The sequence below is a fragment of the Dipodomys ordii genome, unplaced genomic scaffold (genome assembly GCF_000151885.1).
Source record: "Dipodomys ordii isolate 6190 unplaced genomic scaffold, Dord_2.0 Scaffold57, whole genome shotgun sequence".
Classification (NCBI taxonomy): domain Eukaryota; kingdom Metazoa; phylum Chordata; class Mammalia; order Rodentia; family Heteromyidae; genus Dipodomys; species Dipodomys ordii.
In genome coordinates, this window is record NW_012267273.1 from 6,669,939 (window position 1) to 6,740,436 (window position 70,498).

Below are 70,498 nucleotides of genomic sequence, written 5' to 3' on the forward strand. Positions count from 1 at the left end.
TGGTTAGAGTCACCCCTTCCATTATTCTCCCTCACCCCCCACCTATGCCTTCCCTCACCTCTCATCAATTTTCCCAGTTCTATTTTCATGTATGTTCATTCCGTGTTACAATTGTATTTAATCACCACCTATCTCTGTTCATCTGTCTGCCCTTCTTTTTTTTCATACTCTCTTGCTGTTAAGATAACTTCAGCTTCACTTTCTTAAATTAGCATTGCTAAAGGAGTTACACTAAAGAGTAGATCTTCCTCCTGAATACACCATACTTATGTCAGTTTGGAGATATACCTACATCTATATCTATATCTATAGATAGATATAGATATAGATACAGATACACACACATACACATACATATATGTAATGTCCCTGTGTGAGTTATAGGTTTCTATTTTGGTCTAACACCATATACCATATATAAAACATTCATTTGACTCTGCTTCACTCCCTCAAAAGAAGCCAAATAAACTTCTCTTGACATCTTATCACTGGTGCACAGTGCTCTGCCAGTAAGTCCCTGGCAAAGGGGTCCCCAGTCTTCCTCTGCCTCTGTGGGAGTCTTCCATTCACTGTGCAATGACTTTTAGGCTCTATGCTACTGTGATCCTAGACTGTTTCAATCTCTGGATTTTACTTCAGAAAATGCTCCTAAACACACCTCATCCTCTTTCCCTGAAGACTTTGCTATTCATGCAGCCAGACCAGTGGTGATAACAAATTTCCACTGGCCCCTGAAGGGTCAGTAATTCCATGACGACACACATGCCTCTCCCGCTTAGTCAGCGCTCAAGTGTATTTCCTTTGTTTAGCCTTCTTGTGTATTGTTTGGTTTTGTTGAGACCAGCTCTCACTACATAGCTGAAAATGACCTGGAATTTAACTCTATAGCCCAGGCTGACCTCAGTCTTATGATCTTCCTGCCTCAGCCTCCAGAGTGCTGCGTTTAAAAGCCTGCATTGCTATAGTTGATAGCTTACTTCCTTTGGGTTATTCAGAATTTTTCCTGGTTTCTCAACCTTTTCCTCTTGCTTCCTCCCTGTGCCATTATTTCACCCAACCCACTCTTTCATTATTTCCCCCTCTACTCGCTCTTTCTCATGAAACCCACAACTGCACTGAGGAAAGTCTGCTGCCTCCTCAGTCTCAGTTTGGTAATTACATTTTTGTATTCATCTTTGACCTAAAGCTACATATAAACTGTCAAAGAGCAAACAAACAAACATAGCAACAAGCAGCAGCAGCATTTTTGGAGAGGTTGATTGAACTAGTATCAGTGGCATTAAGATCCCAGTGATGTGATGGAATATTTTACAAGCAATAAAATTTTTCTTTAGGGTCTGGACTAAAATAACTAGCCCACAGAATAAAAATAACCATAACAGTCCCTTTTTAATCGAACCAGCATTTATAGACAATCCCAGCTAAAATAACACTGTGGTCCTTGGTGCTTCATGAAAATACAAATAAGCATCCAGATCTTCAGTGTGATCATACTTGAGATAAAGAAAACATGCTTTAAATATGAGCAGATGGATCTGTTCTTTAAAAAAAAAGTATATGAACAAAGGTTTTCTTTGATTTTAGAATGAATAGTTTGTGTTCAAGTTTCTTTAGATGTGTGGCCAATGCTGGTATACCTATCTTCCATCTCTGGAAGAAAAATATGAGCACATACGTTACAAAGTCTAAAATCTTCCAAATAAAAGTTCGTGAAATGATGATTTCTTGTTGAGTCCTGTCCATTTGGAAAATGTCAATTGTAATTGTTAAAGAAGAAGGTTGATTCTATCAGGAAATATCAGGGTTTAATTAACATTCTTTCTCTATTTTTGTCTTAGCTTCTAGAAAGTATGAATTTTTTGAGAAACAAGCTAACCTCATTTTTCCAAACAATTTTTGTTATGCACAACATTTATTCATTACTAGACTTTTCTCCAAAAGGGTTAAATTTATATTATTGCATTTAATGACATTGATTTACTTCATTAGTCCATAAGTATTTGGACAAACCTATTATATGTTAAGAATTAACTAGAGCAACTGGATACTGGTGGATCATGTCTGCAATCCTAGTTACACAGGAGGTTGAGACCTGAAAAATCTAAGTTTAAGGTCAGTCTGGGCAGAAATATCTGAGAGACTCCATCTCCAATATAACTAGCAAATATCCAGGCTGGAGGTTTGGCTTAAGTAGTAGAGCACCAGTAGAGAGAAGTAAGTTAGACTTTCAAGTCTAGAATTATAGCCCCACTACCACAAAAGATATAGAGGAAGGAAGAGGAGGATATGGAGGAAGAGGTAAAGGGAAAGAAGAGAAGTAATTCAATATAAAAGAATGAATGAACTAGAATACTAGGGCCATGTTGGAAGAGATTGCCCACACAGCCATACACATTGTTCATAAGCTATTAATAGAACTGGGTGAACTGATGATGGATTGATTCACACTCTTTCTAACATTTTCTGACTATTTCTGACATGTGCCTTAGACACAATTGTACTTTTGGTGTCAAGAGTAGATGAGAAAGTTGCATACAGAGTTTAAAGGAAGTATTGAGAGATAAATAGAAATTTTATAATTGAACAAATTAAGAATAAAACCAAGGGAAATCTAAATGAACCATGTCCTTTTATTTGCTTTCATTTACTTGCTCTTACTGCCAAATTTTAGGCATCACATAGCGAAGCATTATAGTACAGTTAGCTTGATGTAGGTGGTATCTCTCATAGTTTCCTCCATAATGATTAAGGGTTGATTGTTTTGTTTAATCTTTTGTTTTGTTTGTTTCTGTGAGGCAAGGTCTCATTAAATAGCCCAAGTTTGAGATCATTTTTCCTCAGCTTCCCCAGTACTGGAAAAATAGACATGCACCCTCACACCAGGCCAATCAGTAAATGGGTGGCTACTTCTGCCCATAACAGACTGTTTGAAATTATCAACCCTTTACTTGAACATGAGCAGATGTCCAATAGGTGATCTTCTAACATAAGAAGATCTAGACTCTTTTTTAAAAAATTATTTTTATTTTTATAAGTTTTATTATTGTGAAAATACTATACAGAGGGGTTACAGTTACATGAGCAAGGTAATGAGTACATTTCTTATCAAGCATTGTTGCCTCCTCCTGTCCACAAGTGGTTTTTTTCTTTCGTGCTATTGTTTCTAACATATTTATAAGGAACTATGTGATATTTTTTGTTGCTTTGTATGTTCCTCTCCCACGTATAACCCCTGTTTTCACTGTATTTGATGTCAGTATAATTTGTGGAGGGAAAGGAAAAAAACAAAATGTTTAAATAGGGAGGTTGACCCATTGTAACAATGAGATGTATAAGACACTGTTGAACAATAAACTTTACAATTTAGGGGGGGGAAGGGGGGGAGGATGGGGGCCGGGGGGCCGGGGAGGGTGAAGTATAGTTGTGGAAGTGGGAGGGAATGGATGGTAGGAGATCTAGACCCTTTTATGATGTGAATTTGTGTTTCTCAGTCTGATCCATTTCACTTAACATGATGATTTCCAGTTTTATTCATTTATTCAGTCAGTGTCAGTCAGTTATTTGGAGACAAGGAATTTCAATACCACCCAAACTGCAATACACTTATTTCAGGCTCCAAAGTACTGGGATTACAGACATAAACCACAACACACAGATGCATCAAAATGTGTGTGTGTGTGTGTGTGTGTGTGTGTGTGTGTGTGTGTGTGTGTGTGTGTGAAAAAGAGAGAGAAAGAGAGAGAGAGAGAGAGAGAGAGAGAGAAAGAGGGGGGGAAGGAAGAGAGATGATTCTGGAGCTTGACCTCTACCTAAAGCTCTTACTTGGAATTTTTACTCACAGCTGGCACTCTAACGCTTCCAGTTCCAACTCTGCTAGTTAATTATGAGTAAAAGACTTGCAGATTTCTCTAGCTTGAAACTGTTCTCCACAGATCTCAGCCTCCTGAGTAGCTAGGATTATAAATGTGAGCCATTAATGTCCAGCTTTGCCAAAGTTTTCAAAGCGTTCAGGGAACTACGATTTGTAGCCAAGTTTGGAAACCACTGTTCTAATAATCACGTATATATGTTTTTCTCCTATAATCTACTGTGAAACGCAGGATATATATATGTAGATACATACACATATACATATATATGATGTGTATATGTATCATATTGCATTGCAATAACTTATTTATACATGTTTTTTTTTACTAGATGGAAATAGTTGAGCACTATTCTAAACCTCAATCAGTTTTTCACCTATGACCTAGTTCAATGACTAGTACCAAGTATATGATAAATACAGTAAATTTTTTTTATTGAATGAGTAAGTGGATGACTGCATTGTCTCTTATCCGTAAACTCTTACTTTCCTCATGTCATCATCATTGTTGTAACTAAGATACTCATCCTTACTTACACATTAAAAATCATCCAGGGATCTTTGTAAACATAGCCTGGGAACCCACATCAGAACAATACAGTCAGAATCCCTGAGGGTGGGGACCAGAAAATTTCTCAAAACTGCTTAGGGGAGTGAAAGTCACAGTCAGGATTGACAATCATTGACTAACTTTTACTCTTTTCTCTAAAAAAAATTTTTAAATGAACTTCCTTTTAAAGTCCAACTTTTTCAGAAAAAAAATTTTCTGATACTTTCTGAGATATAATCTTTCAATTTCTTAAATTCTGGTTGCTCTTAAGAAAGATGCATATTATTTCAGTCTTAAATATTTTTGTGTTTCATCTATGTATATGTGTATGTGAAGCGGGTATTTATTTATGTTTTCTATTGCTTTGTTATCATTATAGGGATGGGGACAGGACTGATTCTAAATTCCTATAGTCAGTGACTACTAAAAAGAGGTAGGTAGATTTTTATGTTAACATATCATGTGTATATGTACACACATGCACATACTAGAACTGAGGCTTAAACTCAGACCAGGGCGCTGTTCCTTAGCTTTTTCGTTCAAGGATGGCACTCTACCACTTAGATCACAGCTCCACGTCCACTTCGACTCAATTGGAGATAAAGTCTCAATACATTTCCTGTGTGGGTGTGCTTTTAAACTCCAATCTTCAAATCTCAGACTTCTGAGTAGCTGGATTTACAGGCGTGAGTCACTGACACCTGGCTAGCATATCATATTCTTTAGCTAGAATTGGTATATGCTATTCAAAAGATCTTATACAGTCAATACATTGCATTTTAATTTAAACCAAAGTGAACCTGAGTTTGAGGTGAACTTGACACTTGTTGGCCAACTCTTTGAAACCATGAATCAGCTTACTAGATGAGAGTCAAGTTGATTTCAGTTCATGGGAGGAAAAGATATGGAAATGCAAGTTTCAGATGCCATTGCTGTTTTCTACATTTCTTCGCTTACCTTCCAGTTTTCAAGTGGAAGTAAAGATGGTGCAAGAGTTTGGGAGGCAACTATTAGCATTCACCTCAGACATGTGAATACCTGATTATTTTCATGCCAGATCAGAGAATGTCATAATGCTCATGAAACATGCTGATGTCTGTATTACTCAGCATTCTACTGTGCTGAGTAGCATGAATTTGCAGTTAAAGGATGCCCATATCTTAGTGACGGTTTAGGGCAGCATATTACAGTCATATTTTAACTACATATTTTGTAAGAGTATTATGTCCTGAAATTTTTACTCAAGCTTTTTTTCCAACTCCTTTCATACTTTGCTAGGGATGTAGTTCAGTAGTAAAGTGCTTTTCTAGAACACTAAAAGCCCTGGGTTTGATCTCCAGCACTCCAAAATGAGTAAATTAATTAATTCAATAAATTAAATTGTTTAATTATTAAGTGAATTTAATTATCACATTGAGGAAGAAATCAATAAAATATAGACAGCAATATGGAACACTATTTGGGGAAATGGGTTATTAATCTATGACAAGTTTTGCTTTCAGAAGTAAAACCATAGCTGGGTGCTGGATTGGATTCCCAGTAATAAACCAATAGGGAACAAACCCCTTTGGCACCAGGGGGCTGAATTTTGCAAGGCTCTCCACTACCAAAGTACCAATACCTAGACATTAGAGTCTTTTTTCTTTAATTACCTCTTTGCCGTGTGCCTTCAGGAGTCTTTTCTGCCACCTTCATTTAGCTTCCTGCTGAATTTTGAAGCATTCTTTCCCCCTGTTAACCATTGCTTTAAAACATTATTGTAAAGGTGATGTACAGAGGGGTTACAGTTACATAGGTAAGGCCATGAGTCCATTTATTTTTGAACAGTGTTATTCCTTCCCTTATTTTCACACATCCCCTGACCCCCACATCTCCCCCACCCCAAGTTTTAAATCTCATTTCCAACTACATGTCTGGTATCACTGTTGCATTAGTTCACTCATTGTCTCATAGTTTCTGTGATTACCCTTTCTTTCCCCAAATCAGATAAGCTTATATACAAGGCAAAGAGTACAGAAACCAAAGACTAACAACAAGGAAGAAACCAAATGAATAACTCCAAACAGTACACACCAAAAAGACAAAAAAAAAAACCCTTGTTTCCATTTCTTGGAGTTCATTTTCACAAGCATCATTTTATATAGTCATATGCACATAGCTATTGAGTTATTGTGATCCTCTGTTGTTGCTTTTTATCTTTGTTTACAATACTACCACTATCAGTGTAGAGAAGAGCCTGACCGTCCCAACTAGGAAATGACTTTTGCACATAATATCTATGTCTATTACACAAAACACTCCTCTGTGGCCCCGATCGCTTCCCTATTCTCTAACTTAGAAATAACTTTTGAACAAATAGTCCACAACTTAGCTAAGAAGATAGGCATGTGTTCCTCCTCTGTACAAGACAGGGAAATATCAACAACATGAATGTGGAAGCTTGGTCAGTTTGTAACTGATGAATGGACAAGAGTCAATCCTTTAGGGATTAAAAAATATCAGTGTAAAACTGCACAATGCAAATACAAGAGCTGAGTTAATTAGTACTCAAAGATTTAACTTTTCTAAGTGAAGCATACTATAGAGTCTGTAAATTATCATCAGGAATGAAAGAACTAATTTATGGTCACCTTGTTTCATGCTTGTCTTATTTTGTTGTGCTTTGTTTTGTTTTTGAGACAATATTATCATGAAACCCATGTGAGCCTCCAGTCTGTAATTCTTCTACCTCAGCCTCCTAGAGTTCTAGGATTACAGGCCTGTGCCACCATGCCAGGCTTGTTTTACTTTGTTAAAGAGAATCTTTGAGTTCTGCCTCAGCCTCCCTCCCAAGTAGCTAGCACTACAAGTACACATCACTTCACTAGAAAATTCAATGCGATACCTATCAATATTCCAACCTCATTCTTCAAGGAAATAGAAGAGGCAATCCAAAAATTCATATGGAACAATAAAAGACCCTGAATAGCAAAAATGATCCTCAACAGAAAGAACAGTGCTGGAGGAATACCAATACCAAATTTCAAACTCTACTACATAGTAATCAAAACAGCTTGGTACTGGCACAAGAATAGACCTCAGGACCAATGGAATTGAAAACCCAGAAATGAACCCATAGACCTATAGCTATCTAAACTTCGATAAGGGAGCTAAAAAAATAGAATGGAAGAAAGACAGCCTCTTCAGTAAATGGTGCTGGCAAAATTGTAATCACTTGTAGAAAACTAAAACTAGATTCTTATATATCACTCTGCACCAGAATCAACTCCAAATGGATCAAAGACCTCGGAGTCAAAGCAGACACTCTGAAAACATTACAGGATGGAATAGGAGAAACCCTAGGTCTCCTAGGCACAGGCTGAAATTTTCTTAATAGAGACCTAGAAACACAACAAATCAAAGAAAGGTTGGACAAATGGGATTGCATGAAATTGCAGAACTTCTCCCCTCAGTAGATGAATGGATCAAGAAAATGTATATATACACAATGGAATTCTATGCCTCCATCAGAAAGAATGACATTGCCCCATTTGTTAGGAAATGGAAAGACTTGGAAAAAATTATATTAAGTGAAGTAAGCCAAGCCCAAAGAAACATAGGTCCCATGATTTCCCTTATTTTCAATATCTAGTATATATATGCATCAAGCAGAAAAGGTCAGATAAGGTGATGTTAGGAAAATGAACCCTAAGATATGTATTTTAAATGTTTTTTTCATGCATTTGTTTCTAACACATAATTATAAGATTATTTTTTGTTGCTTTGTATGTCCCTCCCCCACAGTATAACCCCTGCTTTCACTGTATTTGATGTCGGCATAATTTCTGGAGGGGAAGGGGAAAAACAAGTCGTTTAAATAAGGATACAGTTGGTCCTGTTGCAACAATGAGAAGTACAAGGAGGAGGCTACAATGTTTGATAAGAAATGTACTCACTATCTTGCCCATGTAATTATAACCCCTCTGTACAGTATTTTCACAATAAAAAAATTTAAAAAAAGAAAAAAAGAAATTGCAGAACTTCTTCGTGGCAAAGGACATAGCTAGCAAGATCAATAGAAAGCCCACGGATTGGGAGAAGAGCTTCACTAGCCAAACAACGGACAATAAAATAATTTTTTAAGGAAAATTTAATAAGGTTTTTTTGTCCTTTTTCTATAGTAAAGATACCTGTTTATAACCATAAATGTCCCTCCTCCCTGCTACTCAACACCCACCCAGTACTGAGGCTGGGTCTTGAATCCAGGGCCTTGAAGTTCTTTCACTCAAGACTGTGGTGCTCTACCATTTGAGCTACACCTCCAGTTCTGGCTTTTTGCTAGTTTGTGGGAAATAAGAGTCTGTAGATTTGTCTTCCAGGATTAGCTTCAAACAAACATTCTTAGATCTCAGCCTCCAGAGTAGCTCGGAGTACAGAGGTGAACTACCAGTCCCCAGCTCATGCATGTTCTTAAAGTTAGTTTTTTATTGGTACAGATTCATGAAAATAGTTGAACATCTGCTTGGGGAAAAATTGCTAGGTACCAAATATTTATTAAAAAATAAAGAAGGAACATCCACATAAACATACACCAAATATACAAACACGCCCAAAAGACAGTTTTGGTTTATATCTTGAGCTTTAAATGGAGAAACAATTATGCAGTGAAAAGCTCAATTTGGTGCTAGGTATATAGATGTGATTGAAATCAAACTATGAATCCAAATGTCTAACAGTAAATTAAATATTTACAATTTATTAAATTCGTAAACCTACCATTTTAATGTGCCAAAACAATTAAGGAAAACAGAGGTTTCTACTGATTCATTTGTTTCCTGTTTCCTTAAAAGATTAAGAATAAATGAGCTTGTTTATGACTGAACTCATTGAGCTATCCTTTTTGTTGGAATTAAACTCTTAGTTGACCAAAACAGTGACAAAAACAAGTGAGCAAAACAGATGAAAATACACATGTTTTCTCTCATATACAAAAGCTAGATCTAAAATACATGGGGACATGATCAATTATACAGGTCTCTAGGTATTCACATACAGTGAGATCAAAGCAGGATATTCTTAGGGAAGGAACACAAAGGCACATAATGAAATGTGTTTGTGACTGTGATCATATGAAATAACACTTATTGAAATGAGTTCCAGAAAATGGAAGCAAGAGTTATGTTTTTCCTTTGTTGTTTTTGTTGTCTTTTCTTTTTGTCTTGTTTGCTTGCTTATCTCTCTTTAGGAATGTATAGAGGGGCACAGAAATGGGAGGACAAAAAGGTGAACTCATGCAGAAGTGAAATTCACTATGCTGAGAATGAAGTATAGAATTTGTGCGTGGGGACAGGAGGGAAAAATGGGGAGAGAGTAAGGAAAAGGATGACATCATCTAAAAGAAATATACTCATTACCTGATTTATGAAATGGTCACCCCTCAGTACATCACTTTTATAATATCAACAAAAATATTTTTAAATGATAAAGGAAGACCCAACATGTGCCTTTCATTTTTAAAAGGTTTACATTACTCCTATGACATGTAGACTTTAGCTAGTTTCCCCATTTACTAGAGATGAAGTAAACAAGACTCAAACTTCCCAAGTTTCTTCCATCTCGAAACTGAATGGCAGTTAACAGTTACACCTATGATTTTCATTGCTGCTTTATAATAGGAAGATGAGCGCAACATGCCTTAATTTCTCCCTTGTAACAAAACACAGTACAAGGATATTGATTGTTTTGCATTTTGAGTCAATTTGACTTTCAGATCCAAGCCAGATAACTTTACTGTATGGTCAATATTACTCACTTCTGAAATAGAGATGAACAAGCCTTTCATCAAGACTCCCAAGCAGTTTTGAAGTGATTGGGAAAGACTGGTTACCTTAGCTCCCTTGAGAAGTACTTAACGATTGTTGTGATACTTCCTAAATTAAAGTCTGGGTGAATCCATTAGCTGAGAGCAGTCCATTGATGCTAATGCCAACAGTCCCTTTAGCCTCAATATTTGACACAAAATTAGCAGCATTTCTTCATAAAATGGGTTTTGTTTTCTTTTTAATTGTTTTTATGTAATTATACAAAAGAGTTGCCATTTAACAAAGAAGTTTATGAATACAATAATCAAGAACAATGTTCTCTACTTCAATGTTCACACACAGTCTTCTCTACCCACCCCTTCCCGCAATCTTCTTAATTTTGTAAGATATACATTAGATTCTTTTTTTTCACTGTTATAAGGCACAATTTATTTTAAAACATAACCCAAAATTTACATATCTGGATCTAAGCCAACCACTGGCTTAGAAAATGTGGATGAACTATCTTTTTATAAAAAATAAATATAGAATGCTTCATGCATTTGCATGTCATCTTTGTGCAGGGGCCATGGTAATCTTCTCTGTTTCATTCCAATTTTAGTATATGTGCTGCTGGCACCAGTGCTGGATGGAATATCTTTATTGCATTGATGGAATTGCTGAAATTTGTTTGGAGATCAGCAGCATAGCCAAAGATAAACCATTTATTAAAGTGATAAATCATGTTTTTCTATGAAGCAAGATATCCAAATACATTTTTTCTTGGCAATTTGTCTTAACAAAGATGCTTTAAAGAAGTAACAGCCATCACAGGTTTTTCTGTTTCTTTTTTATTGTGAAAATACCATTCAGAGGAGTTCCAATTACATGAGCAAGGTAATGAGTACATTTCTTATCAAGCATTGTTGCCTCCTCCTTTGTTTCCCCTTCCCATCCCTGCCTATCCCTCCCCCGCTCCCTCCCCACCAAAGTTATAAAGTTCATTTTCTCGACTTAATGTCTTGTATGTCTCATTGTTGCAATGGGTCCACCTGTATCCCTATTTAAACAATTTGTTTTTTCCCTTCCCCTCCACAAAGTATACTAACATCAAATACAGTGAAATGAACCCCAAGATAAGGATTCAAATGTTTTTCCTTTCTTGTGATTGTTTCTAACATATTTATAAGATGATTTCTTTGTTGCTTTGCATGTCCCTCACCCCTCACCCCTGTTTTCACTGTATTTGAGGTTGGTATACATTAGATTCTTGACTGTATTCTCTGTTCTCTCCCTCTTCTCTTCATTGGTTTACTCCTTTCCCCTGACCCAATCAATCCTCTTCCTGTTGTTTTATTTTGCTGAACTTTGATTTTTGCATCTCTAAGGAATTACACTATTTGAGACTTCCCTTGAATGTACCTTATTTTAGTTAATACACTTGTATGCAGTGGTATAGCACCCACCTTTTTTACTTAGAAGTTTATAAATGAAATCTAGTTTCCATACATGAGGGAAAACATGTATCCTTTGTCTCTCTGAGACTGATTTACTTCACTTAACAATTTTTTTCACTTAATATAATCTTTTTTGTTTGTTTAGCTGGTTTTTATTTTGTTTCCTATTCCACTGTACTGGGCCTTGAACTCAGGATTTCATACTCTTAGTTCTTTTGCTCAAGACTAACACTTTAACACTTGAGACACAGCTCCACTTTTGGCTTTTTTGCTAGTTAATTGGAGATAAGAGTCTCATGGACTTTCCTGCCTGGGCTGGCTTCAAATTATGATTGTCAGATCTCAGTCTCTGGGTAGTTAGGATTATAGGCATAATCCACTGGTGCATGGAGCTTAGTGGTTCTTAGTAAGTGTTAGCTCCTAACATTATAGTGGTTGTAAATGTTAATAAGCTTCCTACAAGGGAAGTAGATGTGGAAAGTTTTATTTGTCAAACTTTTTTATCACTCTACTTGGACAATTACCCCAGCTCCCTCAGGCATACACTCCCTGAATGTTTAGCTCTTAATGAATATAAATAGTAGCTACCCAGTAATTTTCAAAACCATAAATAATTGCTCCTCCAAAGGCTGAAGCTAATGGAAAAAATAAAAGAAGAGAACTGATGTAGCAAAAAACGATACTTATTAACCAAGACCAAAACCTAGATACAAAACTTTACACCTTTATACCATCTTAAGACATTAAAATCTGTTCAACTAATTTTAAAATGGAACCTTAGTAATATCATTGTTTAACAAGTATCTCTCACACCTACAATGTTTATTCCTTATACTTTTCCTTATGAAATAGACTGTCTAGTGATGATCAAGGAATTGTGTCTGGATTGATTTTTCTTTACTATTTTTAAGTTAAAGACATTCCATTAAGAATACAAGTTCATTTCTATCCCTAGCACTACCAAAAGAAAAAAATGGGGGGGGGGAAGGAATATATGCAGTGCATTGAAAATCCATCAATAATGTATCATTAATAAATGCATCTATTGGCTTAACATTTTATTAGTGATCAATAGTCAAAGAACCAATAAACATACCCATTGGTTTAACAATGTATATTAGGGGTTAGTTTATGAAAGAATCTAAAGAGATATTCAAATAACACACAAAGTCAGCATTTTATTGATATTTTTATAATTCCTAGAAAAAGACACTTATCAATAAAATATACAAAACTGGAAATGACAAAATAGAAAATAGTTGTAGAATTTTTAAATTTTCCAATTTAATGAAGTTTATTTGCTGAAACATATGTCTTAGGCTTTTTTCTTTATTTTTGATATTACAAAAATAAACCTTAAATGATAATTATTCTTGACAAGGGGGTATGTAGACTAATGGAGATACTCCAGGTAAAAGGAGAAAATTGAATGTGTTTGAAGTCTTATCTAGAAACATTTATCCCCGTTTCTTATAGCAAGCATAAGTAACAGAAACCAAGTTGTCAATCTGTCTTCTAAAGAAGTTAGGACTCAAGCGGAAAAGGTCAGATAATGTGATGTCAGGAAAATGAACCCTTAGATATGTATTTTAATGTTTTTTCTTTCATGCATGTGTTTCTAACGCATTTATAAGATTATCTCTTTGTTGCTTTGTATGTCCCTCCTCCACAGTATAACCCCTGCTTTCACTATATTTGATGTCAGTATAACTTGTGGAGGAGATGGGGAAAAACCAGTTGTTTAAGGATACAGGTGGATCTGATGCAACAATGAGAAGTACAAGTTGTCATGTCCAAAACGAGCTTTACAACGTCGGTGGGGGGGGGGGGGGGGGGGGGGGGGGGGGGGGAAGGAGAAGGATTGGGATGGGGGGAGGGGGGAGGCTGGGAAGGGATGGGAAGGGTAAACAAAGGAGGAGGCTGCAATGCTTGGTAAGTAATGTATACATTATCCTGCCCATGCAATTGTAACCCCTCTGTACAGTATGTTCACAAATAAAATAAAAAAAAAAGAAGTTAGGACTCATTTCCTCTAACCTGATGGACCATTTTGTTCTCCTTTTCTTCCTTCGTTCCATTCTTTTTTTTCCTTTCTTTCAGTGGCCTATTACAGAAAAGAGACCTCTCAATTCAAGAAAAAATGAAAGAAGAGGAAGAGAAAGCATGAGATACATTACATATTCATCTAATTAACTGCTATTTAATATAAACTCAGTACTTTGAAGGTGTGTTAGTAGCGAGCACATTTAATATGGAATTGGTGCATTATTTGGGATGAAATCAGAGGAAATATAAACACCAGTTAATATAAGATCAAACTCTGAGATACTGTGTACTAAGTGGCTGTAAAAAACCTTTACTTGCAGAATTTTGAAAGTAATAAGGAGCAAATGCACAAATGGAATTTTATGTGACATATCATCTAGTATATATTCATCTATTTCCTCATTCATTCAACTCCATCACACAGAATATTTTAGACATTATTCTGGACACATGGTGTAAAGCAGTGAACAGAGCAAGCAATTATTTGTGTTTATGAAAACAACTCTTGGAATAAAGAAAAGTTGGAGGAATAGAAAGACAATTCCTTCTCTTTTCTGTGATAAATTTGATAGAAGTCTTACAAAGATTCTCTGAAAAAATAATTAATTTTCATTCACTGGTTTAAACTCTGGTCACGAGATCATTAGAGTATGGGTTGTCATGTACAGTTCAATTGGGGTGTTTTTTGGTTTGTGGATGTTGGTGTTCTTGTGTCTTTCATGTCACTGTACTGTGGCCCAACTTCTTGAGGAAAAAAGAGAGGCGTAAGGGTGTAATGGTGTATGGATGTAAGGTGTAAGGAAAACACAAGCCACTGACATTGCCAAGTGAATTGAAAATGAGTAGGGATTGTACTCTCATCCATATGCTACTACAAGTATTTTTAAAGATGGCTACATAACTATAAAAACAAAACACTTTTTTAACTAAGTACAAATACATCCAAGAGAATAATAAGTAATCCACTAAGTAGGGAACTAAGTAGTTCACTAAACATTTAATAAAATGTGACTCAAAATTTCCTAAGAGGTCAGCAAATGTAATCACAATGCAGTAACTAGATAGTCACTGGAAGTTACTACCTTAAAGAGATCGGTATTTATAATGTATAATAACCAATTATTTTCATGGCTCTTCAAATTTTAGTGTAAACCATTTCTAAGTAGTTTTAGAAGCCTTTTACCTTTATGCTTGTGTGTATGTTACTCAGAAAAGTTATGTCCAAACTAGCAAGAGTTTATTGGCTGTCATTCTAATATTTGTGTTTTATACAGACAGAGGTAGAGATGCACATGTTGGTATCATTACCCAAATATTTAATACAAACATAAATATGCTGAAGATGCTTTAAAAATGCATTCTAATACTGGACTTGAACTCAGATCCTGGAGCTTTCATTTGGCTTATTTGTTCACAGAGGAGGAGGGGAGATGCTCTACCACTTGAGTCCTATCTCCATTTATGGCTGTTTGCTAGTTAATTGGAGATAAGAGTCTTTGTGATTTGTTTGCTCTGGTTGGCTTTGACCTTGATCCTCAGATCTCAGCCTCCTGAATAGCTACTATTATAGACGTGAGCTATCCATGACCATCCTGAAAATGTCTGCCTTAAAGTAACTTTGTAATTATAAAAGTTGGGCTTTTATTAATATAAAATTAAGTTACTGAATATATGTCTGAAATTTGAGTTCTTTTTACCTATAGAGATTTTTAAGGTATTATGAACTGCCTACAAGGCCAAGTAATTGGCAGGCTGACGAAGTTTGATCATAGGTTTAAAGGTAGCATGGGTTATACAGTGAGAGTCTGTCTCAGGAAAACCAAAGCAAATAAAAATGGCCTACTATGTCGTTCCTTTGCAACAACATTATTATTGAACTACTAATTTAACCACTGTTATAGCTCATTTAGGAAATATTTCTGCTTTAAAAGGAAAGGTGAAAATTTATATAATTCTTTTGAAATCATGGGAAAATTAACCTTTGATTTTGACATTTTGCTGTTGTTTACATACTTTTTCCATTAGTCGATGTGCAGAATTGAGCGACACATATCTCATTATCTTTGCTACTAGCTCACCTATGGAAACCTTAGGAAAACCATACGCTATCCATTGATAAAGTTTTGCTCAGGTGGGCATTAGATGACTAATGAAAATGGCTCACTGACTTTCGCCCTCAGGTCCCCGGCACACCTAGATACTCCATTGGAAAGCATTTCATTGCATTGTCCTAACAAGCTGTTCTGAATCCGAAGTCAACCAAAGCTGGTAACACCATCAGTATTTGTCATCAAAGAATGAGTCATTGATCCTTACTAGACCTAGAGACTCCCTTTTCTCCATGTCCCACTTTCTTTAAGGCCTGGAAAGGGTGAACATTTGGCACATCTGAGAAGATTCGACTTGATTTCACCCAATAAACACTTCTTCTCTGTTACTGTGTGCCGGATATCGTGCAAGATAAAACAGTAATTGCATTCAAATGTATCCTAGAGGCATAAATAATTTAAAGGAGTCAGATGAGTAAAAAAATTGATAATATTAAGATGAGGGTAAAATAGCAGATGTGATAAGGAGCACTTCAGAGATTTTAACCTAGCTTTGTATGATCATAAAAGATAGGAGGAGGCAAAACACTAAACTGAGAATTTAAGAGTAAATAGGCATTTCAATAGCACAGTTCACCATTGTCTTCTATGGTGCTAAATCTCATAGTTGATTCTCAGTCTTCACTTAAACGACTAAGAGTTTTTCCATAGTTACTTGCATTTATATCTCTGTTAATCTTTCTTTTCTTGGCTAGAAGAAAAATCCACACTTTCCTGTCATATTTGCCAGCCAGTGTCTTTTGTTCCTCAGTTGTGTGTGTGTGTGGGGGGGGGCCATGGAGCTTGAACTCTGGGCCTGGGCACTGTCCCTGAGCTCTTCAGCTCAAGGCAAGCACTCTACCACTTGAGCCACAGCACCCACTTCCAGTTTTTCTGTGTGTGTGTTGCTGAGGAGTCGAACCAGGACCTCATGCATGCGAGGCAAGCACTCTATTGCTGAGCCACCTTCCCAGCCCCTGTTCCTCAGTTGTTTTGAGGAATACTGGAGAACATCTGGGCCCAATCTTTGAAATACTGCTTTTTGCTTTTAACTATGTGTCCCTTAATTGTACAATCTATTCTGTGTTTTTTTTTTTTTTGGGTCCGGTGTTGGCGCCTGAACTCTGGGCCTGGGCGCTGTCCCTCAGCTCTTCAACTCAAGGCTAGCGCTCTACCACTTGAGCCACAGTGCCACTTCCGGCTTTTTTACTTTTTGCTTATGTGGTGCTGGGGAATCGAACCCAGGGCCTCATGCATGCAAGGCAAGCACTCCACCACTGAACCATCTTCCCAGCCCCTATTCTGTGGTTTTTATGTTCTATTCATGTGCTGAATTCTAAATCAGTATCTCTAACCAAAATTTCTCTCCTGAGTCCAAAATTGTCTTCACTTTTATTACTAGTACACATTGTAAACTTGATATAGTTGTCAATAAACTGTGTGTGTGTATATGAGTGTATGTTGGTATTGAGCTCTAAACTTAGGAACTCATACTCTTACTCAGTTTTTTGTTCATGGCTCTTGGTCTACTTCTTGAGCCATGGCTTCTAGTTCTTAGCTTTAAACTACTAACATTGCCTTTTTCTAGCTGTTCTATATATAGTCTTTCATTACTCTAGCCCCATACTTCATGTTATTCAAAACCAAAACCTGTATGTAATCTTAGATGCCTCTCTTCATTCTTCATCTCACAGTAATGCATTTATCAATTATATATACTCTTTCTTAAAAATATATCCAACATGTGATTCTTATGAATATCACTGGCAGCTCAGTGTACCTATATTATTTTAATATCTTGAAAATTTTTGTGTTCACTTCAGAATTTTTGTTAGTTAATTGGAGATGAGTTTCTCAGATTTGTCTTCTGAGGGTTGGCTTTGAACCTTCAAGTTTTATCTGAGAATCAATCTCTAGTCTTCACCTCCTGAGTAATATGAGCTACGTGGCATGAGCTACCAGCTTCAGGATTACTCCTGGAACTTTTTTGACAACACTAAATGTTTGGTTTGGATATGGATAGCTAAGTGGTTTTGTGATTGAGACCCCAAGGACACACCTACTAGTCCTGAGACTGTATCCCTGAGATACAGTCACTGAAAGAGTAGGTGTGCATGGAAGACCAGTTTTGCAGTTGATAGGATAGAGATACTGGACATAGTTTTGAAAATGCTGGGTTTAGATTGCCTCCAAGAAAATGAAACAATCATTGACCATACTAGTTTAGAGCTCAGAAGTAAGATCTTTATTGTACATTTAGAGTCATCCTTATTTAGTAACTAAAACCATGGAACTCGAAATGCTGAGGAGTAACCTAGCAATGACGTGACTGTGAACCCTTATAACTCAAGGAAGAGACAACACAACCAACCTTCTTAACTGTGAGTTCCACATACATAGACGCAACTAACAACAAATGGAAATCTTGAAAATATGGGACTTGAACACCAGACTCCAGAATTTGTTTTCCCCAATAGCTATTTGCCATCCCTCCTCTTAACTAATAAGAGAGCGATGGGAACTTTAGTAATCACATCTTTATTTAATTCATTCAGAGGTTGTGAGAGCCTGCCTATGGCTCTGAACAGAGTTCCCTTGGGGACTTCTCAAAAGCCAGAACTGCTTGATGTCTCTCTTGTGTCAGTCACTGAATAGTAGGAAATTGGATTACTTTTCTTGAGTACAATGTTACATAATACTTGGGGAAAAAACTCTAAGTCTATTAAACAGTGAAAGGTAGATGAAGTTATTACAAAAATCTAAGGTAGGCTGTGCTTCAAACTAAAGTGAATGACATAAAATTTTAAATATTGTTATAAAGTTAAATAAGATAAAGCTTGCCAGTGGCTCATGCCTTTAACCCAAGCTACTCAGCAGTCAGAGATCTAAGATTGAGTTTTGAAGCCAGTCCCGGCAAATAGATCCATGAGCTTCTTATTTCCATAATGAAAAAAAGCAGGAAGTGGAGGTGTGGCCCAAGTGGTAGAGCACCAGCCTTGAGCAAAAGAAGCTAAACTAGCACACAAGGCCCTAAATTGAAGTCCCAGAAACAGTACAAAGAAAATTAGTATTATCTGGGTTAAATGAAAACAATTACCCATCATGTTTTTGATAATAAATACTGACTGAAGAGTTTAGGGTTAGGATGAAGCAAAGTATTGGGAGGAGATGTAGACAGAGAGTATAACTTCTCTTGAAAGTGGAGGAAGAAGGGGAAAAATGCCAAAGATAAATCCAACTGTGGTTTTGAAAACAATTCTATTACTTTAGATGAAATTTTAATGAGTATAAGTGTTGGTGGAAGGAATAGAAGAAAACTGAACAGGTTTAGAAAAATGTGTAACAAGGAAGCTTCGAATGTGGCTTAGTGGTACAGTGCTTGCCTCACATGCATGAAACCCTGGCTTTGATTCCTCAGTACCACATAACAGAAAAAGCCAGAAGTGGCTCTCAGGCTTACATGGTAGAGTGCTAGCCTTGAACAAAAGAAGTTCAGAGACAGTGCCCAGATCCTTCATCTATTTGGGAGAATAAAAGTGGCAAGATGTTTCTTACATTTGGTCCAAAATCTATTTAGTTAGTTAGTTAGTTCTTCATTTATTCATGTACTCATTGGCAATATAAGGAATTTAAGGAGTTTAAAATACACCATTAAATGAAACAGCACCCCAAGCTAGGTGGCTCAAAAGCAAATGTGGTTACAATTTGTTAGTTTTCCATGTTGAATTGTAGCCCTTTTATACAACTACTTCAAGATAATTTAAAAAAAAAAAAACTTGAATGTCCACTTCTAGGATTTGGAGAGTGTGAGAAAAACCAGTTGAAATGACAATGGGATGATCTTAGGGAAATGAGGAATCATGACAATGCAGAATTTTGGAAAAGATCTGAATATGTTTACAGTTGTCATCCCATAGTTTTAACTGTATGTGTGAGCTGCAATACACATACACAAAGCCTTAAATAAACGCTTGCTGCATAAACATGCAAGAGTTCCAGTGTACAGATGTCTCTGTTTGGCTAGAACTGGTCCAGTGTTTCTCTGCCTGCAGGGAGAAGTCTGAACCACAGACTGACCACTAATTACCCCAGAGGGAGAGTGACTGTAGGAGGTACTAAGGGAGATAGAACCCAGTGATATCTCTTATAACATGACTAGCAGAGATCCATCGCAGCATTTTTCCCATATAGCTAACTTGCCTCTACTTCACTCTGAGGGACAGGATCCCCAAAATTCCTTTGTAGGGCATAGAAGGGGTGGAGTTCTGTTCTAAAAGGTCGATATCCTGACAGCTTGCTGATACTACTTACAACCATGCGTCCACAGCCATTGTGGTATTTAACATGGCTGAATGGGGCATCTCAGATCTCAGATGATTCTGAAGAAACACTCATTTGTAACTTGTTATAAATACCCATGTTTGTCATTTCAGTTATTCAAAGATTGGGAGACTCACAATTCCAAGCCATCTCAGAAAAAAAAATTAATGAAAATGATCTCAAGCAATGGCTGAGCATGGTGGTACACCATTGAGAGTCCAGGTAGAGAAGAGACTCAGGCAGAAGAATCACAGGCCAAGGCCAACTCTGGCAAAAATACAACCATGCCTGAGAAATAATCTAAAGAATAAGCAGGCTAGGAAGTGGCACTGTGGCTCAAGTGGTAGAACACTCACCTTGAACTGAAGAGCTGAGGGACAGCGCCCAGGCCCAGAGTTCCAGCCCCACGACCAACCAAAAAAAGAAAGAAAGAAAGAAAGAAAGAAAAAAGAGAAAGCAGGCTAGAGACCGTAGCTCAAGCTTGTGGCCTAGACTTCAAATCCCAAAACTGCTAAAGAAAGGGAGAGAAAGAGAGAAAGAGATAGATATTTCCAGTTTTCCATTGTGGAGAACATGTTTCTAAATGGATCTGAATCCTCTCTGAAGTAGAATTTCTTTTGTCTCATCTCCTCACATAGGACTGAGGGAGCAACAGACGGCAAGTAGCATCAAGTAGGATCCACAATGATACTGCTGGTCCACTAATGAGACTCAATTCCACAATTTCCACATAAAGGTGAAAATTTCATAAGTTAATTTTCCATGTGCAATAAATAAATTCCTGCTAGCCAGAAGGCATAGTACCTGTGGTTCAATATGAGATTCACATTATAGAAAAAGGAACAAAAGAAAACAAAATCTGGGGTGGCAGAGTTGGAAAAGGAATTCTTCAATGACAGATCACCTAGGTGCAGCACATTTTTCTGAATTACCTCAGGTGCCCAATCTGAATCATCACTGACCAAAAGTCAAATTATGCCAAGGCAGAAACTGCACTCTTCAACCATCTAGAATAGGTGGGAAAGATGATAAATGAGGCTTGAAAGCAAAATGTCTCCCTATTTGAAACTAAGCATAGTTCATAAAACATCACTGGGCAATTAATGGAAGCAGACCCTATCATGTCTTCAATTTTAATTTCAGCTTAACAGTTGGAGATGAAGCTTTTTGCTTTGTTTGACAGGAAGTAGAACATTCACCCATTCACCTATTCATTAGCTGGTGCTCTATTCAAGAGTTGTTTGTTGTGTGGGAAGGTGGCTCAGTGGTAGAGTGCTTGCCTTGCATTCATGAGGCCCTGAGTTCAATTCCTCAGCACCACATAAGCAGAAAAAAAGAGTTGTTTGTTAAAGTTAACTTTACATCAGGAACCAGGAATTCAGACAAACGTGAACATCTTTGTTTCCAAGCACTTCACAATCCATTCTAGCACTTCACACACCAGCTGTGAATGGTTTTAACTGGACAGTGGCCATCTAATCATTTTTACATAAAAGATGCATTTCTTTTACCTTTAATACTTATCAAATTCCAAATTTTCTGTTTTTCTAATTTTTATTTAAAAATTAGCTAAATAAGAGTTAATAGAGAACAATTTTTGTAACCCCTCTGTATTGCATTTTCACAATAAAAAGAAGAGAACACTTTTTGGAAGTATATTGTAATTCTATAATTAATTTTAAAACAATTACATTCCTGTTTCAGAAAGAACTGTAGAATGTGCTAATGGCTCTCACCTATAATCCTAGCTACACAGGAGGCTGAGATCTAAAGACCACAGTTCAAAGCTAGCTTAGACAGGAAAGATCATGAGACTCTTATCTCCACTAAAACTACAAAAAGAGCCAGAAGTGAAACTGTGGCTCAAGTGGTAGAGCACTACCCTTGAGCACAAAAGCTTAAGAACAGTGCCCAGGCCCCAGGACCAGAAAAAGGAAGAAAGAAAAGAAATGTGTATAGTAGTAGAAATTATGCCCCTGGATTATTTCAGCTATGAAGTAACAAACATCTTATAAATAAGATTCCTAATGAGAAGAGAAAATATGCAAATAAAAGTGTTAAGTGAATGATTCTTGCAGACCCACAGTTCAAATACAGTTGAATAAGGTCTTAGTATTCTGGTCTCTCCCTGAAAAGCTTTCCAAATTTTCTTAAAAATAAAGAACTATATTTCCTTGAATTAATTAATATAAATCAAATACATTTTTGATATCTATTCTTTTAAGTGAATTACTTGAGTTCTTTGAAAGTTCAAATGACCATTCATGATTTCTATGGCTACTAGTAACCACAGTTATGAATGAACAGTCAAACAAGGTGATAATATTCTTCCTCTCTGTGTTCTCATTTTCTAATCTAAAAATATAAATATGATGCAATATTTGAGTTTCTTATCTTCATTTATTTATGGAAACAATATTACTAAGTATCAAATATATGCAAGTCAAATAGCTAGAGATAATTTGTTTTCAAGAAGGTTATAATTTAACAGAGGTAATAAGACATGAACCTACATTACCACAAAACCCAAATAGAATAGAAGTCAGGCGAGATAGGCAACGCATGACAAGATCTGAGAGGAGTAAAGCAAAAGGCAGAGAAAGCTTTTAAGCCAGGAACCTGCGGCTGATGTCTATAAACATAACTATTCAAGAGGCTGAGATCTGAGAATCAAGGTTCAAAGCCAGCCCAGGTAAGAAACTCAATGAGATCTCTAGTTAACCTTCAAAAAGCTGGAAGTTAAGCTGAGACTCAAGTGGTAGAGCACCAGCCTTGACCAAAGCAAAAGCTCTGGAATAGCACTCAGACCCTGAGTTTAAGCTCTAGAACCCACCTAAGGAGAAAACAAGAAAAGGTGCTACTGGAACTATTGGACTAGAACCAGATGTTTGCACAAATGGATGCTTGACAGACTCAAGAAAAACATATTGCAAAAAGATTAAGTATTTCAGGTTAGCAGAAATATTTTATTAAGACAGATTTAGAAGGAAAGCTTAAGTCAAGCATTGATTATCTGATTTTTTTTTTATTTTGTTGGTGGTAGGGCCTGAACTCTGGGCTTGGGCACTGTCCCTCAGCTCTTCAGCTCAAGGCTAGCACTCTACCACTTGAGCCACAGCACCACTTTTGGCTTTTTCTGTTTATGTGGTTGGTACTGAGGAATCGAGCCCAGGGCTTCATGCCTGGAAGACAAGCACTCTACCAGGAGCCACCTTCCCAGCCCCTGATTATCTGAATTCTAAATAATAGCATTTTTAGTCTAAGCAATAGAAGATAACTTTTGAAGAAGAGAAAAATATTCTCACATGTCTCTCAAAAAGTATACATTTCAAGGGAAACTATAGATCTGTGGAAATAAAAGAAAAACAACACTTCCATCCAGCAAAGCAGACACTAAGGGACCCGCACTGACCACCCAAGAGATACCTCTTAAGGTGTGGCTTGAAGGTCTAACATAGGTCTCCTTCTTTCCTTGCCAGAAATACATTCATTATATTATTCTAAATCACTGCATTAGCTATATGACAAGACTCTTCCCACTGATTCAGCATATGAGTAATAGCAGGTCATGTCATGATCAAGATATTTCACATTGCAAATAATTTAATATTTCTATCAATAACAGATATTGCATACAATGATACATCCATGCCATGGTCCTCCACCCTTTGGAAATGATGACAAGCTATATACAATTGGACTTGGAGGATGTTCCACAAGATGAGATAGGTAACAAATACTGATAATAATACTGAGTGTCAGTAGATGTGAGTGCTTTACACAAATCTTCTAAATCCTCAACGAAATCTATTTTAAATAAAGAAACTGAAGCACAGAAACACAAAGAAACTTTCCTAAAACCACATACTAACCATAATTTGAACTTGGGCAGATTGTTTCTCTAGAGTCCAACCCTGTAACTACTACCTGTTTGCCACAACATTTGTAAAACTAAGGGTGGGTTTGTTAAAATCACTGTGTCTGACCACAATATTCTGTAAATATCACCATAACAGCATTAAATGCTATGCAATCAAATGTTCACTTCCAAGGTGCCATGAATTTTTACTGCCTTGAGTATGAAATATCAAAAAGAGATTTTTTTCCATTTAGAATGTTTCTTGGCTAAAGATGTAGACAGTCATGGTGTGCAGATTTTAAATGGTTCTTTGGTGAAGACAGTATTTTGTTTCTCTACACTTGCCTTATTTATGTCTTATATATTATTTTCTCCTTTGGTTCTGCCCCACTGAGTGAAATGAAGCAGTTACCATAATTTCCCGTTTACAACAAGGGACATTTTTTGCTACCTGAAATAATTTCACTTTAATAATTAACATGTTTAAAACTATGTAATAGGGCTGTGAAGGTGGTTCAGTGGTAGAGTGCTTGCCTTGCATGCATGAGGCCCTGGGTTCGATTCCTCAGCACCATATAAGCAGAAAAGCCCAGAAGTGATGCTGTGGCTCAAGTGGTAGAGTGCTAGCCTTGAGCTGAAGAGCTGAGCACCTAAGCCCAGAGTTCTGGCCCCATGACCAAGAAAAAAAAATTAATTAAAAAATTAAAAAAAATAAAAAGCTATGTAATAGACAATATGCCAAAGGTATCTATAAAGTTAAAATGGGGAATTGTTCCTTCCCCAATTTGACTCCAGGTTGTAAGTCTGCACTTAGAACTCAAGTCAAAGAACAAGGAAGAGGAGGCCAGCTGGTCTTCCATCGTGTTTCTCTACTTAGTGTTTTACTTATATTTGTATTATTAATGTTGAGCTTAAGTACATTATGCTCAAAGAATATTGTCTATATAAACTCCATGATAGAAATGTATTTCAATGTGTTCAGAGCCAAGGATTAAGTTGATTTTTTAAAAATATACCCTTTACTAAAATAACATGGGTTTTTAAGCTGTCAAATGAATACTCTGTATAATTTATTTCATTATTTGCCTTACTTGGTTGGATTTTGTTTTATTTTGAGACTGAGTCTTACTATATAGTCCAGAATGGCCTTGAACTCAAGATCCTCCTGTTTTAGCCTCCCAAGTTCTGGAATTATAGGTGCATGCCACAATGCCAACCAAAGTATAAATATTGAATTTTTAATATCCTTGAAACTGTGTCTGAATCTTCTTATGGTAATTAACACAGTTATAGCAAAATTTGTTTCCATAATTATCTATTCATATATTTTCCTTATTCCCCTGCACATTTTGCTGTACATAATTTGAAGGTACGTTACTAAGTACACTCCAATTTATTTGCCAATGAATTGAGCTTTAACTTATTTTTAACTGTCCCTTTTCACCCATGATAAAAATTTTCCCTTAAAACTTTTTTAAAAGTATGACACATCCTTATTTCCTCTTCAGAGAGAGGTCTCTCTTTAAGTCTTCAGCTCACTTATGAATGGGGCGGTTGTTTTTTTGAGGATTTGTTTTTGGGGGATTTAATTTTTCGAGTTATAAGTATATTTTAGATATGAGACCCTTGTCTGCTGTATGGTTAGTGAAGATCTTCTCCCAATCTATAGGCTTTCTCTTGATCTTGCTAGCTATGTCCTTTGCCATGCAGACACTGTGCAGTTTCATGCAATCCCATTTGTCCAACCTTTCTTTGATTTGTTGTGTTTCTGGGTCTTTATTAAGAAAATTTTGGCCTGTGCCAAGGAGTCCTAGAGTTTCTCCTATGTTTCCATTATAAAGAAAAACATTGCCCCATTTGTTAGAAAATGTAAAGACTTGGAATAGATGATATTAAGTGACGTAAGCCAGACCTCCAAAAAATATAGGCTCCATGGTGTCCCTTATTTGCAATAGCTAGTATACTAGGATAATCTTATCAGATGAGCAGAAAAGCTCAAAAGCTATGTAGATATGACCGTATAAAATGATGCTAAGCAAAATAAACCCCAGGATATGGACACAATAGGTTTTGTTTTTAATATATAATGTGATTTTTTTCTTTGTTTTGTATGTTCTTCCTCCTATGGTATATCCCCTGTTGTCACTGTATTTGATTTTGGTACCCTGCATCTTGTATATACATTTGTCTAATTTGGGAAGAGGAAGGTGAATAACAAAATGCTAAAACAAAGACACAAGATGACCCATTGCAACAATGATACTCACAAGACACTATGTTGGAAATGATTTTCACAATATGGGGCAGGGGGGAGGATAGTAGCAAAAAAAACAAAGGAGTTGTTAACAAAGTTTGACAAGAAATGTACTCATTGCCTTACTCATGTAATTGAAACCCCTCTGTACAGCATCTTAACAATAAAATGAAATTTAAAAAATTATGACACAGATCAAGATGCAATGTAGTCATAAACTGCTTTGTTAAATATAAAAAAATCAATACATATCCTACAAAATTAAGAAAAGTGGGGATTGAGAGGGATGAGTGAGAATGTTGAAAGGGGTAACATTGATCCACATGCACTGTATTCATAAACTGCTTCACTGAATGACAATTTCTTTGTACAACTACTTAGAGATAATAAAAATATTTTTAAAGAAATTTTAATGTTAATTACAGCTATATTAAACTCTTGTTTGTCTTTCATGGTATATCTTTACTTCATCTTTTTATTTCTAATATTTCTCTTTTTCATTTTGTGTTGTATAAACTGTACAGAGATAGTTTAATGATTGTATCTAAGATGCCATTCTCTGTCCTATAGTAAAATCTCATAGGAAGATATTGAGAAAGGAGACATTAAAGTTGTGAATTAGATTAGAGATATGTTGGTTATTGCATTGATTCCTTGAAGGCTTCAAAACAAAATTTCCCTTAAATTTAATTCATTCAATAAATATAAAATAAAAATTTTCCTTCTTTTAGCACAGCTTATAAATAAGCCAGGTCCCTGAATTTATATGGTCTGGAAAAGTCACTTGCAATATAATAAAACAGCAAGTCATTGATGGCTCACACCTGTACTCTTAGCTACTCAGTAGACAGATATCTGAGGATCAGGCTCAAAGCAAACCCAAGCAGAAAAGTCCCTGAGACTCTTATCCCCACTAAAGCAGCAAAAAGACTGAGTGGAGCTGTGGCTCAAATGGTAGAAATATAGACTTGAGTGGAGGGTGGGGGAAAGGATGAGGGAGGAACAAAAAAACCTCAGGGATAGTTCCCCAGTCTTAAATTCAAGACACCAGATGGCAATAAATAAATAATAGCAAAACAAAGCTAAGCAGTTACATAGGAACTGAAGCCATGGCAAGTAACTGAAATATAACTCAGTGTTACATCTGCTGTAGCAGAGTGATGAATTCCAGCTGTTATACAAGAGAATGACTATGGAAAACTCACTAAAATCATTTAATTCCATAATCTGTACATTATTTGTCTTCATCATTTGTAATGTAAGAATTGCTAGACTATCAGTAGCAATAATGTTTTCACAGAGATTAATAAAACACACAATTTTATCAATGAAACAAATTATTTTTAAACAAAATGCTTTCTTAGAACTTGGAATTTTCCATTTCCACTTATCCCTATGTTCAAATAAGAATGGAAAAACACAGATTAGTTCAAAACCTCTTTACAGAGATAATTCATTCTCATTCATAAATTTGGGCTACTTTCCTTGCAGTTGTTTTTTGTTGTTAATTAAACATTTCTCAGAGTTCTGTGATGCAATACATATGTGTAATGATGGTACCAAATATGAGGGATTAAAGAAAGAAAACACAAATAAATTAAAGATATATATCTTGCTCTTGTTGTAAAAAGTCTATGAATAGTGCATCTCACAAAAAGTATGTGTCTAAAACTACTTATTGTAAGCACAAATCTGTTGACTTTCAATGTTTCTGTACCTTTTACTTTAATTATAAGAGAAACAGAGTCTCTAATCCCAAATACATTTGTTCGATATTCTTGCTCTCAACGTTTTTTTGACAATCTGATGGGTATAAAGTGAATTTGAATTTTTTCATGTATCTGTTCCTAATAAGGCATATATATATATATATATATATATATATATGCCTTATTAGGAACAGATACATCTAAAATTTATTTTATTCCTTTACCAACTTCTTCTGTTTCATCATTTCTGATATGAACTCACATGTGTATTTATATATGTAAATATATTTTCCATTTATATAAATACTTATTCTTACTGGTTAATTGGAGGTGGTATCTCTCAGACTTTTCAGCTTGAACCAGTTTTGAGCCACAATTCTATATGTCTCAGTTTCTGAGTAGATAGGATTATAGATTTGAGGCTCTAATCCTAGTGCTGTAAAACTAAACCTGAGGACAGCAAGTGCCTATCAGTTGAATCAGAGAAATCCTAAAGGTCACATTCAAAATATTTATTTAATTGTAACTTATTCTATTTGGTTCTCAAGAGTGTTTGTAAATAGATTTGCGACTCAAAGGAAGTTTCTCAAAAAAATTGGACAGCTCTAAATGATGTAACGCTGTTAGATTCTTGGGGATGGTATTAACTGATCTGATAAACCGATTTTTTGTCAGCACTCAAACATCTCTAACTGCCCAACTGATGATTAACAATTTAAATCAAAGATCACCCATTCTCAATTGCTCATAAACTTTGTATTAAGGATGTTACTGGCAAAGCTAATGTTTAGTTCCCACTAGGTCTTTGCCAGATCACTTCCTTCTCCTTCTTTTTTTCCCCATTGTCCTTCTCATTCTTTATTTAGGAATATGTATGCCTTCTTGTATCTCAGAGGTAGATCATGTTCCCATAAAATAGTCATCCAGCAGAAAATTTAAATTACCATTTATTCATTTGAAGAAAGACATTGAGCTGTATTGCTAGTGTCTCACACCTAGCACCCTAGCTAATAAAATGACTGAAATGTGAGGGTTATGAATTATTTTATACCTAAGCCAGCCTAGGTATAAAAGTCCATGAGATTCTTTTTTTTTTTTTTGGTCGGTGGTGAGCTCTGGGCCTGGGCACTGTCCCTCAGCTCTTCAGCTCAAGGCTGAACACTCTACCACTTGAGCTACAGCGCCACTTCTGGTTTTCTGGTGGTTTATTGGAGATAAGAGTCTCATGGTCTCTCCTGCCAGGGCTGGCTCAGATCTCAGCCTCCTGAGTAGCTAGGATTACAGGCGTGAGCCACCAGTGCCCGGTGTAGTCCATGAGATTCTTATCTCCAATTAACCAGCTGGCAGTGGAGCTGTGGCTCAAGTGGTAGAGAACCAGCCTGAATGAAAAACCAAGTCCCAATGCTTTCAAACACACACACAAAAAGGAAATGAAATATTTGAACAGCCTCATATCTTGGTTTGTACTTAGCTTTCTAGTATATTTGTAAAAGAGCACTTAAATGTTTGTTTAGATATCTAACTTCTAAAGCTCTCAAAAATGTTTACTGGTAAAGAACATAAGATTATAAAATTGTCTAAAATGTAAACTTGTCTACATTTTAAAAATTTATCTAAAACTAATTTGAAAACATACACACCGACACTTCTATTATTGTTTGGGAATAGTAAATGAATAAGAGTGAAAGTATAAATTAGAAGTCATATTATTTTCTTTTCTTGTGTCTGCCATGGAGCTTGAACGTGGGGCCTGCTTTTCTTAAGCCATAGCTCCACTTCAGGCGTTTTTGCTAGTTTTGGGAAATACCAGTTTCACAGACTTTCCTGCCCAGTCTAGTTCAAACCTCCATCCTCAGAACTCAACTTCATAAGTAGCGCTGCCTGACTGGCATATTATTTGTTTTTATAATTTACTTATGATACCTTACCCTTAACTCTCACATCATTGGGAAGTAGATTTAAATGCAATTTCTTGATTTACAGGTCCCTAATGACCAACTGACTTACATTCATATGACATTTCATACCACCGTTAGACTCTTAAGAAAAGTCTTCTAATCCCATGTATTATCTATGAGTTAGAATTGAAGAGCTCATCCCCTATGACCCAGCAATCCCAGTTCTGGGCATTTACTCAAACGATCACAAACAAGGCCATACTAAAGCTACTCACACAACTATGGTGAACAGCACTGTTCACCATAACTAAGATATGGAACCAACTCAGATGCCCCTCAGTAGATGAATTGATCAAGAAAATGTGGTATATATACACATATATAATGAAATTCTATGCTTCCATCAGAAAGAATGACATAGCCCCATTGTTAGGAAATGGAAAGACTTGTAAAAGATCATATTAAGTGTAGTAAGCCAGACCTAAGAAATATAGGTCCCATGGTTTCTTTCATTTGTAATAATTAATATATATCTAGGACAATTTTATCAGATGAGCAGAAAAGCTCAAAAACTATGTACTTATGACCATATAAGATGATGCTAAGTGAAATGAACCCCAAGATATGGACACAAGAGGTTTTTCTTCATTGTTGTTGTTTTTAATGTACTATGTGATTTTTTGTTTCCTTTGTATGTTCTTTCCCCTATGGTATAACCCCTGTTGTCACTGTACTAAATGTTGGTACCTTGCATCTTTATATACATTTGTCTAATTTGGGGAGGGGGAGAGGCATAACAAAATGCTAAAACAAAGACACAGGATGACCCACTGCAACTATGATACCCACAAGACAGTGTATTGGAAATGAACTTTACAACTTGCTGGGGGGGGGAGGAGTGAGGAAGGTGGGGGAGGGAAGGTGGGAGAAGGAGGTGGGAGAACAACAAGGGAGGGGTAACAATGCTCGACAGGAAATGTACTCACTGCCTTACTCATGCAACTGTAATCCCTCTTCCCAGCATCTTTACAATAAAATAAATTAAAAAAAAAAGAATTGAAGAGCTCAGATTCAAACAAGAGTTTTTCCCAAACCCATGAACAATGGTAGAAGCGAGATTCACTTCTGATAGCACTGGTGGCTCATGCCTATAATCCTAGCTACTCAGGAGGCTGAGATCTGAGGATTTCCAGGCCAAGCAAGAAAGTTCATGAGACTCTTACCTCCAATTGATAACCAAGAAGTAGAAAGAACAGCTGTGGCTGAAATAGAAGAGAATTAGCTTTGAGTAAGTCAAGAATGAAAGAAAGAAAGAAAGAAAGAAAGAAAGAAAGAAAGAAAGAAAGAAAGAAAGAAAGAAAGAAAGAAAGAAGAGAGAAAGAAGGAAAGAAAGAAAGAAGAGAGAAAGAAGGAAAGAAAGAAAGGAGAGAGAAAGAAGGAAAGAAAGAAAGGAAGGAAGGAAGGAAGGAAGGAAGGAAGGAAGGAAGGAAGGAAGGAAGGAAGGAAGGAAGGAAAAGAAAGGAAGGAAAGAGAAGAAAAGAAAGAAAGACACTGGGCAAATTAGCCAAGTGTATGTTTTTCAATTATTGTGGATTGATTGAAATACCATGTAGAAGAAAGAAGAAAATCTGACTCATGCTCTAAACCCTAAACCTACTACCTATGGGATTTTAGACAAATTCATGTCTCTTTACTACAAAATGTTTATGGAATTGTTATGAGTAATGAAAGTAAAGTCCTCGGCTAATCACAGGCACTTACTAAATGGCAGTTACAAACTGTGAAATGCCCAGCAGAGGTAACTGATTTCTATAAACTGGATCTATCAGAAAAAAACAACAACCACCACCACAAACCAACACTTGATAACGATTCACCACATCAACACTCACTACAGGATAGAAAAGATTCCTTTTTCCTAAGTTAATGAACAAAACTGATTTGGAGCCAGAATTAGAGCTTAAAATTGCCTAAATCTTTTCACTCCACACATGGACATATCGATGTCTGCTACCGCTATGACATGGTAGTCACCGAAGCTGCCTTCAAAGCTAATGTGATTACAGCAATGACGTCCTTCTGAACCATAAAATTTCTGGCTCTGATAAATGCCACATGAGGTGACTAGAGTGGAAATACACAGAATTGTGTAAATAGCTTCTTATTTTTGGAACGTAGTTGTTTATTTCTTTCACAAGACTGGACTTCTGAATATAGATCATTTGACTGCAACAAATCATCTCTTTTCTAATGATCCCATGAGAGATGCAATTTTCAAGTAGATAACTCTACAGTTTAACTTCTTTCATTAAATCATGTTTTGAGCCTGACTCCAGGGCTTGCACTTGTAATCCTAGCTACTCAGGAAACTAAGAACTAAGAATTATGGTTCAAAGTTAAGCTGGGCAGAAAAGTCCGTAAGACTCTAATTAACCAGCAAAAAAAGCCAGGCGTGGCTCAAGTGGTAAACTGCCAGCCTTGTACAATAAAGCTAAGAGAGAGCATAAGGCCATGAGACCAAGTTCTAGTATTGATAGAAAAGCAAATCATAGTTTGCATGCTGAAAAACCTCAACCATGTAATCACAAGTGTGGGGCTGGGAAGGTGGTTCAGTGGTAGAGGGCTTGCCTTGCATGCATGGGACCCTGGTTCGATTCCTCAACACCACATAAGCAGAAAAAGCCAGAAGTGGTGCTATGGCTCAAGTGGTAGAGTGCTAGCCTTAAGCTAAAGAGCTGAGGGACAGCGCCCAGCACATAGTTCAAGCCCCACAACTGGAAAAAAAAATCATAAGTGTGTGTAGTTGTAAATTTATGTATATGTGTCAGAGTATCCATTACTTTAAAGAATTAAATTGTTATAATGACACCTTTGTGATGTTAAAATTTAATTTGATAGTTTAACATCTACGTGACAGATGTATCCTCTTTTTTCATTCATTTGATTATTGAACCACTCATTAAAGTAGATACATTACATTAAGAATACAAAGGTAACTATATCCATCAAAATCCTTATTATGAACCTCCAGTCTAGTTGGAGAGATGGATCTTGCTGAAGCAATCACTTCAATTAATATTCAACCTTCTCACAATCTATGAAGAAAAATGCATGCAATGCTATGGGGAGTTACAATTGAAAGATTTTTGTTTCAAAGCATAAATAAACACCAGTAGGTAAAGGGAGATAGGAATAATATGCCAGGAAAAGGAGTCCATGTAAAATGACCATTTATAAGAATTAAAGATGAATGTGACTAGCACATAGATGGCTGAGACATGACCCAGGCTATGCAGAGTCTTGTTTAAGATCCAATGTGCTGGATTCTTTTTGTCTTTACCCTGTTAACATCAGAAATCCCTGAAGGATTTTAAGTCAGAGGATAACCTGTCTAATCTTTAGTTGAAAAGGATAACTTTGAACACACAGGGAACAGATTAAAAAGAAGATAGGGAAAAGAACGAAAATAAGAAGAGATTATGATAGTAGTGCTTTCTGGCTTTGTAAAACATTTACACAAATGCAATGGTGGTTAGGAAGTAAAATCACAAAATACTGATTATAACATAATCCACTTTGAAAGGCAACCAAAGACAGTTTTGGTGAAGAAGAGGGATGAAAGAGGGAAGAGAGGGCTTCAACTGTGTTTCAATTCTGAATGTACTCAATTTGATGTGCCATTGAAACAGTCAAGTAAAAAAGACCAGATCAACTGGGTGCTCGGCTTATACCTGTTATTCTAGCTACTTAGGAGGCTCAGATTTGAGGACTATGGCTCAAAGCCAGCCTGAGCAGAGAAGTTGACAAGACTCTTATCTCCAATTAACCCCCAGAAGAAACACAAATGGAGTGGTAGCTCAAGTAGTAGAGTGTTAGCCTTAAGCACAAAAGCTCAAGGAGAGCACCCAGACCCTAAATTCAAGCCCTAAGACTGGCACACACACACACACACAAAAGAGCAAATCTTACAGTTCAATCTGCAAGAGGAAGTCTAAGTAGCAATATGAATATCTCAGTTATCTGTACATAACTCAGCCTAAGGAGAAGGCAAAGAATGTGAGGAACGGGAGCCTATGACCAAGTGTAGAGAAATACAAAATAGTACCGGGAGAAATCAATCTAAAATAATGAGTGATAGACTCTGCCAAGATGGAGGAGCAATGCCAAAGGAAAAAAGAGCAAAGGTAAAAGAGCCCTTTAAAAAAGAAAAAAAATCAACATTCACTGTTGAAATATTAAGTAGCATGAGGTCTGAAAAGTTGCTATACCCGTTATTTCAGTTCACTTAAATACATTAAGGAAGCAACTTGAGATTTCATCACTTCATGTATATGCATGTATTTTGTTGCCAAAATAGTCTGTAGCTAATCAAACATATGAAACCTTTGTAAACAAGAGCATTTTGGTATCCTGGTAAGCACTGACTAGATAGGAAAGCCTTGTCTTCTAATTTATATTTATTAAGTTAAACAAAGAACTATTGCTAACACATACTAAATACACATAATCTTAGGGTCACTTGGACTCCTATGGGAGCAAAATCCTTAGGAAACCATGGAACTAGAGTTCCAGATTACATAAAAGTAAGTATATTTGTTGTCTAATAGTTAAGTAAAAGATATACAACCTTGGATAGAACATTAGAACAAAATCTATTAGCACAATATAAAATACATATAACACACAACAATGAGCCTGGAACTTGTAGTTCACACCTATAATAGTATTTCAGGACATTAAGATCCTGAGAATCTTGGTACAAGGACAGCCAAGGAAGGACAGTCTGAGAGATTCCATCTGCAAATAACTAGCCAAAATCCAGACTGGATGTGTGGTTCAACTGGCAGAGTGCCAGCCAAGCAAGCAAGCAAAGCAATTGTGAGTCTGAGTTTAAACCCTGCTACTGAAAAGAAAAATAGCAAAGCAAGACTAAAAATAAAAATATATGAAATGATATAACAACCTAATTAAATTGTACAGATGGGGGAGAGGATTTCCTTTTATTACTTTTTAAAATTAATCCAGTTCTGATTCTGTCATTCCAAGTATATCAAACAACATTGTAACTATTTACACTGACTATGAGATTCTTGTTGCCAACAGTAAGTCTAGTGATGTATGACAGATAGAGGAAAAGACCAGACATCTGCTTTTCCAGCCTCCTTTGCAACTAGAGTTGGGTACAAAGGCTCCACCAATCAGGTGTGTATCCATCTTAGTGATTCCAGATCTTGAGCTTGGACACTAAAATCAGAGTTGGTGGCATTAATTTCTGGTCTCTAGAGACAACAGTGACAACCTCTCTGATAGTTCTAGGAGGCTCCCCAGTCATTGCATTGGCAGTGAAAGTCCTGCCTGGGTAATCAGTGGAGCTGTCTGCCTTGTGCTGCACATGGTCATTGGACCACTGCTCCCAGTTTAGTCTCCAAGATTTCCACACACTCCCAACAACTTTCATAAATCCATTTTCTCCTAATGTCAAAGTATGGTTCTGTGCTTTCCAAATGAAAATATACACTGATACCTAAAAAACCATCAAAAAACTAGCTAAGATAACTTTTGAAAATACAGACCCATCTTACAATAGGTAATAATGTTAAGGAAGTTTGTTAATAGGATGCAGCAATGTTTAAAAACAATTCTCCATGAGTCACTGGGGTTTTCCCAAAAACAGTCTGTCAGTATTTGGAAATCTATTGCTATAATGAATAGTATTAAAGGTCAAAGGAAACAAGCAATTTAATAATCATTATAGAAGCCAAAAGTCAAATAAAATTAAATAGCCATGTAGCAATTTAAAATATGCCTTTCATAAACCTAGAAGGATAAAATTTTTTTCTAGCATGAAACTTTCTTACAAACTCAAATTGCATCATTCTTTGTAGGAAAACTACATTCATACTGTTACTGGCATCAGGAATAAAATAAACAGATATGCCTACTACCTCAATATTAGCTACCATAACTTACAATTTTGAGCAAGTTACTACAAAAAATAAAAAATGAGAGTCAAAAAGCCAGAAATGATGCTATGGCTCAAAGTGGTAGAGAACTAAGATTTGGGCAAAAATGTTCAGGGACAGTGCCTAGCCCCAGTACTGACATCCCCAATATATATATATATATATATATATGAGTTGTCATAGAAATTCAGTACATTAATCAAACCAGTTAGGTGGCAAGCCTCCGTGTGTGTGTGTGTGTGTACGCGCACGCTTTGACTATTTTGCTGTTATTGTTTGGTTTCGTTTTTTGAGATGGGGTCTTCCTGTGGAACCCAGGTTGATCTCAAAGTTACATTGAGTCTAGGCTGACCTTGAACTCCAGATGCTTCTGCCTCCTGTATATGACCACCATACCTCCAGGTTCAATTTTAATAGTTCTTTTTTTTTCCAAGCAGTTGGCCAGAAAAACAAGGGTATGTTGTGCATAAACTTTCTGATCAAGCCATCAAGTAACTTCCTTAAATGCATTCCTGATCAGTTTCTCTTCTGCCTTTCTGGATATAATGAAGCATTACCCTACCATTTATGTAGTAGCAATTGCTAATGCCTTTCATGTCAGTAGATGATTGGTTGAACATTTTTCCAAGAACAAATAAACGTTTGTAAGAATGACAACCCTGAACAGCTATTTGATGAACACCTGAGCCAGGAGCTTGTAATGATCTCTGGGGACATTTTAGGCATCACACCAGAACTATTTATTCCCTTGGTTCAAAACAACCCTCTGTATCTCAATTCAAGCAGAAGCGTAATATCATCGACTCATGGAAGATTTTGTAAATATTTTGAGAAGATAAGAAAATAAATAGATATATACAACAATCACAATGAATAGATATTTCATCTAATGGAGCAATATAAAATGGGATAAGAGGTTTAAGTATAAAGCTCAGTTCAAGTAAAGTTTTGGAAAAAGGAGATAAGTGGCTCTGTTAATATAAAATATACCCATTAAATTACCTTATAATTTTGTAGAGGAGATTATTCAACATTACTTTTACATGAAAATCATTTGTAAGGCTCTCAAAAGTCAGGGCCTGGAATCTTCTTTAAATAGATTTTTTCCATTTGCTTTTAAAATAAATGGCATGCTGTCCTTATAACCGAAAACAGCTGAATGACAGAGCAAGCTTTTACTTAAATGGCAACTGCATTTAAAAGCAGCATTGCAACTGTTCAAATAGTACCAAAAATGAAATTAAGTTGAACCACATAAAGGAACTAGTTTCTGGTTGTTAAAGGATTTTATCAGTGATGATCAGCTCTATAGAAGGTAAAATCATCTATAATAGGCAGTAGCCCAAGGATTGAGCTGAGAGTTGTTACAAGTATGAAACTAAAAAGATGAAAATGGAAAAGTAGAAATGAAAAGAACAATCCTGACCAGATTGGATTTAAAGTAATAAATTTCAGGAAGCCAGCAAGATTTTTTCTGATAGTTCAAAGGAATAAGAAGTTCATATATTTTATTATTTTCATGACAAGCTTCAGAATAGCTAAAAAACAGAGGAATAAAAATTGAAAAGAGTCATGCAAGGTCACATAGGCAACTCATAATTGAGGGCTATTTTCTTTACACTATGTTGACAGAGTCTTTGATATAAAGAAGAATCATATCTTTTACATGTAATCAAATTAGGCCATGCAAATTAAATGTCTCTGATAAGAAAATGAAAGGAAAGAAAGAATTACATTGTAAATCTATGAAGAAAATGAAGCATTCTTAGTATCTAATAGATCACAAACTATTATCTTGCCTTTTTTTGGTGCGTTTGCTAATAGTAGGGTTTGAACTCAGGGCCTCTTACTCGTATGCTCTTACGAGGTTTTTTTCCATTCAAGCTAATTGTTGCTATAACATTTGAGCCATCCTTCCAATCCCCACTTTTTTTCTCATTTGTCAGAGATGAGTCTTTCAGATTTAGCTACTCAGGCTGTTTTCAAACCACAACCCTCAGATCTCAGCCTTGTGAATTGCTAAGATTATAGAAACGATCCATCAACACCTAGCTTATCTCATAATCTCAGATCAATCCAGTAGTTACAAGTATGAAACTAAAAAAGACGAACATGGAAAAGTAGAGATGAAAAGACGTAAAATTTCAACAGCAGAGCACAATCCTGACCTCAGGAAGTCAGCAAGGTTTCTTCTGATAGTTCAAAGGAATAAGAAGTTCATATATTTTATTTATCTTCATGACAAGTTTCAGAGTAGATTAAAAACAGAGGAATAAAAAATGAAAAGACATGAAATAGATTTCATTGATCTATTTGTTTTTTATATACTTTTGGAAGTATTACTTGCTTATTATTATATAATATATGCATTTATTCATATCATATATATGAATGTATATATAAGTGTTATTTATTATTATATATATGAAGACATATCCCATGGTATAATTTGTCTACTTCATTCTTCACCTCTTGCAGGAGGATTTTGAGTTTGAAGCCATTTTATACATTATGATTAGTACAAAAAAGGAAAAATGGAAACTTTAAAATTGACATTTTTTGGGGGGGTCCGGTTGTGGGGCCTGAACTCTGGGCCTGGGTGCTGTCCCTCAGCTCTTTAGCTCGAGGCTAGCGCTCTACCACTTGAGCCACAGTGCCATTTCCGGCTTTTTTCTTTTTGCTTATGTGGTGCTGAGGAATCAAATCCAGGCCTCATGCATGCAAGGCAAGCGCTCTACCACTGAGCCACCTTCCCAGCCCTAAAATTGACATATTTTTAGCCCAACTGTTTATATGTAAGGAAAGGTCTGGGTAAAATTATTTAGACTTTATCACAACAATACCATTAAAACCTAAGTTCATTTGGACATTCTTTTCATGATGGCCACAATCGTTCTGGGCATTAAATCAAGATGAATTCTAAAATAACCATGGAAGTCATCACCAAAAAAAAAAAAAAGTGTGTCAGGAGAGGGGAGATTGTAAGATGGAGACCTTTGGCTTGGAAATTCTGTTTCTAGGAAATGGCTACATGCATAATAAAGGGCTTTTTTCCTTTTCTTTTTTTTTTTTTTGTCTGTGGCTTGAACTCTGGGCCTGAATGCTGTCCCTCAGCTCTTCAGCTCAAGGCAAGTGCTCTACCACTTGAGCCACAGAGCCACTTTCAGTTTTCTCGTGGTTTATTGGAGACAAGAGCTTCGCAGACTTTCCTGCCTGAGCTGGCTTTGAACCATGATCCTCAGATCTCAGCCTCCTGAGTAGCTAGGATTATAGGTATGGGTCATCGGTGCCCATATTAAAGGACATTTTGAAAGCTACTTTCACAAATGGTCGATGCACACGTTTATTTAATATTAACTGAGCAGTAGAATGTTTTCTAGGCTCTGGAATAGAGCAGAAAACAAAAGTTTTGTGCCATGGAATTTATCTTTGTGGTAGGGTAGATAGGAAATAAAAATATGCAAGTAAAATGCAGAATATTAGATACTGGTTACTAAAAATTCAGGTAGGTTGTAAGCCTGTTCATTCCTATGTGAATACTAGCAGAAATTAACTTTTTGCAGAAAGGCTGTTATGTTTTAATATGGTTTAAATATGGTTGTATGAAAAGATCCAGAGGGAAACTGAACAAGTGGGTTCAAGCTTCAGGGAGGAGTAAAGCAGTGATAGACAGACACATGGAAGCCAGGTCGCTGAAAGCCTCCATTGAAGCTGTGGAAAAGGATCTGAGCCACTATGTGATGAGGAAGAAGGAGGCTTTATAGAAATGCTATGTCTGGACACAGAGAATGAGAGGAGTAATAAATCCTTCAGATGTTTATCATGGAACCGCTGCCTGGAGGGTACACAGAGTTTCTAAGAAAGAAAACAGACTTCCTACCAAGAATATCAGACTTGGCTTGCCTTATTATACTTAACCTTTAAGATCTTCCCCAATGATTATAAACAACCAGCCAACAAAAAGCGCTTAGCCTCCTGCAGTCTTCTGTCGCACATGGAAGAAACATGTTTCACCTCACTAAAACTGAAGCATAAGAGCTGAAATAAATCCCCCACAACAAAGAAAACGCCACTCTTTATGAGTTGAGATTCATTTTCAATTACAGGGCAAAACCTGTGAAAAGTCCCTATATACTTCTACTACTCCAATGCCAACGAACTCCAACCAGCATCCTCTACCAGCATGGTACAATGATTTCAATCAATGCACCTGAGTTGGGTTGGCACACCATACACTCAGATTTATTTCTAGTATTGTGAAGAGTCTGTGTATGGCGTTTTGTTTGCTTTGTGGTCCTGGCTTTGACCTTGCTCAACTTACTTTCTAGTACTCTTACCATTTAAGCCATGCTTCCAGCTCTGTTTTTCTGGATGATTTCAAGATAGGGTCTCAAGAATTTTTCTCCTTTTACTGGCCTCTAACCCCAGTCCCTCTGCTGTTAGTTTTCCAAGTCGCAAGATTATAGGTGAGCCATCCAGGCCTACCAAGTCTCTGAGTTTTGAAAAGTATCTAATGCCATTCAATCCCATCATAGTATCACTGAGTAGTTTCAAAGTTGCATAGGCTTCTTTCATTTGGTAATGTACGTTTTCCTCCATATGTCTTTGCATGAAGGCAACCTCATTTTATTTTTGCGCTAGCTAATATTCCATTGACTAGCTATACACCACTGTTTGTTAGTTGAAAAATGTCTTCCTTGTTTCCAAGTTTTAGACATTCACAATAATGTGCTGCAAACATGTGGGTGTAGCTTTTGTGAGGATACAAGTTTTCATTTTGGTAAATACGAAGGTACTGGACGGCTGAATCATAGTATGTGTTTATTTTGTAAAAATATTGACAAATTGCCCTCTGAAATAGTTGAGTCACTTTGCATTCACCTCAGCAATGAATGAGGGTTCCTGTTGCTCTATGTCCTTACCAGCATTTGGTGTTGTTGATGTTCTGGGTTTTTGGCCGTTCCAGTAGGCATGTAGTAGTATCTCAACTTTAATTTGTTTGTACTTTCCTGATGACATATATTGTTGGCTTATCTGCCAACAATGTATGGTCTTCTTTCTTTTCCTTAAGTTTTACAAAGGATTTATTTTTAGCACAACAGGGTCAAAGTACAAATAAAAACTAAGAGAAAGAGAGAGACAGAGACAGAGAAAGAGAGAGACTGCTCCTCATTCAGGAAATGGTAGTCACATAGCAAAGTGTTTGTTAAGGTCTTTGATTAATTTTGCTAACTGGGTTGTTTACCTTTTTGTTGAATTTCAAGAGTTCTTTGTGTATCTTAGTATTCCTTCATGACAATTCCCTGAGGTTTTCTGACAATATTTTCTCCAAGTTTGGGGCTTTTTTTTTTTTTTTTTCATTCTCTGAATAATGTTTGCAAAGCTGAAGTTTGTGTTTGGCTGACCAAGATTTTCAATTATTTCTTTCCTACAACATTCAATTTGCATTTGTGTATTTTAAAAATCAAAGCCATCTAGATTTCCCCCTGTGTTATCATCAAGAGCTCTTTATCATTTGGCGTTTTTTGAAACCTATTTTTTAAACTGTTCAAGCACCATTTGTTCAAGATTATCATTGTCCCATTCATTGCTCTTTTATCAAAAATCAGCTGGCTATATTTATTTTCATCTCTGTCTAGAAATTGCAGGCTTCTCCTTTCTATTGATCTCCTTGTCTGTTCTTTTGCCAGTACTCTACCATCTTAACTACTGTATCTTGATGTCTTGAAGTAGATAGTTTAAGTCTTGAAACTTTATTCCACTCCAATTTTGAAATGGTTGTGCTGGGTCTTTTGCCACCACATAAAAATTTTTAGAACTAACTGGTCAATACCTACAATATTACTTACAAAGATTTTGATTGTTTGTAGGTCAGTTTAGGAAGAACTGACCTCTTGACAATAATGTGTCTTCCTTTCTATGATCATCCACTATCATGTATTTAGTTACATATTTTCACATGTATATGTCATATATATATGATAGATTTAGGTGTAAATATTATATTTAGAAGAGATACTAATATAAATTGTAATGCCTTAAATTTCAACTTCCAGGGGCTGGGAAGTTGGCTCAGTGGTAGATTGCTTGCCTTGCATGCCTGAGGCCCTGGGTTCGATTCCTCAGCACCACATAAGCAAAAAGAAAAAAGCCAGAAGTGACGTTGTGGCTCAAGCAGTAGAGCGCTAGCCTTGAGCTGAAGAGCTGAGGGACAGCACCCAGGCCCAGAGTTCAGGCCCCATGACCGGATCCAAAAAAAAAAAAAATTTTTCAACTTCCACTTCTTTCTTGCTGGCATTAACTGACTTTTGAAGTTATCCTGTATAAGGGAAATGATGCTGTGATCAGGAACATTTTTTGTTGTTAATCCTACAAATTTTCTACAAAATATGAACATCAGATCCACAATGTCAGCTTTATTTTTTTTCCTTTACAAGCTTATCTTTCATTTATTATTCTTGTCTTATTACAGTAACTACAGGCTGAGAGAGGAGTGACAGAGGGCAGAGAAATTTTCTTTATTCCTGATATTAGTGAGAAAGCTTCTAGCTCCTCCCCAATTACAGTGTTAGTTAAAAGTGGTGTGTGGTGGTGGCTCTCCTCCCTCCCCCACCCTGACCCCCATACATACAAGCACATGCTCACATGCTTAAATGCAGGACCTTTATCCACTCAGCTTTCTTGCTCTAGGATGGTACTCTACCAGTTGAGCAGCACCTCCAGCCTGTCATTAATTGGAGATCCTTTGTCTTTTCTGCTTGCCCTTCAGGCTTTGAGCCAGGTCTAAGTCTAGACCTCCTGAGTGGCTAGGATTACAGGTGTGAGCAACCATCACTCTTAAGTTTTCAGATGTTCTTTGTCAAACTATTTCCCCTTTGTTGGAAAATGATCGTATGATTTTCCTTCTTGTATCTATTTTTGGTGTGTTTTTTTTTAGCTTTAGGAAAGATTTTAGTAAAACAGAAAAATGAGGAAAACTAGAAGAGAAATATTTCCTACTCCCCATGCAGGAAAAGGGATTTAAAAATTTCTGTTCATATGGTTTTTTGATGCACATTTTTGGACTTGGTTTACTGATAGTTTGTTGAGTAATTTTGTATCTATGTTCATGAGAGGTATTGAGCTGTAATTTTCTTTTCTTGTAACATCTTTGTCTACTTTGAATATTAAGGCAATGCTGGACTCATAGACTGAGTTAGGAAATTATATTTTATTTTCTGAAAAAGATAGCAAAGATTAGATTTTTAAAAATTCCTTAAGAAGGTCCTTGGTGGCTGACCCCTGTAATCTCATCCAAGAGGATGAGATCTGAGGATCATGGTTCACAGCCAGACCAAGCAGGAAAGTCCATGAAATTCTTATCTCTAATTAACTCTCAGAAAACCAGAAGTGATGTTCTGGCTCAAAGTGGTAGAGTGCTAGCCTCAAGCTCAAAAGCTCATAGACAGTACTCAGGCCCTGAGTTCAAGCTCCACAATCAACAAAACAACAACAACAACAACAAATTCTCAAATATTTTTGGAGGATTTCCCAAGAAGTTGATTATTTCTGTTTAATAAGGCTGTTATTTATTGATTCAATTCCTAACTGAATTCCTGCTAATTCAAGTTGTTTACTTTTTCTGTGTGTAGCCTTTTGGAGGTTATGCTTTCAAAACATTAGTACATTTTATTCAGATTATCAAAGTTATGTTCAAAATTTGTTCAGTGTATTCTTGTACTATCATTTTAATATCTATGGGATCTTAAGGAATACATTTCCTTATATTTCTGAAAAGGTTAACTTTTGTTTTTTACCTAAGTTGACCTAGCTAGACATTTTAGCTGAACTTTTGTCCAATTGGACTTTAGTCCCATTAATCTTTGGTGTTACTTTTGTTGTTATTGACTTTCTCTATTGATTTCCAGTTGTCAGCTTTGCTAGTACCTCTTATACTTTCTTATTATTTCTTTTATTCTGTTTACTTGTTTAACTGATTGTTTTTTATTCTCCTAAAATGGAAGGTTAGATTGCTTACTTTAGATCTGTCCGCTTGCATAACATATGCATTCAATAATACAAATAGCTAAACAACACTTTCTCTGCGTTATAATCTTTTATATATTTTCATTTAGCTCAAAAACCATTTTTCATATCAGTAATGGGACTTGAATGTAGACCCCAGGCACTTTCTTTTAGGGTTTTTTGCTCAAAGCTGGTGTTTTACCATTTGAGACATAACTCTACTTCTAACTTCTTAGTGGTTAATTGGTCTCAGCTGATCTTGAACCCTAATCCTCAAATCCCATCCTCCTGAGTAGCTATAATTTTTGGCACTTGACTCAAAATGTTTTTAATAGCCTTTGAGGTTTCTCTTGGACCCATGAATTTTTAATGTGTCGTTGTGATATCAAATAACTGGTATTTTTCCAGCTATTATTCATTTTTTAGTTTATTCTTGTTGCAATCTAAGATGTAATGTACATTGTATCATCTCTAATTTAAAATACATTACTATGTGCTTTTTGGCCAGAATATGATTTATCTTAGTATATGCTTCATGAAACTTGTTGAACAAAACTATTTATAGAGATCATTTACAACCACTTGATTTACAGTGATAGATTTTACCTAAGTCCTTAATGACTTTATGGAATTGTCCTTTTCTTTTTCCTTCCTTCTTTCTTTCCTTCCTTCTTCTCTTGTTTCCTTTCTTCCTTTTTTTTTTTAGAGAAGATATCAATTTTAATCCAGGATCAGCCACCCAAATGCTGGAACTACAGACTTGGGCCATAATACCGTAAGACCTTGTCATGTTTATTTTGTTTTATTTTCATGAATTACTGGGAATGGAACCCAGGGTCTTGAGCACGCTGAGTTCTACTACTGAGCTACTTCCTCTATCTTAATATAGGATATCAAAGTATCCTTTGTTCCTCTGTGCCATTTTATCAGTTTTACCTTACTCATACTGATGCTTTGTTGTTTGCCAATATATGGAAGAATTTTTCTGTCATCATGTGTAATGCTCGCCTTGAAGTTTCAGTCTTCCTCACTCTGCCTACCACTATAGAACTATTCTATTTCTCCTTGTTTAGTATTATTATGGTATATCTTTCTACATTCTTTTATTTGTAATCAATGTTTGCTTTTTGATTTATTATGAATGATTTAGTGTTTCAGTTAATCAATATTGCATTCCTTTTTAGTATATCCATGAAAACTAAATCTAAAAATAAATACATGTGGACACTAGAACAATATAACATAAGATACAAAATCAATCTTAACATTTCTTTCTGGATCTTGGAAAAAAAATAATTAGAACCTCAAGTAGCAAATGGGACAGTAGACTCAATAGAAGTTAAGTGATCTTCTTTATTTTTTCGTAATTCATAGTTTTTTTGTTTGTTTGTTTGTTTGTTTGTTTCTGGGGTCCGGTCGTGGGCCTGAACTCTGGGCCTGGGCGCTGTCCCTCAGCTCTTCAGCTCAAGGCTAGCGCTCTACCACTTGAGCCACAGCACCACTTCCAGCTTTTTTCTTTTTGCTTATGTGGTGCTGATGAATCGAACCCAGGGCCTCAGGCATGCAAGGCAAGTGCTCTACCACTGAGCCACCTTCCCAGCCTTTCATTCATAGTTTTTCAAGCATTTTTTGATAAAATTTTGTTCAATAGGTACATGTATTGTATATATACATATATCTGACAAAATATACACAGAAACACTAAATATACACAAGTTGAGTTCTATTTTCTTACAGAATCAAGCTGTATTGATTATGGTGAACATTAATTATTGTACTTGTCCATATAAATCACAGTCAACTTAATTTGGGATATTAAATAGCTCTCTTAGGACCAGCATCTCAAATTGTGCCTATCCATTTTACCATTTTTGATTTACTTGTCCAAAATAGCAAATAAATTATATAATAATTTTTCTTTAAGACCTTATTTGGACTTCCTTTCAAAACACCTCTCACTTAAGTCAGACTCAAGATAGCTCACCCCTGTAATCCCAGCTAATCAGGAAGCTAAGATCTGAGAGTGGGAAACCATCCTGGGGCAGGAAATTCATGACATTCTTATCCCAAATTAACCACCAAAAGGCTGAAATGGAACTTTGAATCAAGTGGTAGGGTGATAGCCTTCAACAATAAAAGCTAAGAGACAAAAACCCAGTCTGTCAAGCCCCAGAATTGGGGAAAAACCAACAATCAAACAAACAAACAAACAAAAAACCTACTTCTAATTCTTAAAAATAAGTGTCAAGTGCTTTTTTTTATTTTTATAAGTATGTGAAACAAAGAGTTTCATTCCATCCTGTTATTGAACTCATATATTAAATCAAGGAATTTAACCAAATAGATTTAAGTAACTACATTTCCACTATGACCTGGAGCTTATTATTTTTTAATTCCAAATGAACTAAATATGATAACCATCTGCGCTATGTTTTCTCTCATCTTTGATTCCATGATTTCTTTATACACAACCACACTTCTGTAGAAAGTGGGCATACAATTAGCATTCTATAAGAACATAAGAATGGTGAACCTGATGTCTTTATAAATTACTTCAGGATTCCAATGTAAAATTTTAGAACACTTATCAGTTCTGTTAGGTGTGGGTTTCTTTCTTTTCTCTTTTTTATGTTACTTGTGTGTGTCTGTGTGCCTGTGTGTGTCTGTGTCATATCTGTATGTCTGTGTCTGTGTGTTATGAAGAGATGAACTCAGGACCTTGGCTTGCTAGGTGGATGCCCTTGAACCACTCTCCAATCCTAGAGCATAGACTTTTGGTGTTTAACCCAAGCTAAAATCTATAATATACCTTTTATTTACATTTTAAAGTTTATTTTATTGTCAAGATGATGTACAGAGGGATTACAGTTACATACATAAAGTAGTGAGTTCAGTTTTTGTTGAACATTGCCATTTCAAGTGAAATACAAAATTTAAATTATTTAAGAAAAGGAACTATCCTTTAAGTACTCAGTTGAAATTTTATACTAGCAAGTCTGACACAAAAATGGAATGATTTGATATGACTGGAGAAAAAAGGCTTTCTAGATGAGATGGAATTTTAGTCATTTGTCTCATGTGGAATCATGTTGATGTGTGATTAAGCAAAATGGTAAAAAAAAAAAAAATTCCATGTGTGTCTACCTTTTCTGTAAAACTTCCATAAATTGATGCATTTGGTGTAGCTTTGAGTTGATGTGTTTTGTTTTACTTTTCTTTTTTTTAAACCAGCCTTTATTTTTTCTGGTTAATTGGAGAGAGAGAGACTCAAAGGCTTCTGCAGGGATGGTTTTGAACCTTGATCCTCAGATCTCACCCTCCTAAATTGCTAGGATTGCAGGCAAGAGACAGACACAGGAACCCAGATGTTTTTCTTTGTTTTTGTTTTCTCTCTTTTTTCCTTTCTTTCTCTTTGTTTTTGTTTTGTTTTGAACAAATAAGTTGATTTCATACTCCTCAGCCCAAGTGATCTCCTGCCTTTGCCTTTCAAGGGCTGGATTTCAGGCAGTCAGCGACTGTGAATTCTATGACACCATTTAGTTCTCATAAATGGTTAACATTGTGTGTGTGTGTGTGTGTGTGTGTGTGTGTATGTGTGTGTGTGTGTGTGTCTGATTGTCTGTCTGTCTGTCTGTCCCTGAACCCAGGAGTTAGGTGCTGTCCCTGAGCTTTTTTGCTCAAGACTAGCACTCTACCACTTGAGCCACAGCTTCATTTATAATGTTTTGGAAGTTCATTGAAGATAAGTCTCATGGATGTTCCTGCCTGCACAGGCTTTGAACCAGGATCCTCAGAGCTCAGCCTCTGAATAGTTAGGCTTATAGATGTGAGCCACCATTTTATGTCATTTTTATGACATTTTATGTCATTCCCCTACACCAAATTCAGGCTAAGAAGCTATGGCTTAACTTTAAGCAAATTTGTTTTTTTCTACTTCTTTGTTTCAGCTATTTAAAAAAAAATTTCATACAGCCTTCTCTGACCACTACTTAAGATACATGGATGCTAAATAAAGTAAGTAAATAAAAGAAAAAAGAAATGAAGTATGATTTAGCATGTCTGTAATCTCAGCACTGGAGGTTGAAGTAGGAGGGTTATTAGTGCCAGGACAGTTTGGGCCACATAATCAATAACTAAAAATTTAAATCAGAACCAATTAACTAATTAAATACTTTCAGGGACAAAAAGATGAAAGTCAAAACTAACCAAATCAACCCTCCATCCAATTAACTTTTCACCAAACCACGATACCAAATAAAAATTTAAAACAGTAGTAACTGCCCCCAATATGTGCAATTGGAGGCTAGAGGTACCACCATGGTGGGCTTCACTGTTACAGCTGATCACCTTGGAGAAAGTGGGCAGAAGGGACACCTGTGAAAGTCAACTTGAACATCAAATTCTTTTCATGAGTATGGGGGGGGGGGGCTGGTGAAACTGACATGGCCGAGAAAAAAAGCTGCCTCTGCGTGATCTGTGATTTTCTGGGTTCCCGGAGGACCCGGGAAGGGAGGCAGAGTAAGGGGGCTCCCTTGTCCTGGGATTTCAGGGTTCCTAGATCGGGAATTTGGAGAGATCAGGAGATCGGATCAATCAGGGAAGCCCGCAGTGCCCTTTCCCCTTTGCCAAGTTCAGATCTCGGACTAAGACAGGAAAAGAAAGGAATTGCTCAAAGTTAGACGCTGGGGGGGGGATGGGGGGGCTGTGGGGAGTGGGGGGACGGGCAGGGAGGAGGGAGGACTCGGGAGCTTCGGGAAGGGAGGGGGTAAGTGGGGAGGTTGGAATTGCTGACCTGGGAACAATTCGCCTTGCACCCACCTTGGGGCAGCCGAGGGCAACTTCCAGGGCTTTCTGCTTTGCTCAACTGCGTGAGTAAAAAGCTTCCTGCCCCCACTCCAGCTTACGCAATGTGTCTCGAGCGGTGGGGGGGGGGGAAGGAAAAAAAGAAAAAAACCCGTGTGTGGGGGGGGGGCGGGGTGCGGGTAAGAGAGGCGGGAAGAGAGGCATGTCATCACGTAGGCTTGGTTTTGCGCATAAAAGGAAGGTTCTCTTCCCGGGGCCTTCAGTTGTCAAACTCCGAGCAGCCCACGTCAGGAGCACGCCCAGGAACTCCCGCTGCGCCTCCTGCCTCCTCCGGCTCTCCAGCGCGCAGCCCGCCGCCGCCTGCGCCGCCTCTGCCCGCCCTGCGCCCCGCCCTGCGCCCCAGCGCCCTTCGCCCGCCGCCCGCCAGGATGCTGCTTCGAGTGCTGGTGCTCAGCGCGGCTCTGGCGCTCTGCAGCGCAGGTGAGTTTCCCCTCCGCGGTGCCCCGGCCTCCCTGGGCTCCACTCCTCCGGGCTGAGCGCGCTCAGCCGCCGGGCAGTCCACCCCAGCGCTCCCCGCTGCTTCCCCCGAGGCAGCCTTACAGAGATTGCACTCCTTGAAGGTTTGGCCCCCAATTGCCAAATGTAACTCCTGGCTCCTGGACCTCTGACCACTGGCCACTCATGGGCAGAGACAGCCAGCGTTGTCAGTCGCTGTCGGGTGGTCGTGGTGATGATAGATTGGGCTGATCAGTATGTGGGAAATGTCTGTGTGTGATGCCTTTAGTACAAAGTGTCATGGTTTTAAATCCCCAAGGAGTGCATTCCTGTCCTAGCATAAGAAAAAAAAAACTTAAGTAAACTATTTCGTTACGATCACTTTTTGCCTTAAATTTTAACTATTGGGTTAGACCCATTCGTTTTAATTACAAAAGTGCTACTTACTTGAGATTCTTTAAAAAAAAATGCTGATTTGAACAACTAAGAGGTGGGTTGGGGGGAGGGGAATTAATGTGAATGTCAGGTTGAATATTCTGTTACCTGTATTTAGAAAAGGAGGTTAACATTTTATATTATAAGCATCATTTTTTGGAGGCAGGTTAAAAAAAAAGTTCTTCCTCCACGACTGTCTGCAAATTTCTCGAATCCGTTCTTGTAAGGTTGACCCACAGAGAGTCAAATGATTAAACGTTGAAATCGGGATGAGGAGTCAGGTGATTCACATGCTGTCCTTACTGTTATTGTAGCAAATCCTTGCTGTTCCAACCCATGTCAAAACCGAGGCGAGTGTATGAGTGTAGGATTCGACCGGTATTCCTGCGACTGTACAAGAACGGGATTCTATGGGGAAAACTGCACAACACGTAAGTCATTCTGGGGGGTTTCCTCATTGGAAAGGAGGCTACATAGAATTTCCATTTTATTTATTTGCCTCGACTAAGAAGCCCTGTTAATGTCTCCCCTCTTTTTCCTCTCTTTGTACAGCTGAATTTCTGACAAGAATAAAATTACTTCTAAAGCCTACTCCAAACACTGTGCACTACATACTTACCCACTTCAAGGGAGTCTGGAACATTATCAATAACATTCCTTTCCTGAGAAATTCAATTATGAAATACGTTTTGACATGTAAGTACAAATCTCTAAGATTTTTCAGCTTCTTTTTTTTAAGGCATTATAATACCAGACATTACTTAACTTAATCAAAACATATATTTCTAGTCTTCAGAATGACTTTGAATAGACATTTGTAGTTTGCCTTCTATCTCAAAAGCTCAAAATATTGGCATTTGTCCCATGGCCTTTGAATAGCTCTGCCTCATAGAAATCTGTGGCGATCCTTCATGTAGCCAACCTTCACTGATCTAGGCTCCTTGTGAAGAAAGTGTGGTCCCTTGCTTATTCAGTGTTCATGCGCCACAGGATCCTTCCAAAAATATAGTACCCATTAATTAAATGATTAATTTGGATTTGACTCAGCAAAAACTTAAAGCTGTATAGTTCTGAGCTAAGAAAAACACAGACTGTGGGAACATAATATCCTTGTGTTCTACCACTTGAACCATGCTTCCTGCTTGGTTCTGGCTAATTGTAAATAAAATTCTCTTGCGTTTGTCTGTCCCTGCTGGATTCAAACCAAGATCCTCAGATCTCAGCCACCAGTGCCAGGTTGAGTGTAGTCATTTTAAATCAGAGTATCTTTGTTAGAATTAATCTCCTTGCCATATTCTGCATTTTATAATAAACGTGTTTTTATTTTAAGACTGACTTGTTATACTTAGGGGACTAACAAATTCTTTCTTTAAAACTTTCAGCCAGATCACATTTGATTGACAGCCCACCAACTTACAATGTGGATTATGGCTACAAAAGCTGGGAAGCCTTCTCTAACCTCTCCTACTATACCAGAGCCCTTCCTCCTGTAGCTGATGACTGCCCAACTCCCATGGGTGTGAAAGGTAAGCAAGAGGAATAAGTAGACTTGTTAATCAGCAAGACTTGGATTGTAACCTGGAAAAATTCGAGTTTAAAGTGCCATTTATTAACACCAATGTAGTTTTTTTGTTTGTTTGTTTTTGTCTTTACTAGTCATAGCCTTTTTAAAGATCTTAATCTATATAAACAGTTACATCAGAGTAACTGGGTCCTAAACTAATAGGCCGAATTAAAGTCCTAAAGTGTATTACTGCTAACGTGGGCAAAATTACTTAATAAAAATGTGTTCTGCACTATCTTTGGACTTCCATTTACCTTATTTTCTCATTACTTTTTTCAGGAAAGAAGGAGCTCCCTGATTCAAAAGAGCTTCTGGAGAAAGTTCTTCTGAGAAGAAAGTTTATCCCTGATCCTCAAGGCACTAACATGATGTTCGCATTCTTTGCCCAACACTTCACCCATCAGTTTTTCAAGACAGATCAAAAACGAGGACCTGCTTTTACCAAAGGACTGGGCCATGGGGTAAGATAGAATCATGAAATGCTAATATTTTTTTGCCAAACCATATTATTCATCTTTATTTTTAATGTCATTTCTACAAAAAAAGCTTAATAAAGCTTTTGATTTTTAACTTGCTGCTTTAGTAAAATGCACACATACATATATATTCTCATACATGGGTACAACAGAGATACAGATATTTTGTTTGTGATTTTCCTTGTGTTTTCAGTTAAAAGTTTGGCATTCCAAGATTCTATGTCTTCTAAGACATTTTTGTGCCATGACTAGGGGTTATAAACAGTATAAAGGAAGATACCTGCAGTATTATTATCCTTTGGATCTCACTAACATGACTTCAATTGATAATTATATTTTGCTTAATTTTATATGAATAATTATCCTTCTTTTTTGTGGTGCTTGGGATTTAACTCAGAGAAAGCCTTACACATGCTAGGCAAGGGCTCTCTTAGTGAGCTACATCCCAGCCTTCATTTTCAAAACCACTTTTTAGACATATATGACTATAATGAAGTAGTCATATATTTACATTTCCGATAGAATACACTTTACAAAATAGCCATATATAGTCTTGTAGTTCTGTAGTCTTGTAGTTCTGATGAATAAGCAGAGATTTAGTATTTAGTGGCCAAAAAAAACATTTGTTTTATTGAATATGAAAAATTTTAAAGACAAATCAAAATTTACTGGTGGATTATATAAGACCCTTTATGTAAGATTGTTCATCAGCAACAAATGGACATTTTTCCATCCTTTTCTAGGTGGATTTGAATCATATTTATGGTGAAACTCTGGACAGGCAGCACAAGCTGCGCCTTTTCAAGGATGGAAAAATGAAATACCAGGTAGGTTGCCTGTGACCGTTAAGAATTAGTCATGGTTCACCATGTACATCTTTATTTTAACATCACCCGTGATAAATTTTTAACCCTTCATTATTAATATTGTTTGTTGTCATTTATTTTTTTTTAGGTAATAGATGGAGAGATGTATCCCCCCACAGTCAAAGATACTCAGGTGGAGATGATCTACCCACCTCATACCCCTGAGCACCTGCAGTTTGCTGTGGGGCAGGAGATCTTTGGTCTGGTACCTGGTCTGATGATGTATGCCACCATCTGGCTTCGAGAACACAACCGAGTGTGTGATGTGCTTAAACAAGAGCATCCAGAGTGGGATGATGAGCGCTTGTTCCAGACTACCAGGCTAATTCTCATAGGTGAGCAAGAAGAGACAAACAGCTAAGGAAAACAAAAACACCTCTTCTGCAAAGAAGGCTAATAATCAAGCTGTGGCTTTCACTATATTTGCAATCAGAGCACATTATGAATGGGAACTCATGCCCTCTTACTTGAGTCCATGAGCACAAGCAGACTGAATTATTTTTTTTTTATATTGAAGGGGGTGGGAAATCAAAGTGAGAGCATAATAAAGTAACCAAATTACATTTCACTTGCTTACCAGTTTGTGATTGGAACACTAAGGTGTTTTATCTCTCTTTTGTGCAATAGGAGAGACAATTAAGATAGTGATTGAAGATTATGTACAGCACCTGAGTGGCTATCACTTCAAATTGAAGTTTGACCCAGAACTGCTTTTCAACCAACAATTCCAATACCAAAACCGTATCGCTGCTGAATTTAACACCCTCTACCACTGGCATCCTCTGCTGCCTGACACCTTTCAAATTGATGACCAGGAGTACAATTTTAAACAGTTTCTCTACAACAATTCCATACTAATAGAGCATGGCCTTACTCAGTTTGTTGAATCCTTCACCAAGCAAAATGCTGGCCGGGTAAGCACTGGTACTTAAAAAGTCAAAAGAAATGGCAGTAACTTGAGAATTTCTTCTATTCCAGAAATTATTTCTCTTAGATACTAAAAGAAAACCATTTATTTTACTAGTAAATCATTTTCTCGAAATAAGAAGCCTGAAAGATTATTTATGAAAAGCCTTACGTGTTAGTGCCCAGTTGGTAAACAATCTGTAGCTGTACCTTAAAAAAGTAGATATTTTGAAAAGTTTTCAGGCGTTTTCCAGATTGTGGAAATAAATATTTCAAGCTTGATTATCTGTTTGATCTTTATCATTTGGAAAGACAAAGTAGTTCTAGTGTTCCATCTTAAATTTAGCTCCTATTGAAATGTATACAGGGGTCTTTGTAAAAAATCGTTTAAGTCCCTTCTCTACCTTGTGCTAAAGAAGGCTTGTAAAGCAGAAGAAATAAATACGCCCCAAAGCCCTGTTTTACAATTGCATTCATTTCCCACAGGTTGCCGGCGGCAGGAATGTTCCTCTTGCTGTACAGATGGTAGCCAAGGCTTCCATTGATCAGAGCAGACAGATGAAATACCAGTCTCTTAATGAGTACCGGAAACGCTTTTCACTGAAGCCCTACGCTTCATTTGAAGAACTTACAGGTGAGAAGCACTTTCTAAGCTTCCTCACGGAATCAAGAGTCAAATGGAAGCAACAAACGGAAAGAAAAGTCAATGAAGGGAGTGAATGTGTTCCTCCCTCTGTGAATTCTTACCTTGCTCTTGTATTCTTATATTGCTGTTGTCTTCACCTCTGCAGGAGAGAAGGAAATGGCTGCCGAATTGGAAGCCCTGTATGGTGACATTGACGCTATGGAGTTGTACCCTGCCCTGCTGGTAGAAAAGCCTCGTCCAGATGCTATATTTGGGGAAACCATGGTAGAACTTGGAGCACCATTCTCCTTGAAAGGACTTATGGGTAATCCTATCTGCTCACCTCAGTACTGGAAACCGAGCACTTTTGGTGGAGAAGTAGGTTTTAAAATCATCAACACTGCCTCCATCCAGTCCCTCATCTGTAATAACGTCAAGGGCTGTCCCTTTACTTCATTTAATGTTCAGAATCCACCCCATGCCAAAACAGTCACCATCAATGCGAGTGCTTCCCACTCCAGACTAGATGACATCAACCCCACAGTGCTATTCAAAGGACGCTCCACGGAACTATAGAAGGCGACTGATCATATTTATTTATTTATATGAACGATTACTTTTAACTTAATTATTTAATAATATTTATACTCAGTGCCTTATGTTACCTTAATATCTGTCACAGGAAGGAGCACTGATGTGTTGTTTTTTTTCAGAGCAAGAAAGATACATGTCCAGATTCCTGTGTTACGTTTTTCTTTACTTGAATTTCCATGTTTAGTATGGTTTGATAAGGATAAAAGCAAAGATGTTTGGAAACTTAAATGTTGTTACATGATGACAAAATATTTGTCATTATTTACACCTACCTATCATGATATGTTAGATGAAATTAAGGGGTTGTGGGAGGAGAAAGAAATTTGGGACATTTACCTGTCATCAAAAAAGCAAACAGTAAAGGGTACAAGTAAATTTTTTAAATCTATATTTAAATCATACTCTACTATAATTTCATGGTTTTGTTAAAGGAGCCTTGAAATAATAATATGAAATTTCTAAATTTATAGGGTAGTAACACATTTGAAAGTTTATTTTATTTCCCAGACTAAAGTAAGTAAGCTTGTACCCACATTGATAAAAGGAACTATTATAAATAGTATAGATACTATAATTGCTGCTTTAAATACAGTGTGAGAGATTTTGTTTTTTCACCAAGAGTGAAAATCTATTCAATGTGACTGTTACAACTTCTTTTTAAAATCAAAATGCTAGTGCATAAATGTAGTGAAGCCATTGAAGTCTTATTTCAGAGTGAAAATATTTTCCATAAGGAGATTCCACAATTTGTGCACATGAATAGTAACAAGTAAAATCTATAACATCAAAAGATTTTACATTAGAAATAATGTGTAACCAGAATTCTAAATTGAAGTTCAAATTTGGGTATAAGCTTTAGAAGACTTTCCTATCTTTGAGTTCAGGCCTAGAACTCAATAGGTTTTGTAATGAAGTTAATAAATTGAACATGCATATTTTCCCAGCTTATTTGCTATACAATATGATTTAGCAGTCCATTTCAGAGGGCAAAAAGTAGCAGTGGCCTCATAGAAAGCTTCTTCAAAATGTTTAAGTCTCTTTCACACTGGAATCTCTTAATAAGCCAGTTCAATATGTGCATCTGAATCAATCCTAATCACTTGCATTGCTGCTTCTTTGATTTAAAAGAAACTTTGTTTTGATTAATGTACTTTTTTCATTTTGGTTTCCTGATTTTGAGGTCAGAGATCTTCAATCTTTACATTGTATTTATATTTCTTACTTGAACTTTACCCATTTTCAGGAAAGCTTCAGCTCAGGACTCCTCTTAAAAGGAATAAAAGAAAAAAATAAGACCTTTTCTTAAAAAATAGTATTCACTTATTTTAAATGAAAGACATAAACAGTTTATTTATAATTTTGACTATTTGTACCTGAAGATCATACAAACAGGCGAAGAATTGTTAAGGCACTCCCAACAGGAAGAAAGTTACATTTCTGTTCTAATGAATTCCTTTTTTATTTAAGAACCCAAATCAGTCAGTGAATCATTCTGGGTAATAATAAAACAGAAAATAATAACTGATGATAGATTTCTACATCTCATTGTCAGCTGACATTTTATGGTACTGTATTCTACATAATTATTTATTAAGGATTATTATTTATGTTTAATTAAGTATCTTTGTATATAAACTGTATTTAAACCTACAATCATTGATTTTTTTGTTCATGTCAAAATCAATATTTTTTGTGATTACCTCTCTGAATTTTGTAACCTATAAAAATTAAATTAAGACTGATGGATAAAATGTAAGGAATCTAACTTTGGTAGATTGAGATATTTAAGGTCAAAATTCATTTCCTAGATATTTACTTATACATCAATCACAGAGGACAATGTCTGATTAACTTAAACATGCCCTAAATAGTGACCTGTTTTATATATATATATATATATATATATATATATATATATTCAAACACGATCTACTGAAAAAATAATCTGTACAAATACTATGGGATTTGACATTTTCAAATCAAGCATTGATTATGAACAACAAAATTTATGTAAATAATTGAAAGCATAATGTCAAATAAGTTTTTAGAAAAGAAACAACTCAGGAAAATTTTTCTTTAAGATTTTGTGTTTTGAAGACATAAGGTTAAGAACTAGTCAACATTAGAAAAGGTTGTATAGGAGACTGTTTGGTGTCAGATATTTGTTTTTTGTTTTCTGTTGATCTTGGAAAAACAAATCAACTTGATTGTTACAAGACCATCCTGCTGACTGAACCCGGTACTCAGGTTGTGTGTGAATATTTCGATGCCTCAGACAAATATGTATTTAAATTACCTTATGTAAAATAGAAGTCTTGAAACAAATGCCTGTTTATTTTTATACTATTTAAGTATTGAAAATCTTCTGAAAATAAAATTTGTCTGTTTCTATATATCTTTGTCCTTGATTTCTCTGAAACGTGTCCCTAAAAATAAATCATGACATTTGTTCTCCTATATATTGAAAGGTAAACTAGGGACTAAGGATATTGCTCAGAGGTAAAGTGCTTGCCTGGCTGGCTCATTCAATCTCTGTTTTCTACCCAACATTGCAAAGCATGCAAACAAACAAACCAAGTTGGCTTGGCCCTCCATTCAGCCCTCCATTTCCCCTTAATTAAATGGCTCAGCCCTCACTGAAAAAGGGCTGAGAATACATGCTACAGGAAGATTGCAAGAGGCTTGTTTCCATTGCTCCATTTAAAAGAGAAAACATCATAAAAGGCAAGCGATAAGATAAATGTAACTAAGGAGGTACAACATTTTGAAAAGGAAGAGATCGTACTGAGTTGGGCAAATCTTTGATACTTTGCACTTTGATTTCTTAACTTTTGATACTCTTGGTTATTTCAGTATTTACATAAACCACATATTTTACATGTTGCCTGGGCTTTCTGTTCTTCATTTCAGAAATGCCTTCAACCTTCTACCATATTTCCTACAGTTAAGTCTCATCATCAGTTACCTCCAAAACCTGAATTTCAATTATGTTCCTTAGCAACACTTTTAGCTTACCTATCTTAGTACTCACAGTATGACATATGGATACTCATCAATTTTAAGGAGCTCATTATCCATCAACCTTATCATTTCAATATTATTACCCTTTTGGTATTTATTTCCTTCCTTATACATCTAGTTCATATTCCATTGGTCTCATACCCATTTATACAGCATCCCCCATCCCACCCCTGCACACAATCGATACAATTTGCTTTAATTACAAACCCATTCTTCTATGATGCTCCTAACCAGATTTCTCAATAGCATTCATCTATCTAGCTAGCTAGTTAGTTTGCTCTATGGTGACTTGAACTCAGAACTAGGCTCGCTATGTAAGTGCTCAGCCCATTTTTATGGAATGTTTGATGGTTTGTATTTTCCTGATGTTTTTGTCCATCTTCACAGAATGCTCTTACTCAGACTAATTTTTTTAGCTTTAGCTCTCTATCTATAAATTGATATTCCCTGTTATTTTTCTTCTGTACATTCTTCCAGGTTTATCACATTCAAGTTTATAATTTAAAGGAATAATCACTCCCAAGTTTGTGTTTCCAGAACCAACTTCAAATCATCAACTGAAATTATCCAGTGGCTACCTCCTATACAATGAACAAATATCAGCTTCTTATTCTGTCCTATAAGGATCCCAACAATCCATCTTCTGGATACCTATTTCATCTCAGCTACTTTGAGTCATTACTTGTCTTAATTCATTTTCGTTGTTGTTGCTAAAACAGAAGGTCTGAGACTGGGTAATTTTAGCTCTGGAAGCTGAGAAGTTCACAACTATGGTGTTGTCCTCTAACTTCCAGTGAGCTCCTACTGCTTCAGCCATGGTAGAATCAGAAGGGCAAGTAGGTTCATACAAATAGAGGGATGGGATATCTAACTAACTCATGGTAGAGGGCACTACATGAATCCCTCCATAATGCTGGAACCTTCATGATGAAGAACCTCTTTAAGGCCCTGCAATCTTGCAGTACTGTTATACTGGCAATCAAGCTTCCACAAGTGTTTGGATAAAGACACACCATGTCCAAACTATAGAACCTCCTTGTTCCTTATACTTGTTACATTACCTTTCTTGTGATTTGCTAATGAGCAATAGTTCTAAAGTGGATGCCCTATTTAGAATTCCTTTGCTTAAAATTTTGATACAGCTGTACCCTAACCATTCAGATACCAGCTCAATTGGAGGGCAGCTCTCCAAAGAAACCTCTACCAACTGCTCAAACTAAAGCAAGTACTAAGGCCCTACCATCCTTTTGTATAATTTTCAAAGCATTTCTTTCTATGTGACTCTATCTTGTTTTGTGTTTACTATCCATGTCTCCCTCTCTGAGATTTCATGTCTGGATAATTCACTGCTTCCAGAACAATGTGTGACATTTAAGTCTCTAAAAAATGTATTTTTACTGAATAGGAATTGCCTTCCTAAAAGAAACAAAACACACTACATGCCAGTGGCTCATGCTTGTAATCTTAGCTACTTAGAAGACAAGAATCTCAGCACAAAGCCAGTCCAGACAAGAGAGTCCAGAAGACTCTTATTTGCAACTAACTACCAAAAAGTCAGAAAATGGGAAAGTGGCTCAAAGTGAAAGAGCACTAGTCTAGACCATAAAAGCTCAGGGATAGCACTCATGCCCTGAGGTCAAGCCCCAGGACCAACAACAACAAAAAGAATGAAGGAAAAGAAAGAAAGAATGAAAACATGTGACCTTTTTTTTTTTTAACCCTCAGCTTCTTTGGGCTTTAGTTATTTTTTCTCTCTCTCTTTTAAATTTTTTATTGTAAAGATGCTGTTCAGAGGGTTTACAGTTACAAGAGTAAGGCAATGAGAACATTACTTGTGGATCATTGTTACCCCTTTCCCTTCCTTGTTGTGTCCCACTATCCCTTCCCTCCCCCACGTTCCACACTCCTATCCACCCTCCTCCTTCCTGGCTGCCCAGAGTTGTAAAGATTTTTCCAATATATTGTCCTGTCGGTATCTCTGAAAAACATGTGATCTTTACTGAAGAAAAAGTATGAGCTGGAAAGTGCAGATATTTTCTCGAAGAAAAGTTTTTTTTTAATATAATTAAAAATTGTCATATGTATGCATTTCTTTGCTACTGATTCTATTAACAAACTACCACAAAATTAGCTGGCTAAAATTATTATCTCAAGTCTTGGAGGTTAGAAGTCAGAAATAGGCCATATGAACTAAAAGTAAGGTGTTAAGGAAATCTGTCCCTTGCCTTTTTCAGTATCTCAATACTTCCTTCAGTCCTTAGTTTGTGGTCCCTTATTCATAGTTAGCAGGCTAATATTTTCCAATGTCTCTTGACTCTTATTTGCCATGTATCAGGACTCTCCTAATAACCTTGGGCTTATGCAGATAATCCTGGAAAATTTCCCCTTCTCCACATCCTTAATTTCTTCACATTTAGAAATTCCTCCTTGCCAGTGTATTCACATACTCTAGAGGTTTAGACAGGGATATATCTGGACAGCCATTATTTTACTTAACATATAATACAATTATTTGCAGTAGTGTCCATTATCTTAGAATGCCACCTTGGAAATCCATCTTTGTAAACATTTATATTCATGTAAACACCTGTACATCAAGGTTCATAGAAGTTTTATTCATTAGAACTGAAAAGTGAAAACAAAACAAAGGTCCTTCAGCATGATGAAATGACTAAACAGATAATTTCAAATTGTGGTATATTCATGTCCTGGAATACAATGCATGAGAGAGGGAGAAAAAATAGAGAGAAAGCAAAGTATGGAAGATAAAAATAATTATTGTTTAATACATGTAACTTGGATGGAACTAAAGGAATTCATGTAAAAATACTAAGTGAAAAAAGCCAGTATTTAAAATTACAGACTTACAAATCCATTTATACAACATTCTTGAAGTAAAAGGGTCAAGAAAATATTAGTGTTGTCAGATTAGTTATTATAATAATTTAGTAGCTACAAAGGAGTAGCATGAGGAGTATGTTGATTGATGGTCTATGTCTTCATTGAAGTGATAGTTACACTAAATTACATGTACGATATCTTGGTATAGAGCTCTACAAACAAAGACATTTATAAATGTAAGGTCAAAGAAAACTTGTGAAAGATTCATGTCATAGTGTTGATATTATACTACAATTATGCAATATGTTAGTACTGGAAGAAGTGTTATGAGATTTGCATGGTTACTCCTTACTTATGCTTTTTGATGTCTTGTGAGTGATAATTCTTTAAGTTTTTAAAGAAAAAAGAATGCATGATCATTCTTAAGGAAGACCTAGGTTTCCAAGGGATTTTTGTATCTTTTTTTTTTAACTCTCTTCTAGACCATCACCATAGTCTGTGTTACAATAGATACTCAGCCCAAGTTAGGAAATGAAATTCTTTCTTTCAAGAATCTGGATTTAGGACAAAGATTCTAGTTTATCTTGACATTTTTGAGTTGAAAGTGATGTCGCTCCATTGGCAAACCGAATGTACTTTTTTTTGATAAATGATATCAGAAGAACGGACTTCCATCTGAAAGCAGTGAACTTTACATATATAACACACACAAATTATTCCCAGATAGGTTGTAGATAAACACAAAACAAACCTGAATCTATAAAGCTTCCAAGAAAAGAATAAGATAGTATTTTCATGAGCATGGAGTTTCATAAAGGATTTTAGATTAGAAACAAAATACTGATAATAAAATTGATAAAGTTAAGTGGATGCTACTGTTTGAGTGGCTCCTAATGTTCATGTATTGGAGGCTGAAAGTCCTCACCATATTGGGAGATGATGAGGATCTTGGGAAGTCCAGCCTTACTGGAAGGTCCTTAAGTGACTGAGAATGCTGTCCTTTATAAGGAATTAAAGTAGTTATCAAAGACCCTTTAGTAGTCCTCTAGAGAGAGGGTTGTTGCAAAAGCCTCCAACTTCCTCTTCTCAGAATTCTTCCTCCTGGGGCTCTCACTATTGCCTTTAACTATTTAATAAAAGACTTAGAAGCCAGACACCAGTGGCTCATGCCTGTAATCTTACCTACCCAGGAGGCTGACATCTGAAGATCACAGTTTGAAGCCAGCCTGGGCAGGAAAGTCCATGAGACTCTTGTCTCCAATTAACCACCAAAAAGCCAGAAGTGGAGCTGTAGTTCATTTGGTAGAACACTAGCCTTGAGTAAAAAAAAAAAAAATGCTCAGTGATAGTACCCAGGCCCTGAGCTCTAGACCCAGGACAGGAAAAAGAAGAGAGAGAGAGAGAGAGAGAGAGAGAGAGAGAGAGACCAGACTCACAAAAACACATCACCATACACATGAATGGAATTTCTGTCAATATTCCATGTAAATTTTGCTCAGAAACATAACTGGCTAAATCATGTATGAGCTGTCCCTGGAAAGAACTCCGAGGAATAGATCCTTATTGTATAAAATGAAGCTCCCATCCTGATCAATGACCCTTCTAGATTACTCACCACAGAAACCACATAGAATCAGCAAGGTTTGTGCTGCCCTTGTGCCTTAGCCCCTCCTGCCTCTGGGTCTCTGTGCATGTGGATGCTGCCCAGATGCCACCCACTTGCCCTTTCATGTTCCCTATTGTTCCTACTAGGTGATGCAGTTGCATGATAGCGTGACTTTTCCCTGGCTGTTACCCAAAGATCTATTCATGATGACAATGTTCACAAAACATAGGGCGGGTATGATGTGCATGCTCTTGAAGGAACAAATGACTTCCACTCAGTACTCTGAAGGAATCAAGGGGAAAAGGCCAACGGGTAAATATCTTATTCCTTCAGCAGAAAAAAAAAAATTGGACATGATGCATGAGACAAGAATGTCACTTTCACCCACACCCTGAAACCTACTCTTTAGAATGTAAATTGTCAGTAACATGATCACGATATATATATATGTATGTATGTATCATCTACACTTGAATTATCACTATTAAGTAATACTCTGAACATCAAATTCTTTCAAATGTTCTATGAGTTGGAAAAATTGTGCTTCAAAGAAAGAACTGTGTGTGTATGTGCACGTGCCTGTGGTGGCGTGTAGCTGTGGGGGTGAGTGCTGGTCCTGGGGCTTGAACTCAAGGTCTAAGTGCTGTCCCTTAGCTTTTTTTTTTTTCACTAAAGACTAGTGTTCTACAATCACAACTCCAATTCCAGCTTTTTGGTGGTTAATTGGAGATAGTCTTATGGATTTTCTTGTCCAGGCTGGCTTTGAACTGTAATCCTCATAACTCACCCTCCTGTGTGGTTAGGATTCCAAATGTAAACCACCAGCACCCAGCTAGACAGAGCTTGTGAGTGTTAGAAAACAGTACGATTGTATTAGTGGTTCAATTTGGGGGAGTTTAACAATACATAGATTGCTATATATGTTGCTTTTTAAAAAATTTAATTCTCATTACTCATTTAAAAGGTGACACCTATATAATAGACTTATGTAAGTAGGTTAATGCAGACAGAATAACATGATTTTATATTTAGGAACGTGCTATATTGTTTGAAACAACTAGAATGTCCTTCACTATAAGATAAGAACATAGTGGGTACTTAAGCTGGTCAAGAACTTATAAGAACATTAGTTTCCACATTTCTGATGATGACAGAGATATTGCAAAGCACAGTCTGGATGCCGGTAACAGCACTGCAGTGGGACAAGTCTGGCTTGTCTTGGTTCTGCTACCTTCTAACAGGGTGCTTCATGAGACCTTCATATTCCTCACCTTGAACAGCTTTTAAAGCAGCAATGATTATTGCATTCCCAACTCAGGATGGTCATACAACAGAGGTTGCTTAAAGTTGCTTTTGTTTTTTTCTATTTCAAACCATAACTCACTATTCACGATGTGTCCACTCCTTCATAGCTCCAATCAGTAATAAATCGGGTGGATAAAAATACTTCATTGAGGAAGTATAAGTAATAAGAGCCTTTGATATTGGCTTTCTGAGACATTGAGAACTAGAAGTTGATCCTTTCTGTTTTATTACCAAGGCTAGATGATCCTTGTTATCCTAATTAACTCCTAAATTAACTTACTGTCTCTATGTTCTATGTTAGTTTCATAGAGGTTTTTGGTTCAGTTGGCTTACTAGGTACAAGAGATTGAGGATGTTAGGATTTTCAGCCTAGGAAAGGAGTACCCTGCCTTACAGGGTAGGGTAATTTCTTACACATGTAAAGAACATTACCTGGAATGTTTTTAACTTTATAGGTATGGTAGGCAGTATGTTCTCCTACTAAAAACAATCCAAGTCTCAGTCTCTGAAAGCTGCCGTATGTTAGGTAAGCAGGGAAAATAAAGGTTACCAGATGGAAGTAAGATTTCCAATCAGCTGACCTTCAAATGGAGAGTTCACGGGATGGGTCCATTGTAATCATGAGAGACCTTAAATGTGAAAGAGGAAAGAAAAAGAGTCAATGTCATAACCATGCAACATGAGAAAGATTTGTCCAGCAATGGCTGGCTTTAAAAAGGGGAAGGTCAGGAAACAGGGAAGATGGGATGTATTTCAGCAGCTTAAAAAAATAAGGAAATTTGTCACCCCTAGAAACAAGTACACACCTAGTAACATTTTGATTTAGCACAATGACATCCCTTTTGTGCTTCTGAAGTAAGGAACTAGTGAAATAATTTGTGTTATTTTATTTCTTTGTTTGATTTCTTTGTTGGCATTGAGGATAGAAATCAAGGCCTTGAGCTTGCTAGGCAAGCACTTTACCACTTGAGCCATTCTCACTCCCCAGTCCTAGTCTATCTGCTCAAATAGAGTCTCACACTTGTACCATCGGCTGGCCTTGGATTTTGATCCTTCCACTATAGCTCCCCCAGCAGTTCACATTTGAGGCATGAACTATGATGCCTGGCCTATATTATTTTACATAGCTAGGTTTGATGTATCTTTTACAGTGACAATAGGAAACAGATATAGATCATTTGGGAAAGCAAAGAAATGGTTGAGAATAAGCCAACATCCTATAATGTGATGAATGTGCAAATTATATATATAATATATATTATACATATATATAATAAACCACAGTATGAATTTAGATTCTGGTCTTCAAACATTTCCCTTCAAGGGCTGGGAAGGTGGCTCAGTGGTAGAGCGCTTGGCTTGCATGCCTGAGGCCCTGGGTTCAATTCCTCAGCACCACATAAGCAAAAAGAAAAAAAAGCCGGTAGTGGCATGGTGGCTCAAGTGGTAGAGTGCTAGCTTTGAGCTGAAGAGCTGAAGGACAGCACCCAGGCCCAGAGTTCAGGCCCCACAACTGGACCCCCCCCCAAAAAAAAACGTTTCCCTTCAAAGTCTTCATTACTTATAAGGTATTTGTCTTATTACTAATTTATTTTAGGTCTTGTCTTATGAACTTATTTTAAGTGTAGTCAATAAACCCTTAAAGTTATCATTAGATTTTTTCCAGATATTTATTAATGCTCTGAAAATTCTAGTTATACAGTGAATTAACTATCTTTCTTAAATATATTCATACTCTTTCCTCTAATTTGGGGTCAATTTAGCCTTTATTATTTGCAGACTGGAGAGATGTCTTAAAGAAGAACACATAACTTTCTGCTTGGAATTAAAGATGTAAATGAATGCCTCCATTTGTCCTCTTGCAAAACTAAGTATGTCATCAAATTTCCTCCTTTCTCAAACATAACATTAGCTCACAATGAGAAAAGAAAAAGCTAGGAATCTCATGCCCCATATACTGCAGCTTTGTTTCATAAAACCTGGCAGTAGAAAGCCAGTCAATTTGGGGATTGAAGAAAATAGTGAACAGATATATAAAAATAACAATGCTAGAGTAAGAGAAAGTGTGTTTTTGTTTTAATCTTAAATTCCTATGGGTCCGTCTTCTTCTACTTTACTTTATAAAGCTCAGGACCTGGTGGTATAAACTGAAGGTTCCTGTCTCCTTAACTAGTTCTATCCACATGATTGACTATATTTGGAGATGAGAAATCTAAGTAATTTAGGTTAAGGAAGAGTAGTTCCAAATCATGCAGTGTCTTCATAAGAAATACCAAAGGACTGTTTGTCCTTCCTTCTCTCTTTCTCTCTTCTCTCCTTTCTCTCTTCTATTTCTCCCCATCCCTTTCATGTCTTTCCCTCTCTTTTATTGAGCATACACAAAGAAGATGTCACATGAACACACAGTGAGAAGCTGATTTCTTCAACTGAGGAAGAGAAACTAAACTGGCTGGTCCACCGATCTCGCACTTCTCAGCTTCTAAAAGTATAGGAAATAAATTTTTGTTGTTTGTACCAACTTGTCTGTGGTATTTTGTTATGATAGTCCTGGTTGACTAATTCAGTTGAACTAGATACTCTCAAAGTTCTGGTGTCATTACTATAATGTCATGAATCTATAATTACTCTGATGGGGGGAAGGGAATATTTTAAGGAACAACTATATGTGTGTGTGTGTGTGTGTGTGTGTGAGAGAGAGAGAGAGAGAGAGAGAGAGAGAGGAGAGAGAGAGAGAAATATGATGAGACACTGGGTCATCTATATTTGGTAGAATTTGCTAGCTTTTGAAGTAACTTTACCAATGAGGAAGAGATTGTTCAATAATGTGTAAAGAGGGTCACTTAGGGAAGAAGACAGCATTGTTTAAAATGCCTTTCGAGGTATTACTATATATAACACATTGTTCTAAACACAGTTGTATGAATCATTGTAACTCCTTGGCATTTTAGGACCTAAAGCTGAAGAACAGTTATTCTTTTGTCCAGGCTACATTAGGACATCACAATGCCTTAAATTAAGTCTAATGTGGTCACCTGAAGAACAAATATACAAAACAAAACAGTTGTACTTACAGAAAATGTGTTAATGGGATTAACAACTTCAACAAATACTTTGTTTTGAGTGTCTTCTTTTCTAGACATTCCGGTAGGCCTCTTAAGACTTTTTTTTTTGGCCAGGTAAGATAATATATCTACAAATAAAAGATTTTTAGATCCAGACACCAGTTGTTCACACCTGTAATCCTAGCTATTCAGGAAGCTGAGATCTGAGGATCGTGGTTTGAAGCCAGCTCGAGCTGGAAAAAAAGTGAGAATCTTTTTTTTTTTTTATTGTGAAAATACTGAACAGAGGGGTTACAATCACATGGGCAAGATAATGAGTACATCTCTTACCAAGCATTGTAGCCTCCTCCTTTGTTTCCCTTTCCTATCCCTTCCCATCCTCCCCCTCTACCCCCCCATCCTCGCCCCCCCCACACACCCAAGAATGGCTAAAATCAATAACTCTAATAACAACAGATGCTGGAGGGGATGTGGACAGAAGGGAACCTTGCTGCATTGTTGGTGTCAGTGTAAACTTGTTCAACCACTTTGAAAAGCAGTATGGGGGTTCCTCAAAAGACTCCACATAGAGCTCCCCTATGACCCAGCAAACCTACTTTTGGGCATTTACCCAAATGATCACAAACAAGACCACACTAAAGCTACCAGCACGACTATGTTTATTGCAGCATTATTTACCATAGCTAAGATATGGAACCAACCCAGATGCCACTCAGTAGATGAATGGATCAAGAAAATGTGGTATCTATACACAATGGAATTCTATGCCTCCATCAGAAAGAATGACATTGCCCCATTTGTTAGGAAATGGAAAGGCTTGGAAAAAATTTTATTAAGTGAAGTAAGCCAGGCCCAAAGAAACACAGGTCCCATGGTTTCCCTTATTTGCAATATCTAGTATATGTCTGAGTCAAGCAGAAAAGGTCAGATAAGTTGATGTTAGGGAAATGAACCTTAAGATATGTATTCAAATGTTTTTTTTTTCTTTCATGCGATTGTTCCTAACACATTTATAAGATTATTTCTTTGTTGCTTTGTATGTCCCTCCCCCATGGTATAACCCCTGCTTTCACAAGTGAGAATCTTATCTCCAATAAACTACTCCGTAAAAGTTAGAAGTGGTACTCAAGTGGCAGAACACTAGCCTTTACCAAAAAAAAAAAAAAAAAGCCCAAAGATAACAACCAAGCCCGAGTTTAAGGCCTAGGAATAGCCCACACACACACAGACACACACAGACACACACACACACACACATACACACACAAACACACAAAAGATGTTTAGATTATTAAAGTATAGCTTTGAATGTGCTAACAAGTTTTATCTCAAAATGACTTCAATAATTAATGTACTTAGTAAATACTTTTTTTAATTCAATGTCTGAAACTTTCATTAAAACTTTCCAGGCCAGCACAGTACTGATGGCTCATGCCTGTGGTCTTAAGTTACTCAGGAGGCTTAGATCTGAGAGGTGCAGTTTGAAGCCAGCCCAGGCAAGAAAGTCCTTGAGACTCTTATCTACAATTAACTAGCCAAAAAAAAAAAAAAAAAGCCAGAAGTACAGCTGTGGCTCATGTACTAGAGCACTTGCCTTGAACAAAAATGCTCAGGATAGTACCCAATCTCTGAGTTCAAGCCCCAACAACCAGCACACACACACACACACACACACACACACACACACACAATTCCAGCCTAGCATAAAACAATTCTCCAGTATTCCTGGATATTCACTAATATCTTCTAGAATAACATATTCTTGCTGTTACTTTTATAGGACAAGAAAATGATGATTTTATGTCTGTTTTCACACATGAATATAAAAGCATAATTTTCTCAATTCTAATGATAAAATTGGATGCAGAAAATAAAAATTTTAACAAATGCTCCTTATTTGAGTTAAAAATATGCACAAAATAATTTAAAAAGAGACATATAGTGCTCAATATCTCATTGAAGAAATGAACAAAATGTTAAATATGCTCACATATGTACACCTCTATGAATATGTTCACAAATTATTTATATGTGAGCACAGGTCATCACAATTTAATTTTTCTGGAAAAATTCGCTTCTGTGGTTTTGCTCTATTGTAAACCTTTCACTATACATTATGCTATAAAAAGCTACATACATTGTACATATATTATGTGTGAGTCTATATGAATAACTTAGTAACATATTAGAGATAAGAAATTTTCAATTTTTTTTCTACTCACATGCCACTCAGCACATTTTTTACATCATAGTCTTCATTAGATAACAAATTAATGTCCTATAATTTAATTTGATTTTGATATTAGCTGCCCGGAGCTATTATCAGATCCCACATCTTAAGTGCAAGCCTATAATACTGTCTCTCTCCCCATTTTTCTGATGTCAATCATAAATCTAGTCTATAACCTGTGCTTCTGACCAAATTGGTATAAATGGGTTACTTATAGACTTTTCTTTGAATAATTTGCTAGAGCTGCTAGAACTTAGAAACTTAGAACTTTTAACTATACTTACTTATCCATTACAGGGGTTTTTTTTTAGAACGCTTGTATTAAAAATATAGAAAAGTAGAATAGAAGTTGATACATCAAACTTATTATTGAGGGGAAAACCTTCACGTATATATATTTTTTCCTTTGAAAAAACCCTTTGCATATATATTTACTTGAAATCTTCTTTTGGCCAGGTACCAGAGTTTGAACTCAAGGCCTCATTTGCTCGGTTTGCTCACATAGCTCTACCACATGAATCAAGCCTCCAGTTTGGCTCTGGTCTGATTACTTTGAAAACAGAATCCCATAGACGGCCAGAACTGACTTCAAACTACAATTCTCTGCATCTCAGCCTCCTGAGTAGCTAGTACTATAAGGTTTTACATTTGTTTAAGGATTTTTTAAAATTTCCCTTTTATATTTCTTATTTGTCTCTTTGGTCATTCAGGAAAAGAAAGTAGTTTAATTTTCATGCATAGAGTTATACCCAAGTCCCAGAGACCCTCCGATGACCACCGAGAGACTAGACAACCTGAACTGCAAAATGCAAGGTTTATTTAACAAGACAAGGCTCAGGCCTCGTCCTGTACCCCCAGATGCAGCAGAAGAAAGAAGGGGGCCCCCGAGCAACAGTATAGCTGGGCTTATAAAGGCAAAAACCACAAAATTACAGCAATGCTATGGCTTAGGGACAAGTTGATTCTGATTGGTCAGGGACCAGGTGTCTGCTTGAGCCATCAAGGCAGACACCTCTTGTGGTTCATCTGCTGACTTGGTCTCAGACCCATCCTGTCCTGGGGTGTTCTGCAATCTTTAAATAACAGTTCCCAAAAATTTTGCACAGAAATGTTATTGTTTAGCTCATTTTTGCAACCTTTGCAACATTAGGAATTAGGGACTGACACATGTTAACTTTTAGAAGCTGTCACAAAATGGCTCTAGTTTGGTTCTTACACATAGTACAATTTCTTTTCCTCTTATTGTCCATTTATCATTTTCTTCCACTTTGTTCATATTTTATTCCATGTGCTATCTCCTCAATTTCTTTGAATTTGTTGGAACATCTTCTGTTACTTAACATATGGCCTATGCTGAAGACCATTCCATGGGCTATTTTTTTTTAATGTGTATGCTACAGCTTTTTGCCTATTCTATAGGTTGGACTCATTTTGTCTATAACATAGTCATTCTGAGATATGTTGTTGTTAAGGTTTCTTTAGCAGGAAGAATCTGAATTATCTGTTGTATAGATAAAAACAGAAAGGTAGATAGGATCGGGGCTGAGATTGAATTGCCAGGCCTGCCCAACTTCTTTTTAGGAATCTGCAGATCAAGTCATTCAGGGTGACTTGCCTGGTACTTTGCTGGCTCCAGGAAGGTGAGCTTCCTGGCTAGTTTATCAGACTGAGCTAACACAGCTGCTGAGAGCAGTTAGCCAGCTGCTTCACAAACCCCAAAGATGTTAAGGGACAGATCTGCAACACAAGTCTGAGTGAAAGAAAGCACAAGAGTGCTGGGGGCTTTCTGGGCAATGAAGAAATATTTTTTTTATTTTATTTTATTTGTGAAGATACTGTACAGAGGGGTTACAATTACATGGGCAGGATAATGC

At 36.6% G+C, this 70,498-nt stretch overlaps 1 protein-coding gene across 1 annotated transcript; it reads left to right on the plus strand.

Annotated features, from left to right (window-relative positions):
- The first annotated feature begins 49,017 nt into the window (after positions 1-49,017).
- On the plus strand, positions 49,018-56,932 carry Ptgs2 (prostaglandin-endoperoxide synthase 2 (prostaglandin G/H synthase and cyclooxygenase)). Its single transcript, XM_013021758.1, has 10 exons — positions 49,018-49,078; positions 49,843-49,959; positions 50,081-50,224; positions 50,911-51,054; positions 51,372-51,553; positions 52,312-52,395; positions 52,523-52,769; positions 53,062-53,348; positions 53,827-53,974; positions 54,132-56,932. Exons 1-10 carry the CDS (start codon positions 49,027-49,029, stop codon positions 54,539-54,541), a joined length of 1,815 nt encoding a protein of 604 aa, XP_012877212.1. The 5' UTR covers positions 49,018-49,026; the 3' UTR covers positions 54,542-56,932.
- Positions 56,933-70,498: the final 13,566 nt, after the last annotated feature.

Bases quoted from the DNA above. Each gene is read 5' to 3' on its own strand.
- Ptgs2 (XM_013021758.1), top strand. From the start codon at position 49,027: ATGCTGCTTCGAGTGCTGGTGCTCAGCGCGGCTCTGGCGCTCTGCAGC. The intron at 49,960-50,080 runs GTAAGTCATTCT...CTCTTTGTACAG, and splicing joins TGGGGAAAACTGCACAACAC to CTGAATTTCTGACAAGAATA. The intron at 52,770-53,061 runs GTGAGCAAGAAG...TTTGTGCAATAG, and splicing joins TACCAGGCTAATTCTCATAG to GAGAGACAATTAAGATAGTG.